Source organism: Pseudophryne corroboree, chromosome 5 (assembly GCF_028390025.1).
Source record: "Pseudophryne corroboree isolate aPseCor3 chromosome 5, aPseCor3.hap2, whole genome shotgun sequence".
In the NCBI taxonomy this organism is placed as follows: domain Eukaryota; kingdom Metazoa; phylum Chordata; class Amphibia; order Anura; family Myobatrachidae; genus Pseudophryne; species Pseudophryne corroboree.
The window spans coordinates 69,296,036-69,368,124 of record NC_086448.1 but is presented as its reverse complement, the minus strand read 5'-3'; the positions used below and the strand labels follow the sequence as shown (position 1 = coordinate 69,368,124).

General features: G+C 48.2%; 1 long non-coding RNA gene across 1 annotated transcript; it reads right to left on the bottom strand.

The window, feature by feature from the left end:
- Positions 1 to 48,372: 48,372 nt before the first annotated feature.
- Positions 48,373 to 71,712, bottom strand: LOC134928785 (uncharacterized). Its single transcript, XR_010178009.1, has 3 exons — positions 71,619 to 71,712; positions 51,141 to 51,319; positions 48,373 to 48,742 (listed from the first exon to the last, which is right to left on the bottom strand). It is a non-coding gene; the product is annotated as an uncharacterized LOC134928785 (long non-coding RNA).
- Positions 71,713 to 72,089: the final 377 nt, after the last annotated feature.

Here is a 72,089-nt window from a genome sequence, read left to right as displayed (position 1 = left end):
CTGTTGAGAAACTACACATCCCAGCATGCCCTGACACAGGTTTGGCATTCCCTGGCCCCAAAACTGAGTCAACGCATGCTGGTATATGTAGTTTCACACAAGCTTGAGGGATGCAGTTTGGACCTGCCTGCATTAAAGTGTGCTTTGTGCCTTGCTTGGATAATAAGCAATGTGAGTAAGTTAGTAATGTTTATGTTATCTCTTAATTTCAGATGTTGCCGTTGGAGATCCCACATCGTTGCAGGAGATTGTTTCCAACATGAGGCTCCATCTCCAGGCCTTGTTGGGTCTTGTGGACGCAATGGCAAAATTTTGTTAATTTTTTGATTTAAAAAAAAAAAAAAAAAAAGGATATTATCATTATTCCAGTAAAAAAAAAAAATAAACTACTAAATTTAAATACTTCAGCGGCTCTTTATTATTTATTAATGCAATAAAGGAACAGCAGATTGCAGAACAAACATTTTTTACCTTAAACATTTCAAACATCTAACGTAAGTTATTTTAAAACACCAAATAAAACATGTTATTGGCTAAATAAACATGCAAACACCTTCATTCACATACAAAAACTCTACTTTAATAAATTCAGAAAACACATTAGACCAAGCACATTGCAAACATCTATATTTATATTAAACATGTAAATAAAAGGAGGCTCTTTTATGGCTACAAAGTGCACTTCAGGTATTTAAACAAATACTTAATTGATCATGAACATTTCAAATCATTCACTAATTGGATTTGTTATTGAGGAGGGCTTGTGGACTTTTAATTGGAAGGTGTTAGTCCACTTAATAGTATAAAAACAAATTGTGCTGCGTTTCTCAGCAAAAGTGAGCACTTTAACTGAAAAATGTGTAAATCTACTACAACTTAGTATTTTTACGAAGAAGTATGTGTTAATGCGATGGGTTCGCATTGCTGCGAGGATTTCGCATTGCTGCGATGTCATTTGGCGTACGCCCACTTTGTGTAATAATGCGTGCGAATGAGCAAAAATACGTTGGGGGCGGATGTTCGCAAATTTACTACATTAACGCAACTTTACTAATAGGTTGTGCGAACGAAGGGGGTAATTCCAAGTTGATCGCAGCAGGATTTTTGATAGCAACTGGGCAAAACCATGTGCACTGCAGGGGAGGCAGATATAACATGTGCAGAGAGAGTTAGATTTGGGTGTGGTGTGTTCAATCTGCAATCTAATTTGCAGTGTAAAAATAAAGCAGCCAGTATTTACCCTGCACAGAAAGAATATAACCCACCCAAATCTAACTCTTTCTGCGCATGTTATATCTGCCTCCCCTGCAGTGCACATGGTTTTGCCCAGTTGCTATCAAAAATCCTGCTGCGATCAACTTGGAATTACCCCCGAAAAACTTAGCGAACAACTCGGAATGAGGGCCATAGAACCACATTTTTCACATCTTTTAGTATAACAGAAGCCTTCACAATTCCTGTTGATTTCTACAGGCTTTTAAAACATGACAGGTTTTCAGGGTTTTTTCAGACTGTTGCCGGTTTTTCAGCAGTACAGAGGTTTTGGAACCAACAGGTGAACTTTGGAATATCAAGGGGTGCTACTGTGTGGTAATGGGACTGATGGACACTACTGTGCGTGAATTGGTACTATTCTATTCTGTGTCCACGCCCCTTTCCCATTAAGTTACACCCCTATTTGGCATGTACTGTCCCTGTTTTGAATAGGGGGGGGGACACCGGGGGCGCCAAAGGAAAAGTTTGCACTTTGGAGCCACAAGGTCTACAACCGGACCTGCCGATATCCCCTCACCATCATAATTAATTTGAGTCATACTTTAGATGAGGATAAACAAAATAGTACTTAAGAGAAAAAACTGATAAGTTTAATTGGATGAAGAGGGTGGCTCTATAGTAATGGGTGATCGGGCAGTCCTTGTGATGCTCACAGTTTTGCCCAGCGAGCACATGTTCACTGCACACAGAGGGCCTGATTCTGACCTATACATAGATACAGCCACAGATTTTAGCACACTGCACATCCAACAAAGAAAGAAATCGACAAGTGCATATGCATAGGATCAGCCCGCCGCTTACTGCCGGATATCGCTACTGCAAAGGAATTGATGAACCACACTTTTAGTGAGATAGGCATTTGGTGGGGGAAGGGGGGACTGGGCAGTGCCCATGTAATCATATGGAACTCTTCTGTCTCATGGGTGTGTCATGGGTAGGGATGGACTGAAGAGCACAAAAGGGTGTGGCTATGCCTCACAGTCAGAGAGGCATGTTGTGAGTCACGGGGTATGGCCTCCTGGCATGCCAGTCATGCTGGCAAAAGGAGCTATTTGGGTGTCCATCCTTTCTGGCATTTGCCAAAAGTGCCAGCCCTGGTCATGGGAGTGCTGGGGGTGTGTGAACTGATTTTCCTGAGACGTCTGTTTCAGTTGGATCCTTTGCTCCGGCATGGGGCTGGGGAAAGTTCTGATACTAATGATGGTGGCTGCACCAGGAACAGTGGGCGGGATAGGCTTCCACATACAGTCGCACGGATTTTTTGTATACAAAGGCAAATTCCCATATTAGTATAAACTACTGTAGTAAGCAGCATAGTTGCCGATTTTCTGGCTCAGAGAGGGGTGGTGCAGGAGGTGTGGCATGATATAGGGGGCAGTGTTGGGCGTGGCTTAGGATTGTGTGCGTTGATCGTGGCTGCGTGATCGCGTCAATGTAACCACTCCCCTGCTATAAAATGCTGAGATTACCGCTATAGTAAAGGAGGATGTGTGGCTACAATTTCTTGATTCAGAGTAAATTGCATCATTGCATGCCGGGTTCGCCCACTTCACTCAGCAATTGTGTGGCTCAGCTGCGGGTGGAGGCAGGATTTGGCAGACTTGCCCACTCTTCTGGTCGGCTGGGAGCGTCACACGATCTTTAGGAGTTTCTTGGTCATTCTGGGAGAGTAAGCAAGTATGGTAAGCAGGCAGCAGCCGACATACAGAAAAACTGCTGCAGATGCGTCTACCACGGATTCAGGCCATAGTCCACACTTCTAGTTTGCAGACAGAGATGTCTCCTGAGAGAGGACAGTAGTCGTGTACATTAGGAAATGTACATTAGGAATCATCTGTATGCACATGTAAGAGGGTGGCGGTGCTGTGTAGTGCCTGCTGCCGTGCAAGTGTAGATTCACCACTTACCAGGCGCCGCACTCTCTCACCTTCAGGTACCAGAACCTTCAACGGACCCGGAAATCTTCAGTCGGACCCGGACAGGATGACCTAGGAGGAAGGAGATTGCTGAGTGCCGTTCCTCCTAACTGTGGACCGAAACGCCCTCCGAAACAGGAAAAAGAGCTTTCGGGCTAGGTGAAGGTCATCCTGGGCACACGGCCTCAGAGCCCGAATTTCACCTATCGGTACTCTCGCACCAGGTGTAAATTCGACCTTGCACCGGCGTGCAAGGTTCACCGTTCGCCCTGAAGGAAGGGAGACTGATAGGGACAAACACATGCAAAAGGAACACACGGACAGATGTTACTCACCGTCACAGGTCTTGTACTCCGATCTTCTCCACTTACAGATCCATGTAAGGAGGTAAAGAGAAAACAGCCGTGCAGGGCCAAGAACTACCCTAGTGTGCGTCCGCTACACTAGCTACATGAACAGAGCCCTCAAACTAGCTCGTGTGGGTGGTGCAACATAAACTATGCACAAACTTTAAAACAAACACTTTGCCCTGCACGGTAACAACATACATCACAATACACAGTGCAAGATTCAACGGTGCTGTTCCTTTAAATCCCTACCTGCCGCTGGTGGGGTGGGGTGGGGTGGCGCCGTACAGCCTGCCCACCTCCTGTACACTTCCTTAGCGGGCCTGCCTACATATCCACCTCGGGGTGGCCTGGACCTAGTGCCCAGTGCCACCTATATTCACCTGGGGGGCACTTATTTACTGGGCCTAGCACCCCTAATTGCACACAGGCCGGAGGCCTGACAACACCCTTAGGCCTAGCGCCCACCTAACTTGTCGCCCGTTGGGTGACCTGGGCCTAGTGCCCAGGGTCAATTTATATCAATAGCGGCCGCCAAACTGAACAAGAGCCTAATGCCCTCTAATGTCCCACAGACCTAGTGCCTGTACTTGCCCACGGGCCTAATGCCTGCCTATCTTGCGCCACGGGCCGGGGGCCCGACTACATGTGGCCACGGGCCTAGTGCCCGCCTATTTACCCACAGGCCAGGAGGGCCTGAATGTGCCTACGGGCCTAGTACCCGATCACCCGGTGGTCTAGGGAGGAAAGGGGGTTGGCACCTTACAAGGGCCTACCGTACCGATGCCGTACCGATGGGAGAGGCACCGGGGGGAGCTTTGTTAGCTCTTTCGCTTCCCACCCCTGGTGACCTCTCCGGCGCTCCTCTATACTCTTCTGCCGCTGACCCGTCCTGGCCAGCGGCGCCGCCGTCGCCTCTCCGCGTCCAGCCGCCGCTGGACATCTTCTTCCTGGAGCCTGTCGTCTTCTGGCCTCTTCCGTGGCCTCAGGACCTCCTGCCGCGACTCCTTCCTGGTGCCGCCCGGATCTTCACTGCTCTTCGGCGCGGCTTCTTCTGTGTTCGGCTCCCGCCCGGCGTCTGACGTCACACGCCGCGGGCGGGGCCTATGATGCGGCGAGCTCCGATTGGCTCGCCGCGCCCTTTCCTGATTGTCCGGCACCCCGCAAGCCGTGATTAGCTTGCGGACGGCGCCGGATTTCAAATCCCGCTGGCGGCGCTTCCCATTGGCGGCCAAATTGGTGCCAAGTTTGAAACGCCGCCACGCCCGGTGCCGCTGTAAGTCCGGTGCAGGAAAGCAACCAATCCCTGCACAAGACACCCGCCGCTGCTGCACACTCAGCGCTGGGGACAGACAAGCTGCCCCAGCGCTGGCCACCACTGTGCTCTGCAGGGGACGCAAATCCCCTGCACACTGCCGGTGTGATGTGCCCTGGGACACAGAACACATCTCTACATTTACCCCCCTTTTTCCTTTGTAGTCCCTACAAAGGTCCTCACGAAGTCCTTTATCCGCGGGTCAGGGAATTCCAAGGTACTTCCGGTGAGGGTGCGTTCGAGGGCCCAGCCCGGACAGACTGTGACCCCACATCCTTCCTCCACCAGATCTGGTTTCCTCTTCTTCATACCTCCTGACCTCCATTGGTGGATCCTCTGGGGGAGTGGCATTCCTTTACGGTCACTCGACGTAGGCCACCAAGGGGAATCTTCTTCCACGGGGGCAACAGTCACCCACTCTTGGCCTCCCATATCGTCTGGGGCATCATCCCTGTCTTCAGGGTGTGGTACCGACCATCACCCAACAGTGGAATCCTCCGGGGCATCCGTTTCCTCCCGGGCAACAACCACCATCTGTCGCATTTCCTCTTGGGGCATCTCCAAAGGTCCCATGTCTTCCTCTGGAATGGGTCCTCCCACGGCATCACAATCTTCTCCCCGTACGTCCGTCCAACTCGGCACTTACGGCAGGAATTCTTGCTCCAGGACTATATCCTCCTCTTCACGGAGGGCAATCAACTGGGAGCACGACTCCACCCGATCCTGCCAGTCACACTCTTCGACACTCCCGATGCCCCAGTCGTCCTCCATCTGTTCTTGGAGGGATTCATCGGCGGACATCTCACAGTAGTCCGAGTCCTCCTCCACCAATACCTGGACTAGGGGATTATTTTCTTCCTCAGCGTACTTAGTCTCTTTCGCTGGCATCTCTAATTCCTCAGCGTACTTCTTCTCTTCCGCTGGCATCTCTAATTCCTCAGCGTACTTCTTCTCACGCTTTTTTTCGCAGTGTGGTCTCTTCACCTCCCAGTCGTCCACCTCCGCCTTATGCGGGAAAGGATCCTTCTTTACTGGGGTCGCTTTCTTGGGGCAGAGTAGGTCCGCGGTATCTTCCCAGGCACACTCATTGGCCAAATGTCCTGATCGCCAACACTTCCAACAAGGGAGGGTCACTGCCACCTTCTCCAAGACTGGTTCCTTGGCCACCTCCTTCACTGAGGGACCTTCACCCGTTGGTTCCGGCACAGATGAAATGGGCACCTGCAAACTAACTTCAAGCAGACTCTTCCGCTCCATTTCTCTGGTTCCCTCCTCCCATCTCTGGGCACGACCATCCGCAATCATCCAGTCTTCATTCCACTGACAATCAGAAAGCTCATATCCCTTAGCCTCACAGAGCGCACACACGGGCTCTGCAGCCACCTGGTTGCTAAGTTGCTGACGAGACTCCGTCAGCTGCTTCACCGTAGCCTCGTAGTCTGTCCTGTCTTCAGTCCATGGACACTCCGGGAGCCGATGTCGGGGTTCTCCACAGCTTTCACACCGGAAATCAACCTCGTCTTGGCTCCACTCTGCATCCCAGGGACAACTGTTATGCTCATGCCCGTAGTTTCCGCAGAGCAAACACCTGGACTCCTTCTTCGCTTGGCCCTTCTGACAGTGTCTTCGGTCCGCTTGCTGGACCACCTTCGTTGAGGATGTCTCTCACCAAGTACACTCATCGGCAAAGTGTCCCATTTGACGACATCTCTTGCAGGGCGTCACAGCGGCCTTCTTGCTCCCATTTTCACGGCGCTCTTCCTTTCCTCGCTGGACTGACCGCTGCACCATCTTCAGAAGGTCTGCCCCAGTCACCATCACCCAGTCGCTTTAGTCTGCACACATCCGGGGGTGGGTCTGTTCTGGAGCCGTTCGCAGGGGGGTCTTCTTGGGGACGTTCCACATTGTGTCCGTGATCCTGCCGACTACACCAAATGTAAGAGGGTGGCGGTGCGGTGTAGTGCCTGCTGCCGTGCAGGTGTAGATTCACCACTTACCAGACGCCGCACTCTCTCACCTTCAGGTATCGGAACCTTCAACGGACCTGGAAATCTTCAGTCGGACCCGGACACGATGACCTAGGAGGAAGTAGATTGCTGAGTGCCGTTCCTCCTAACTGTGGACTGAAACGCCCTCCGAAACAGGAAAAAGAGCTTTCGGGCTAGGTGAAGGTCATCCTGGGCACACGACCTCAGAGCCCGAATTTCACCTATCGGTACTCTCGCACCAGGTGTAAATTCGACCTTGCACCGGCGTGCAAGGTTCACCGTTCGCCCTGAAAGAAGTGAGACTGATAGGGACAAACACATGCAAAAGGAACACACGGACAGATGTTACTCACCGTCACAGGTCTTGTACTCCGATCTTCTCCACTTACAGATCCATGTAAGGAGGTAAAGAGAAAACAGCCGTGCAGGGCCAAGAACTACCCTAGTGTGCGTCCGCTACACTAGCTACATGAACAGAGCCCTCAAACTAGCTCGTGTGGGTGGTGCAACATAAACTATGCACAAACTTTAAAACAAACACTTTGCCCTGCACGGTAACAACATACATCACAATACACAGTGCAAGATTCAACGGTGCTGTTCCTTTAAATCCCTACCTGCCGCTGGTGGGGTGGGGTGGGGTGGCGCCGTACAGCCTGCCCACCTCCTGTACACTTCCTTAGCGGGCCTGCCTACATATCCACCTCGGGGTGGCCTGGACCTAGTGCCCAGTGCCACCTATATTCACCTGGGGGGCACTTATTTACTGGGCCTAGCACCCCTAATTGCACACAGGCCGGAGGCCTGACAACACCCTTAGGCCTAGCGCCCACCTAACTTGTCGCCCGTTGGGTGACCTGGGCCTAGTGCCCAGGGTCAATTTATATCAATAGCGGCCGCCAAACTGAACAAGAGCCTAATGCCCTCTAATGTCCCACAGGCCTAGTGCCTGTACTTGCCCACGGGCCTAATGCCTGCCTATCTTGCGCCACGGGCCGGGGGCCCGACTACATGTGGCCACGGGCCTAGTGCCCGCCTATTTACCCACAGGCCAGGAGGGCCTGAATGTGCCTACGGGCCTAGTACCCGATCACCCGGTGGTCTAGGGAGGAAAGGGGGTTGGCACCTTACAAGGGCCTACCGTACCGATGCCGTACCGATGGGAGAGGCACCGGGGGGAGCTTTGTTAGCTCTTTCGCTTCCCACCCCTGGTGACCTCTCCGGCGCTCCTCTATACTCTTCTGCCGCTGACCCGTCCTGGCCAGCGGCGCCGCCGTCGCCTCTCCGCGTCCAGCCGCCGCTGGACATCTTCTTCCTGGAGCCTGTCGTCTTCTGGCCTCTTCCGTGGCCTCAGGACCTCCTGCCGCGACTCCTTCCTGGTGCCGCCCGGATCTTCACTGCTCTTCGGCGCGGCTTCTTCTGTGTTCGGCTCCCGCCCGGCGTCTGACGTCACACGCCGCGGGCGGGGCCTATGACGCGGCGAGCTCCGATTGGCTCGCCGCGCCCTTTCCTGATTGTCCGGCACCCCGCAAGCCGTGATTAGCTTGCGGACGGCGCCGGATTTCAAATCCCGCTGGCGGCGCTTCCCATTGGCGGCCAAATTGGTGCCAAGTTTGAAACGCCGCCACGCCCGGTGCCGCTGTAAGTCCGGTGCAGGAAAACAACCAATCCCTGCACAAGACACCCGCCGCTGCTGCACACTCAGCGCTGGGGACAGACAAGCTGCCCCAGCGCTGGCCACCACTGTGCTCTGCAGGGGACGCAAATCCCCTGCACACTGCCGGTGTGATGTGCCCTGGGACACAGAACACATCTCTACATTTACCCCCCTTTTTCCTTTGTAGTCCCTACAAAGGTCCTCACGAAGTCCTTTATCCGCGGGTCAGGGAATTCCAAGGTACTTCCGGTGAGGGTGCGTTCGAGGGCCCAGCCCGGACAGACTGTGACCCCACATCCTTCCTCCACCAGATCTGGTTTCCTCTTCTTCATACCTCCTGACCTCCATTGGTGGATCCTCTGGGGGAGTGGCATTCCTTTACGGTCACTCGACGTAGGCCACCAAGGGGAATCTTCTTCCACGGGGGCAACAGTCACCCACTCTTGGCCTCCCATATCGTCTGGGGCATCATCCCTGTCTTCAGGGTGTGGTACCGACCATCACCCAACAGTGGAATCCTCCGGGGCATCCGTTTCCTCCCGGGCAACAACCACCATCTGTCGCATTTCCTCTTGGGGCATCTCCAAAGGTCCCATGTCTTCCTCTGGAATGGGTCCTCCCACGGCATCACAATCTTCTCCCCGTACGTCCGTCCAACTCGGCACTTACGGCAGGAATTCTTGCTCCAGGACTATATCCTCCTCTTCACGGAGGGCAATCAACTGGGAGCACGACTCCACCCGATCCTGCCAGTCACACTCTTCGACACTCCCGATGCCCCAGTCGTCCTCCATCTGTTCTTGGAGGGATTCATCGGCGGACATCTCACAGTAGTCCGAGTCCTCCTCCACCAATACCTGGACTAGGGGATTATTTTCTTCCTCAGCGTACTTAGTCTCTTTCGCTGGCATCTCTAATTCCTCAGCGTACTTCTTCTCTTCCGCTGGCATCTCTAATTCCTCAGCGTACTTCTTCTCACGCTTTTTCTCGCAGTGTGGTCTCTTCACCTCCCAGTCGTCCACCTCCGCCTTATGCGGGAAAGGATCCTTCTTTACTGGGGTCGCTTTCTTGGGGCAGAGTAGGTCCGCGGTATCTTCCCAGGCACACTCATTGGCCAAATGTCCTGATCGCCAACACTTCCAACAAGGGAGGGTCACTGCCACCTTCTCCAAGACTGGTTCCTTGGCCACCTCCTTCACTGAGGGACCTTCACCCGTTGGTTCCGGCACAGATGAAATGGGCACCTGCAAACTAACTTCAAGCAGACTCTTCCGCTCCATTTCTCTGGTTCCCTCCTCCCATCTCTGGGCACGACCATCCGCAATCATCCAGTCTTCATTCCACTGACAATCAGAAAGCTCATATCCCTTAGCCTCACAGAGCGCACACACGGGCTCTGCAGCCACCTGGTTGCTAAGTTGCTGACGAGACTCCGTCAGCTGCTTCACCGTAGCCTCGTAGTCTGTCCTGTCTTCAGTCCATGGACACTCCGGGAGCCGATGTCGGGGTTCTCCACAGCTTTCACACCGGAAATCAACCTCGTCTTGGCTCCACTCTGCATCCCAGGGACAACTGTTATGCTCATGCCCGTAGTTTCCGCAGAGCAAACACCTGGACTCCTTCTTCGCTTGGCCCTTCTGACAGTGTCTTCGGTCCGCTTGCTGGACCACCTTCGTTGAGGATGTCTCTCACCAAGTACACTCATCGGCAAAGTGTCCCATTTGACGACATCTCTTGCAGGGCGTCACAGCGGCCTTCTTGCTCCCATTTTCACGGCGCTCTTCCTTTCCTCGCTGGACTGACCGCTGCACCATCTTCAGAAGGTCTGCCCCAGTCACCATCACCCAGTCGCTTTAGTCTGCACACATCCGGGGGTGGGTCTGTTCTGGAGCCGTTCGCAGGGGGGTCTTCTTGGGGACGTTCCACATTGTGTCCGTGATCCTGCCGACTACACCAAATGTAAGAGGGTGGCGGTGCGGTGTAGTGCCTGCTGCCGTGCAGGTGTAGATTCACCACTTACCAGACGCCGCACTCTCTCACCTTCAGGTATCGGAACCTTCAACGGACCTGGAAATCTTCAGTCGGACCCGGACACGATGACCTAGGAGGAAGTAGATTGCTGAGTGCCGTTCCTCCTAACTGTGGACCGAAACGCCCTCCGAAACAGGAAAAAGAGCTTTCGGGCTAGGTGAAGGTCATCCTGGGCACACGACCTCAGAGCCCGAATTTCACCTATCGGTACTCTCGCACCAGGTGTAAATTCGACCTTGCACCGGCGTGCAAGGTTCACCGTTCGCCCTGAAAGAAGTGAGACTGATAGGGACAAACACATGCAAAAGGAACACACGGACAGATGTTACTCACCGTCACAGGTCTTGTACTCCGATCTTCTCCACTTACAGATCCATGTAAGGAGGTAAAGAGAAAACAGCCGTGCAGGGCCAAGAACTACCCTAGTGTGCGTCCGCTACACTAGCTACATGAACAGAGCCCTCAAACTAGCTCGTGTGGGTGGTGCAACATAAACTATGCACAAACTTTAAAACAAACACTTTGCCCTGCACGGTAACAACATACATCACAATACACAGTGCAAGATTCAACGGTGCTGTTCCTTTAAATCCCTACCTGCCGCTGGTGGGGTGGGGTGGGGTGGCGCCGTACAGCCTGCCCACCTCCTGTACACTTCCTTAGCGGGCCTGCCTACATATCCACCTCGGGGTGGCCTGGACCTAGTGCCCAGTGCCACCTATATTCACCTGGGGGGCACTTATTTACTGGGCCTAGCACCCCTAATTGCACACAGGCCGGAGGCCTGACAACACCCTTAGGCCTAGCGCCCACCTAACTTGTCGCCCGTTGGGTGACCAGGGCCTAGTGCCCAGGGTCAATTTATATCAATAGCGGCCGCCAAACTGAACAAGAGCCTAATGCCCTCTAATGTCCCACAGGCCTAGTGCCTGTACTTGCCCACGGGCCTAATGCCTGCCTATCTTGCGCCACGGGCCGGGGGCCCGACTACATGTGGCCACGGGCCTAGTGCCCGCCTATTTACCCACAGGCCAGGAGGGCCTGAATGTGCCTACGGGCCTAGTACCCGATCACCCGGTGGTCTAGGGAGGAAAGGGGGTTGGCACCTTACAAGGGCCTACCGTACCGATGCCGTACCGATGGGAGAGGCACCGGGGGGAGCTTTGTTAGCTCTTTCGCTTCCCACCCCTGGTGACCTCTCCGGCGCTCCTCTATACTCTTCTGCCGCTGACCCGTCCTGGCCAGCGGCGCCGCCGTCGCCTCTCCGCGTCCAGCCGCCGCTGGACATCTTCTTCCTGGAGCCTGTCGTCTTCTGGCCTCTTCCGTGGCCTCAGGACCTCCTGCCGCGACTCCTTCCTGGTGCCGCCCGGATCTTCACTGCTCTTCGGCGCGGCTTCTTCTGTGTTCGGCTCCCGCCCGGCGTCTGACGTCACACGCCGCGGGCGGGGCCTATGACGCGGCGAGCTCCGATTGGCTCGCCGCGCCCTTTCCTGATTGTCCGGCACCCCGCAAGCCGTGATTAGCTTGCGGACGGCGCCGGATTTCAAATCCCGCTGGCGGCGCTTCCCATTGGCGGCCAAATTGGTGCCAAGTTTGAAACGCCGCCACGCCCGGTGCCGCTGTAAGTCCGGTGCAGGAAAACAACCAATCCCTGCACAAGACACCCGCCGCTGCTGCACACTCAGCGCTGGGGACAGACAAGCTGCCCCAGCGCTGGCCACCACTGTGCTCTGCAGGGGACGCAAATCCCCTGCACACTGCCGGTGTGATGTGCCCTGGGACACAGAACACATCTCTACATTTACCCCCCTTTTTCCTTTGTAGTCCCTACAAAGGTCCTCACGAAGTCCTTTATCCGCGGGTCAGGGAATTCCAAGGTACTTCCGGTGAGGGTGCGTTCGAGGGCCCAGCCCGGACAGACTGTGACCCCACATCCTTCCTCCACCAGATCTGGTTTCCTCTTCTTCATACCTCCTGACCTCCATTGGTGGATCCTCTGGGGGAGTGGCATTCCTTTACGGTCACTCGACGTAGGCCACCAAGGGGAATCTTCTTCCACGGGGGCAACAGTCACCCACTCTTGGCCTCCCATATCGTCTGGGGCATCATCCCTGTCTTCAGGGTGTGGTACCGACCATCACCCAACAGTGGAATCCTCCGGGGCATCCGTTTCCTCCCGGGCAACAACCACCATCTGTCGCATTTCCTCTTGGGGCATCTCCAAAGGTCCCATGTCTTCCTCTGGAATGGGTCCTCCCACGGCATCACAATCTTCTCCCCGTACGTCCGTCCAACTCGGCACTTACGGCAGGAATTCTTGCTCCAGGACTATATCCTCCTCTTCACGGAGGGCAATCAACTGGGAGCACGACTCCACCCGATCCTGCCAGTCACACTCTTCGACACTCCCGATGCCCCAGTCGTCCTCCATCTGTTCTTGGAGGGATTCATCGGCGGACATCTCACAGTAGTCCGAGTCCTCCTCCACCAATACCTGGACTAGGGGATTATTTTCTTCCTCAGCGTACTTAGTCTCTTTCGCTGGCATCTCTAATTCCTCAGCGTACTTCTTCTCTTCCGCTGGCATCTCTAATTCCTCAGCGTACTTCTTCTCACGCTTTTTCTCGCAGTGTGGTCTCTTCACCTCCCAGTCGTCCACCTCCGCCTTATGCGGGAAAGGATCCTTCTTTACTGGGGTCGCTTTCTTGGGGCAGAGTAGGTCCGCGGTATCTTCCCAGGCACACTCATTGGCCAAATGTCCTGATCGCCAACACTTCCAACAAGGGAGGGTCATTGCCACCTTCTCCAAGACTGGTTCCTTGGCCACCTCCTTCACTGAGGGACCTTCACCCGTTGGTTCCGGCACAGATGAAATGGGCACCTGCAAACTAACTTCAAGCAGACTCTTCCGCTCCATTTCTCTGGTTCCCTCCTCCCATCTCTGGGCACGACCATCCGCAATCATCCAGTCTTCATTCCACTGACAATCAGAAAGCTCATATCCCTTAGCCTCACAGAGCGCACACACGGGCTCTGCAGCCACCTGGTTGCTAAGTTGCTGACGAGACTCCGTCAGCTGCTTCACCGTAGCCTCGTAGTCTGTCCTGTCTTCAGTCCATGGACACTCCGGGAGCCGATGTCGGGGTTCTCCACAGCTTTCACACCGGAAATCAACCTCGTCTTGGCTCCACTCTGCATCCCAGGGACAACTGTTATGCTCATGCCCGTAGTTTCCGCAGAGCAAACACCTGGACTCCTTCTTCGCTTGGCCCTTCTGACAGTGTCTTCGGTCCGCTTGCTGGACCACCTTCGTTGAGGATGTCTCTCACCAAGTACACTCATCGGCAAAGTGTCCCATTTGACGACATCTCTTGCAGGGCGTCACAGCGGCCTTCTTGCTCCCATTTTCACGGCGCTCTTCCTTTCCTCGCTGGACTGACCGCTGCACCATCTTCAGAAGGTCTGCCCCAGTCACCATCACCCAGTCGCTTTAGTCTGCACACATCCGGGGGTGGGTCTGTTCTGGAGCCGTTCGCAGGGGGGTCTTCTTGGGGACGTTCCACATTGTGTCCGTGATCCTGCCGACTACACCAAATGTAAGAGGGTGGCGGTGCGGTGTAGTGCCTGCTGCCGTGCAGGTGTAGATTCACCACTTACCAGACGCCGCACTCTCTCACCTTCAGGTATCGGAACCTTCAACGGACCTGGAAATCTTCAGTCGGACCCGGACACGATGACCTAGGAGGAAGTAGATTGCTGAGTGCCGTTCCTCCTAACTGTGGACCGAAACGCCCTCCGAAACAGGAAAAAGAGCTTTCGGGCTAGGTGAAGGTCATCCTGGGCACACGACCTCAGAGCCCGAATTTCACCTATCGGTACTCTCGCACCAGGTGTAAATTCGACCTTGCACCGGCGTGCAAGGTTCACCGTTCGCCCTGAAAGAAGTGAGACAGATAGGGACAAACACACGCAAAAGGAACACACGGACAGATGTTACTCACCGTCACAGGTCTTGTACTCCGATTTTCTCCACCTACAGGTCACTGTAAGGAGGTAAAGAGAAAACAGCCGTGCAGGGCCAAGAACTACCCTAGTGTGCGTCCGCTACACTAGCTACATGAACAGAGCCCTCAAACTAGCTCGTGTGGGTGGTGCAACATAAACTATGCACAAACTTTAAAACAAACACTTTGCCCTGCACGGTAACAACATACATCACAATACACAGTGCAAGATTCAACGGTGCTGTTCCTTTAAATCCCTACCTGCCGCTGGGGGGGGGGCGCCATACAGCCTGCCCACCTCCTGTACACTTCCTTAGCGGGCCTGCCTACGTATCCACCTCGGGGTGGCCTGGACCTAGGGGGTCATTCCGAGTTGTTCGCTCGTTGCCGATTTTCACAACGGAGCGAATAAGGCAAAAATGCGCATGCGCATGGTTCGCAATGCGCATGCGGTTAGTATTTTAACACAAAACTTAGTAGATTTAATCATGCCCGAACGAAGATTTTTCCTCGTTGAAGTGATCGGAGTGTGATTGACAGGAAGTGGGTGTTTCTGGGCGGAAACTGGCCGTTTTCTGGGAGTGTGCGGAAAAACGCAGGCGTGCCAGGGAAAAACGCGGGAGTGTCTGGAGAAACGGGGGAGTGGCTGGCCGGACGCAGGGCATGTGTGTGACGTCAACCCAGGAACGAAACTGACTGAACTGATCGCTATTTGTGAGTAAGTCTCGAGCTACTCAGAAACTGCTAAGAAATTTCTTTTCGCTATTCTGCGAATCTTTAGTTCGCAATTCTGCTAAGCTAAGATACACTCCCAGAGGGCGGCGGCTTAGCGTGTGCAATGCTGCTAAAATCAGCTAGCGAGCGAACAACTCGGAATCACCCCCCTAGTGCCCAGTGCCACCTTTATTCACCTGGGGGGGGGGCACTTATTTACTGGGCCTAGCGCCACTAACTGCACACAGGCCGGATGTCTGACATCACCCACGGGCCTAGCGCCCGCCTAACTTGTCGCCCGTTGGTTGACCTGGACCTAGTGCCCAGGGTCACCTTATATCCCTAGCGGCCACCAAACTGAACTAGGGCCTAATGCCCTCTAATGTCCCACAGGCCTAGTGCCTGTACTTGCCCACGGGCCTAATGTCCGCCTATCTTACGCCACGGGTATGACCACATGTGGCCACGGGCCTAGTGCCCGCCTATGTACTCACAGGCCGGGAGGGCCTGACTGTGCCTACGGGCCTAGTGCCGATCACCCGGTGGTCTAGGGAGGAAAGGGGGGGGGGGGCACCTTACAAGGGCCTACAGTACCGGCGCTCCTCTTCACTCTTCTGCCGCTGACCCGTCCTGGCCAGCGGCGCCGCCATCGCCTCTCCGCATCCAGCCGCCGCTGGACATCTTCTTCCAGGAGTCTGTCATCTTCTGGCCTCTTCCGCAGCCTCAGGACCTCCCGCCGCGTCCAGCCGCCGCTGGACATCTTCTTCCAGGAGCCTGTCATCTTCTGGCCTCTTCCGCAGCCTCAGGACCTCCCGCCGCGACGTCTTATCCTTCCTGGTGCCGCCTGGATCTTCACCGCTCTTCGGCGCAGCTTCTTCTATGTTCAGCTCCCGCCCGGCGTCTGACGTCACATGCGCGGGGCGGGGCCTATGACGCAGTGATTGGCTCGCGGACGGTGCCGGATTTCAAATCCCGCTGGCGGCGCTTCCCATTGGCAACCAAATTGGCGCCAAGTTTGAAACGCCGCCGCACCCGGCGCCGCTGTAAGTCCGGTGCAGGGAAACAACCGATCCCTGCACCTGACATCCGCCACTGCTGCACACCCAGCGCTGGGGACAGACAAGCTGCCCCAGCGCTGTCCTCCACTGTGCTCTGCAGGGGACGCAAATCCCCTGCACACTGCCGTTGTGATGTGCCCTGGGACCAGGGCCGGCCATAGGCATAGGCAAACTAGGCAATTGCCTAGGGCATTTGATATGCCTAGGGGCATCAGCAGCTTCTGCTGAGTAAAATGATATGCGGCATGCCTATATTCTCTGTGTAGCATTTCATATGCAGATACAGCCACAGTCTCACACAGTATATAGGCATGCAGAAGCTGCTTGTGCATCCTAGCCACACAGCAATGCAAAAAAGATGCATTTTCATAACAAAAAATGTGCCCGGCGTTAGCATTGAGGCAAGATTTGAGGACACATCTGTATTCAAGCAAAGGCAGAGGTCACAGTGTTAGTGGCAGTGTGAGTGCTGTGTGCATGTGAGTGGGTTGGTTGTGCAGTAGTGTTCAGAATATGTGTAAGGAGCATTATGTGTGTCATGTAAAAATGCATTAATAATGTGCAACATATGTGTAAGGGGCACTATGTGTGTCATTATGTGTATAAGGGCATTAATAATGTGCGGCATATATGTAAGGGACATTACGTGTAAAAGGGTATTAATAAAGGTTGTCATAATGTGTAAGGCGCATTATGTTTATAAGGACATTAATAATGTGTCTCATATGTGTAAGGGGCATTACTCTGTGGCATTATGTATATAAGGTGCTCTACTATGTGGCGTTGCGTATAGAAAGAACACTACTGTGTTGTCTAATGTGAATAAAGAGCAATAGGGTGTGGTGTAATGTGAATAAGGAGCAATTCAGTGTGATGTAATGTGAATAAGGGGCTCTACTGTGAGTAGTAACGTTTATAAGGTAAAGTGATACTACTGTGGGATGTAATATTAATTATGGACACTATTGCATGATCATATGTGAATAAAGTTGCAGTACTGTGTGGCGTAATTGGAATTGGGGTTACTATTGCGTGGCCATGCCCCTTGCCAGCAAAAACACACCCCTTTTTGGGCTATGCGCCAAATGTGCGAACTGTTCCTATTTAAAATATAGGGGTTACAAACCCCAAAATGAGGACTGCTATGGATGAGGGGTGATGGTGCTGGGAAAGAGGTGCAAGGTCAGAGGCAGAACCAGCGGTGGTGCTAGGGGGCACCAGCCAAAATCTTGCCTAGGGCATCATACTGGCTAGGGCCGGCTCTGCCTGGGACACAGGGCACATCTCTACACACACTCTGCAAAGTAAAGTCATTCTGTGCTGCGCGTCCAACGCCCGCCATTACTGTGCAGTCAAAGTTTTGTCACCTGCAACTTTTTGAGGTGTCTGAAATACTAACAATCCCTAAATGCATTGTTTTTTTTAGAAGTATGTACTGTATCTAATGACAAATTATTTCTCATCCCTGTCTATTTCTAATAAATGAAAAGAAGTAATCATATTCAGTGTTCTTGTATCATTTCTTTTGTCCAGTTTTCCAAAGGGTACAAGGGGTCAAAGTATAATTATCAGATTGTACCAGGCCCTGTACATCTACATAAATATCTTAGTGAAAGTAAAGGACAATTGCAGAAAGCAATAATAGGTGTATTTTTTCAGGTCATGCGATACGGCGGCTCATTAGTTTCGAGTCTGACCTGTAATTTCCAGCTACCTGTATTGTTTCAGAAGTGTCTCAGGACAATTTGAAAACTGCAGGCAGTAATTACGTTTTGCATAATGGCCCTCATTCCGAGTTGTTCGCTCGGTATTTTTCATCGCATCGCAGTGAGAATTCTCTTAGTGCGCATGCGTAATGTTCGCACTGCGCATGCGTCAAGTAACTTTACTAAGAAGAAAGTAATTTTACTCACGGCTTTTTCGTCGCTCCGGAGAACGCATTGTGATTGACAGGAAATGGGTGTTACTGGGCGGATGTACGGCGTTTTAGGGGCGTGTGGCAGGAAACGCTACCGTTTCCGGAAAAAACGCAGGCGTGTCTGGAGAAACGGTGGGAGTGCTTGGGCGAACGCTGGGTGTGTTTATGACGTCAGCCGGGACCGAAAAGCACTGAATTGATCGCACAGGCAGAGTAAGTCTGGAGTTACTCAGAAACTGCTAACTCGGTTTTGATCGCAATATTGCGAATACATCGGTCGCACATTTAAGATGTTTAGATTCACTCCCAGTAGGCGGCGGCTTAGCGTGTGTAACTCTGCTATAATCGCCTTGCGAGCGAACAACTCGGAATGAGGGCCAATATATAGAACAGGTCCAGAAGTGCATTATAGTTGTGAATGTTTAACCTGTAATCACTGTAATTTGCCTTATTCACTCAAGCACTTTCCATTTTCTCATTATTTTTGTTCTAATCGCTGCATAGAAAACATTAACACTTAGCGTTAATAAACAGATAATGCAATAAAACCACAGAGCCAAAAATCTGCCAAGAGATGTGGATAAAAGGGTATTTCTTCTTCCTCCACTAGGGGGCACAGGGAGGACGATGGGTATAAACTGGGGAGCAGAGTCTTGGCAACAAATAGTTAATTTTAATTACCCAGCAACCCAGTGCACCCTCTCCCCTATACCGCGCTCAAGGCCCCAAGCCAGCCAGTTTTCAGTTTGGTAGCAGCAAGGAAGGGCCATCATTTTGGAGAGGATGCTTTTGACTTTTATTTGAGTGGGCAGTGAAAGGCGTCCTTACGGTCCCTTCGATGACCCCTAGTGCTGGTGACCACAGCACTAGAGACTGGGTCAGTAACTTTGGTCAGCACACAGGGACATCTCGCGACTGGGTCAGTAACTTTGGTCAGCACACAGGGACATCTCCTGGAGCTGCAGCCGGATGCACAAGTGAGACAGGTGAGAGGGCATACAGTAGTTGTGGTTTTCACCGCTGGTGGGAGACAACGGGCGATACTGGCAGTCTGGGCTCTGGTCTTTTCTGCACCACCCACTAGACCACCAGGGAAGCCAGCAACAGGTTTCGCTATATTGTGGTGGGCGCCATTTACCGCGGTGGCCAGGCCAGATAGGGGAGGGGTTAGGCTGCAGAGAGGGGGAGTTAGGTTTAGGCACCCCAAGGAGGGTTAGGCTGAGGGGGGGAGGGTAGGGGTTGATAGGTTTAGGCTGCGGGGAGTGAGGGTTAGGTTTGGCCACCACTAGACCACAAGGGAAGCAGGCAACAGATTTTGCTATATTGCGGTGCCCACCATTTACCCCGGTGTCCAGATCAGATGGGGGAGCGGAAGATTAGGCTGCAGAGAGGAGGGGTTAGGCTTAAGTTGCGGGAAGGGAGAATTAGGTTTAGGCACCACCAGTAAGGTTAGGCTGCGGGGGGAGGTTAGGTTTAGGCTGCGGGAAGGGAGGGTTAGGGAGCCATTGTTGGAATACTTACCTTCCCCTGTCTGGATTCTGATCATCAGGATGCCGTTGTTGGTATTCTGACCTCTGGCATCCCGTCAGCCGGGATTTCAGTCCCAACCCCTCTGGAGAGTAGCCTGGGCCTGTCTCCCGGTACACCTCACTCTAGCTGGTCAGGTTATACGTCAAGCTTCTCCCTGCCCTGTGGGGCTGGTTTGTTGCTGGTGATATATGCATATTCTAATTTAAGGTTTATATATATTTATATATATTTTCATATCTGCCTAATTGCTGCTCTTATGGCCACACTATAGTGAACATCTCACAGGTTTCATTCCCCATGGTATATAAAGAGCTGTGTTATGGCTCAGTCACTGAACACTGGCTTAATAAACAGTGTGACCCAACTTTCACTCTTATATCCCCACTTGTTTCCCTATTTGTGGTGCTTTATCATTCATTGCACGACCCAGTTAAAGTACACACCTCTGTTTTGTAACTTTCCTGTGTGGGGGGCATTAGTTTGCTCTAAAGTAGAGGTTCTCAAACTCGGTCCTCGTGGGCCCACACAGTGCATGTTTTGCAGGTAACCCAGCAGGTGCACAGGTGTATTAATTACTCACTGACACATTTTAAAAGGTCCACAGGTGGAGCTAATTATTTCACTTGCAATTCTGTGAGGAGACCTGCAAAACATGCACTGTGTGTGCCCATGAGGACCAAGTTTGAGAACCTCTGCTCTACAGTATGTCTTCCAAGAATTTAGCACCCTGGGAGGTGGGTGCTCTTGTGTTATGAAGCTGTTGGACATGTACTGACAGTACTTTCTCCGACAGTACTTTCTCCTCAAGTTCTGGACCATGAGGGCAGAGGAATCCCTATCACAGGCCTCTGTGCCCAGTATGTTGCAGCTACGCTAAGTGAGGAGCCTTCACTACTACTAGTCAGGAGCGGGCATTTCCTGTTATCACAGGTAATATGCAGTTAGCTAACCAGCTTGCAGCTCCTGGGCCAGCTGCCCCTGCTAGTATATCTCCAGGTGTGCCCCAGATTACCAACATACTTACTTTAGCCCATCTGCCATAGTGCCACTGCGGATGGGATCTTTCACTTTGGCAGCATTGGTGCAGCTGTCTGCTTCTTTCCTGCAAATGCTTCACAGAGATTGTGCAACTAGACGCAGCCTCTCAGATGACACAGCACCATGCCTTGTCTGGTTGGGTTGTGGCTTCGGCCTCGGAACAAGAAGCTAAGGTTTCAGTTCCCTCAGATGTTGGGACCTCCTCTGGTAGAGGAATCCCTATCACAGTGAATGTAGAAGCACTGCTTAAGGCAGTTAAATCTGCACTTTCTAGTGAGCATTCCAAGTAGGAGCATTCTGAGTAGACCCCAGGCTCGAAGCCCCGGTTAAGCAATCATTTTATTAGCTACCTACTTTAGATTAGGCCACGTGGGAGTCCCCTCTTGGTTGCTGCTCAAATCGTCCATCTCGTTAGGTCTTCTCTCAATTCCGCATATGGCTTCTCTTCAGGATCCAGCTGATAGAGGAAGCTGGTTAGTTTCCTGAAGACAATGCTATTGCACACCCAACCATCGCGTCAGCTTGGATGGCTAGGACTAGTGGCTGCTAGGTAGATGCACTAAGGGAAGGCCCCAGTTCTGGTACAACAGAAGGGGTTTATTTACTTCATTACATCCCGCCCACTGTATTGAAAACATTTTTAATTTTTCTCATAAGTCTATGAGGTGTGAGCAGTGACGGACTGGGCCTCCATTTCGGCCCGGTCACTCGCAAAGGCGCGCACATCACGGGGGAGCGCCGTCACGTAATACGGGGGCGTGCTGTGAGTCATGGGGGCGTGGACTCGTGGCATGCCCCCATTACCATGGTGACCGGTAGGGGCGGCTCAACCAGAGAGCCGGAGGCTGCGCTGCGCGCGGCCTTCCTTGCTCTCTGAGGGACCAGACCAGCCCACCTGCCCATCGGCCCTTCTGGCATGTGCCAGATGCCCATTCCGGCCCTAGGTATGAGTAAAACAGGCAAAATCATAAATTAAAATATATGAGTACCTTGTCAGATTTGATTCATTTACTATCAAGTATAGTGGTTACACTTTTAATATATCTATTTGAAGGCCAGTACTCTGCTCACTGGTACCACCAGTTATAGGAGTGGTGCATGGCAGCTGTACCGAGCAACAATATTGGTTAATGTAAAGAGACGTGAAGTACAGAGCCCCCTAAAGAAACCCCTCATGTCTGCAAAGGCTGAGAAAGAACCTGCTACAAGTAAGAATGGCCACAGTAAAGGTTAGTGAGAGGCCTCCTGTGTGGAAAATACACCTGTGTTGTAAGAGTAAGCATCTCCAAGTAATGTATGAAGGATCTCTGTTGGAAAATTGGATATTGTGCTGGTGGAGGAAGGAGGCTGTGTAACCTATTGCTGTTAGCATTTGCTGAAACAAAGAAAGATAATGTACTGGTTATTATCACTATAAGATGTCTGAGCATGGGGCCTAATTCAGACCTGATCGCTGTTGTGCGAATTCGCAAGGCGGACAATTATCGAAGGACTCCGCATGCATACGGATCATAGTGCACATGCGTGAGGCCAAACTGCTAAACAATCCAGCGTCTTTTTTGGATCACTAGGTGTACACAAGTTGATTGACATGAAGTGGGCGTTTGTAGGTGGTAACTGTCCGTTTTCTGGCAGTGTCAGTAAAAACGCAAGTGTGCCCAAGCATTTTCAGGGAGGGTGTGTCATGTCAGCTCCAGCACCAATCAGCCTGTTTCTATCGCACTGTAGGAGTAGGCCCCGGGCTATGCACAGACTGGAAAAATCATGTGAGTGAGATGCAAATGAATTTGCAGCCAACCGGCGTTCACAGAGATTTTTGCAAGGCATACGCAGACTTGAACGAGGCAGATTTTCACTGTGGGCAGCGACTATCTGATCGCAAACCTCTGCAAATTTGCAGAGGAGCGATTAGGTCTGAATTAAGGCCCATATATACACCTGGTTCCTGAGTCATGTTTTTAAGGAATTGCACAGCTGCAATTCCTTGTCATTAAAACTGTAATACAGTGGGAGGTGTCTGTAGGAGATAGACGCCTCCTGTTAGCATTAGCGAGGATCCAAGTGCTGCATCTGAGGATGCAGCCTTGGATTACCAACATGACCATTGCGACCATCAGTTGCAATTCGCGTTGGTTACAGACACCAGCAAGCCTTCGTAAGCTGAAGCTTGCTCAGGCTGGCCCTCTGATCCAGACACCTGGGTCCAGTAAGTCTGCTTCCGATGTCACAGTCCCTTGACTCGTCATGCCTTCAGTTCAGGGGCATCACACCCCCATTTTGAAGACCAGTCCCAGTTTCTGCCCTCCAAACTCCTCCGCAAGCTGACGCGGTTGCCAGCAACATTGCAGTTACCATTCTGCACATGCTCAGCACAGGTCTTGCACCTGCGTAGACCCCCAAATATTTGTATAAAAACCATTTCTCACACTGTCCTCGTAGAGAAGCCTCTTTCATCTTCCACCATCTGCACATATGGGAAGCAGTACAAGTAAAGATGGTGATGAGGACATAATAGAAATTGAGGATGCTTGTGTGGAAGGGGAACAGGATGAGGGGGATATGTATGTATTACTACTATCTGACATGGAGGATGTTGATGATGTTCTTTGTGTAAGTCAGCCGCTAGTTCTTGCCCGTGATAAAAATAAAGCCATTATGATGCCTGGGCAAAAGACCAAAAGAGCCACTTCTTGGGTGTGGGATTATTTTTACCCAAATCCTGACAACATTTGTGAAGGAATCTGCCCCTTTTTAAAGGCCAAAGTTAGAAGATGTAGGGACATTAACCATTTAGGCACCTCCTTCATGTTACATAATTTCCAGCGAGTTCATGAAATTTATTTTACAAGATTATAATGTAATGAACACACTCATCATCAACCTCCTCATTAGTGATTAGAGGTAGACCTTCCAAAAAATTGTTTTGTGGGGACCCAAACAAGCCAAGCACTCCAGCCGTAAAAAGTGCCAGTCCCTGTCACTGAAGTGCTTGGTTTGTTAAACTGTGCATGTCCTTTATAATATCCATCATAAAAGTGGGTGGGAGAGTCCAAGGACAATTCCATCTTGCACCACTTTTCAGATACACATGCCATGTGTTTGTGCCACTGCGTAGTTGCTTAGTTTAGCCAGCCAGCCTTGGCCAATATTTGTTAAGAATATTGTGAGCTGCTAGGTGGTCAAAATTGAGTGCAAATGACTGGAAATTAATGTTATTGAGGTTAATAATGTTGTAGGAACAAATAAAGGCCCAAACTATGTGATTTTAACAGTTTTGATTCATTAAAAAAAAAAATAGATCCAAAACTAAAACACAAAGTTAATACAGATCCAAAACCAAAACATAGGGGTCAGCTCACATCTCTAATTAAAACCGAATTCCTGTGTGGTTAAAGTCACAGCCAAGTGTATCTAGTACACTGTAAAGGGTGTTTCACTGAGTCTGTGATGTGAATAAGAAGGAAAATGTAAAAAAAATAGATGGTACGCTGCACCTCTCGGAGGTGATCAGTCACGTTGAACATCTGGCTCTGTATGGCGCATTGAGGCCAGGTGTACATGATGCAAAATATCCATCAGAAACAAGCATCCCATCTCCGTCTGCATGCTCCAAAAGAGCATCAAAGTCAATATTCACAGCCACGACGCTCCAATGACATTCCTACAGCTGCCCAGTTGCCGGCCAAAAATGCCCATTTCACTGAAAGCACTTACAAACTCCATCCATGTGCTTGAGACAGTGGGCGGGATTCAAATCTTCTATTGCCCCCATCTAAAGTGACAGGAGATCACGGGGCGATATTCTACTGAACCCCGTTTTTGTGCTGATCGCGCCCATAAGAGACTGGTTTAGCCGCATAAAGCAGCTAAACCTGACTAAAGACATGGGCGCGATCGTGAAAATTCCCGTTTGGGCGTCCAAACGGGTCACTTTTCACGCATTTCAGCTTGCCACCCCTGGGGGTGGCGAGCTGAAATTCTGATATCGCACCCATCGGCAGTAACATTTGAATACTGCCAGCGGGCGCGATGGGGGGCAGAGAAGAATTGAATCCCGCCCAGTGAGTCCATAGGGGTTACCCAGAGATGGACGCAGATCTTGGGTCCTGCAGCAAGAGCTGCGTCCATCTACTCAAATGCCGGGGGCCGCCCAGCACAGGGTAAGGCTGCCCAGCATGTGTATGGTGCCACCCCATGATGCATCCGCAATTTAATTGCGGATTCATAGACTTAAGATCGACCCCTGCCTGTGCAACCTAGTTGCGCTGGCAGGTGGTCTGGTGCCATCCATTTTTTTCTCGGAGTGGTTGCGTGTAACATCACGCAGCTGCCCTGAAAATAGTCTGGACACACCTGCATTGGCCGGACCACGCCCACAAAATGCAGCATCGACGCTCCCCCCTGACGGCCGTTGCTGTCAATCAACTAGAAGCTGCATCCTTCTAGGATGTGGCTACAAGGTGAAGGGTTGCGCACGTGCACTGTGGCCGGTGCGTGTGCGCAGACTCTCTGAATGCAGCCGCTGCGTACAGACGCGCGGCTGCGTTCGGGTCTGAATGACCCCCATAGTCTGCAATTGCTTTCTACACCATAGAGATCACAATGAATTGCCCTTTCATTTGTATCCAATTCACTGCTTTACCCAGACTGGATTAGTTTGGTAGGACCAGTTCATTAATCTGCGCTGAACGAGTATAATGAGTGTAATTTGCATACTGTATGTCTGAGGAACATCGTTTATAAACATACAATTGTTTTCTTTTCTTAGTTCATCTTGTGTTGTCAACGCAATGGGATCCATTGCTTCATTAATCACCACTTTCTCTTTTAAATTCATAAAGAACCTGTCAAAAAATGCAAATAAGTATAAACAAAGGAGCGTCTTAATATTTTTTATTTCATTGGCAAAGTCATGTTGTTAATTCTCTTCTAGGTACAATAATAAATACAATTATGATTTTTTTATGCAAATGTGTGTTTTAAAAAAGTAACACTATTGAATATTCTGTGATTTGCGATGTTTATTAAAATGTAAGAACATAAAATAAACATCATTTCCCAGGACTGCAATGTACTTTATATCATGTGAGAGTCTGTACTTTATATGATTAGGAGAAAGTACTGTATGTAAGCGTCTGATGAGCATCCTGTACACTCACAAGATTAATTCTATTACATCCATCATTGTCATTTCTTATTTTCTAAGGACAAGTAAAGAAACATGTCATCTGTCTGCAAAGGTGCAAGTATGCGGGTACGTTGGGTATGGAGTACCCTTAAGAATTTGGCAGCGGGTACGCAGTACCACCTGCCACACGCTTTGCTATTACCACAATTATAAGGTGCCACAAAGCAACAAGACCATGGTGCTTGGCAGCATGACGGCTCCTCCTACTTTGTCAGAGTTACTGGGGATGTGACAGTGGCTGTATTTTCCTGTTATAATGGAGGCATTACTATATATTATTATTAAATTGGGGCATTACTATATATTTCTATTATACTGGAGGTATCACTATATATTTCTATTATACTGGAGGTATCACTATATATTTCTATTATACTAGAGGCATTACTATATATTTTTAGCCTTGCCTCCAGATAAAAAAAAAAAGGGGCTGTGTTGTGTGGCCACGCCGCTAGTGTCATATAGCCACTCCCACTAGCAGCATGTGGTCACACCCCCTCACAACACATGGCCACGCCCATTTTCGGCCCTCAGTGCCACTAAGAAAATATTTCTACTTGCACCACTGTCTGTGTTGTGTCTTCGCAAAATCATGTTGTTTTAGCTTTTATTATACGTTATAGGCGCACCACACTACTACACTATCGTGTCTGTTCCTGACTGTGAGTTGCACATACAGGAGCGGTTCTTGGTGCGGGCAAGCAGTGCCTGCGCCCGGTGCGCTGCGGCCTGGGGGCGCAGCCGCAGTAACCCCGCAGGCACCGCCGCCTGCCCACACCCCGCTCCCCCGGCTGCAGAAGACGCCGTGGGCTGTGTGGGCGTCCGCTGCAGCCGGCTCCAGCGACAGACACTAGAGGTCAGTATTGACCTCTAGTGTCTGTGCGGCGCCGCTATGGGAGAGACGTCATGACGTCTCTCCCATAGAGAGGAGCCAGCGGCCAGACGGAGCAGCAGCAGCAGCGATCGGGAAACAGGAGCGGGGCAGTGGTAAATTAGTATTGTTTTTTGTTTTTTTGTGTGTGTGCACAACTACTGGGGGCAAAGAAACGGGGCACAACTACTGAGGGCAAAGAAAGAGGGGGCACAACTACTGGGGGCAAAGAAAGAGGGGACACAACTGCTGGGGGCAAAGAAATGGGGCACAACTACTGGGGGCAAAGAAAGAGGGGGCACAACTACTGGGGGCAAAGAAAGAGGGGGCACAACTACTGGGGGCAAAGAAAGAGGGGGCACAACTGCTGGGGGCAAAGAAACGGGGCACAACTACTGGGGGCAAAGAAAGAGGGGGCACAACTACTGGGTGCAAAGATGAGGGGGCACAACTACTGGGGGCAAAGAAAGAGGGGGCACAACTACTGGGGGCAAAGAAAGAGGGGGTACAACTACTGAGGGCAAAGCAACAGGGGGCACAACTACTGGGGGCAAAGAAAGAGGGGGCACAACTACTGGGGGCACAGAAAGAGGGGGCACAATTACTGGGGGCAAAGAAAGAGGGGGCACAACTACTGGGGGCAAAGCAACAGGGGGCACAACTACTGGGGGCAAAGCAACAGGGGGCACAACTACTGGGGGCAAAGCAACAGGGGGCACAACTACTGGGGGCAAAGAAGAGGGGGCACAATTACTGGGGGCAAAGAAAGAGGGGGCACAACTACTGGGGGCAAAGCAACAGGGGGCACAACTACTGGGGCAAAGCAACAGGGGGCACAACTACTGGGGGCAAAGAAGAGGGGGCACAACTATTGGGGGCAAAGAAGAGGGGGCACAACTACTGGGGGCAAAGAAAGAGGGGGCACAATTGCTGGGGGCAAAGAAACGGGGCACAACTACTGGGGGCAAAGAAGGAGGGGGCTTAACTACTGGGAGCAAAGAAACGGGGCACAACTACTGGGGGTAAAGAAAGAGGGGGCACAACTACTAGGGGCAAAGCAACAGGGGGCACAACTAATGGGGGCAAAGCAACAGAGGGCACAACTACTGGGGGCAAAGAAAGAGCGGGCACAACTACTGGGGGCAAAGAAAGAGGAAGCACAACTACTGGGGGCAAAGCAACAGGGGGCACAACTACTGGGGGCAAAGAAAGAGGGGGCACAACTACTGGGGGCAAAGAAAGAGGGGGCACAACTACTGGGGGAAAAGCAACAGGGGGCACAACTACTGGGGGCAAAGCAACAGGGGGCACAACTACTGGGGGATAAAGCAACAGGGGGCACAACTACTGGGGGCAAAGCAACAGGGGACACAGCGACAGGGGGCAAATCAACTGGGGGGCACAACTACTTGGGGCAAATCTGGGGGCACAGCTACTGGGAGCATAACTGTGGCCATGCCCCTCCCCTATGAGGCCACGCCCCTATTTCATTTGCGCGCACAAAGTGTTTTGCTGCGGGGAGGGGGGGCGCCAGTGGAAACTTTCGCACTGGGCGCCACAAGGTGTAGAACCGGCACTGTGCACATAATTGGATTGCGTTGGGTATGCTACTGTATGCCAGTGCCGTAACTAGACATTTTAGCGCTGTGTGCAAGAAACATCATCGGCGCCCCTCCCCTAGACAAAACAGGGTGTGCCAAAAATATAGGGGTATAGCTTCCTGGGGAAGGGGCGTGGCCACAAAATAATATCAATTCATATTACGCTGTACAATAATCTCCATTATTCAAATTACGCAGCACAGTAATGTCACACACATTACATCAGGTCGAGCCCCTGTCACACATTACGCCAGTTAGAGTCCCCTTTTGCACATTATGACTGCAAACCCCCCCTTTTTACATATTACGGCAGCAGAGTCCCCCTTTTTACATATTAGGGCAGCAGAGTCCCCCTTTTTACATATTACGGCAGCAGAGTCCCCCTTTTCTACACAATAGGCAGCATAGACCCCGTTTTTACATATTAGGCAGGCTGAGTCCCCCTTTTTACATATTAGGCAGGCTGAGTCCCCCTTTTCTACACAATGGTGGTCATTCCGAGTTGTTCGCTCTGTAATTTTCTTCGCATCGCAGCGATTTTCCGCTAATTGCGCATGCGCAATGTTCGCACTGCGACTGCGCCAAGTAAATTTGCTAAGAAGGTTGGTATTTTACTCACGGCATTACAAGGTTTTTTCTTCGTTCTGGTGATCGTAATGTGATTGACAGGAAGTGGGTGTTTCTGGGCGTAAACTGGCCATTTTATGGGAATGTGTGAAAAAACGCTGCCATTTCTGGGAAAAACGCGGGAGTGTCTGGAGAAACGGGGGAGTGTCTTGGCGAACGCTGGGTGTGTTTGTGACGTCAAACCAGGAACGAAACTGACTGAACTGATCGCAGTGGCAGAGTAAGTGTCGAGCTACTCAGAAACTGCTAAGAAATTTCTATTCGCAATTTAGAGAATCTTTCGTTTGCAATTTTGCTAAGCTAAGATACACTCCCAGTAGGCGGCGGCTTAGCGTGTGCAATGCTGCTAAAAGCAGCTTGCGAGCGAACAACTCGGAATGAGGGCCAATAGGCAGCAGAGTCCCCCTTTTTACATATTAGGCAGGCTGAGTCCCCCTTTTCTACACAATAGGCAGCAGAGTCCCCGTTTTCTACACAATAGGCAGCAAAGTCCCCCTTAGAGAGAGAGAGATGACATGATGAGTGGTACCACAGGTAGACGCAGACCCAGGCTGTTCAGAGCGCTGGAGCAGCAGTAACAGCAGCAGCCACCTCTCCCTCCACCCCAAACTCCGGCTCCGAGGGAGCAAATCCCAGAACCAGGTCCTCTTTTCTGTTGCAGCGATGTCCAAACAACGCTGTAACACATTGCCTCCACTTTACAGCGTTACAGTGCTGGAGTTTACAGGAGTTACAGCGCTGTCCACGCTGTAACTCCGGCCCGTGGCTGCCCGTGCATGACCGTGGCTGCAGCCGACAGTCACGGTCAGATAGCAGCCGCGGCTTCTGCCACGTTAAACACTAGACCGCCCGGGCTGTCGGAGGAGCTGCCGGGACACTTTGAAATAGAGCAGCCGGGTGGACGCATGGAACCCGGCTCAGTCTGTCACATGCTGCAAGGGCGGCCAATCGGGGTCAAGGGGCATGATGCGCTCCTATCACAAGTGCGCTGTGTGACACACCTAGCTACGGCACTGCTGTATGCCAACATCCGGGATCCCTGCCACCTGAATGCGCGCCACAAGTTCTATTCCCACTCTATGGTTGTCGTGGACACCCCTGAGTGGGAATAGCTCCTGGTTGCCGGGATTCCTCCTGATCGCCGGGATCCTAACTGCCGGCAATCTAACTGTATCCCATTGGAATGCAACCAGTAGTGCCGAGAGGGGAGGAAGAGTGGCTGGGCTTCTTGGAGGAGCCTAGTAGTAGTGAGAGCCATAGCCAGCTGCAAAGCGGGAAAAAATTGCCAATTGCAGTGCACAGCGCCACTTCCTGATGCCGCACATGGACCCAGATTTATCAAGCCTTGGAGAGTGATAAATTTCACCGTACCAACTAACCAGCTCCTAACTGCCATGTTACAGGCTGTGTTTGAAAATTGACAGTCAGGAGCTGATTGGTTGATACTGGCAATTTATAACTCTACAAGGCTTGATAAATCTAGGCCTATAGTATTTATTTTCAATACAGTTTCACAGAGGGGGCCATCCTCCCTGTTTTGGCCAAGCCCACGTCAGTGCCTGGGTCCCGCAGCTTTCTCAGTGGACCCCATTGTGAATGGATTACGAATGGAAGCCATACGCATCTATGTGACTCTTCCACCCGCAAGAGCAGTTGTCATTATTATCATCTACACTTGACCCTATGCTAGACTCATAATAGCAAGTCATTTTGGATACACACCCAAGAACACATCCCATCATGGTCACTAAATGGATATCAGAGGAGTAATGTGTTTGCAATGCTGAATCTCAATGGTCACCAGGATTGGCTCGTATTGAAGCTCCTTTCCCAGCAACTAGCCAATGGTACATCTGGGAGAATAAAGATTCCTTATTGCAACTAATTTCAGCTATAAGAAATATTTATTTTTAGTTGCTGGCTGCAAATGATAATAAATACAACCATCAGGGGGGTTTTATCAAAGGTCGGAGAGATATAAAATTTAGAGAGATAAAGTACCAGCCAATCAGCTTCTAACTTACATTTTGCAGACTGTTTCAGAAATGACAGTTATGAGCTGATTGGTTGGTACTTAATCTTTCTAAATTTTATATTTCTCCAAGATTTGATAAATGCACTTCCTTAAAACAACTTTTGGTCTCCTTTCTTTAATTATATAGGACACAACAGCAGAGCTGTAGATCACTAAATATTAGTGATGAGCGGGTTCGGATCCTCGGGATCCGACCCGCCCGAACTTCACCTTTTTTTTACACGGGTCCGAGCGACTCGGATCCTCCCGCCTTGCTCGGTTAACCCGAACGTCATCATCCCGCTGTCGGATTCTCGCGAGATTCGGATTCTATATAAGGAGCCGCGCGTCGCCGCCATTTTCACACGTGCATTGAGATTGATAGGGAGAGGACGTGGCTGGCGTCCTCTCCGTTATATTAGAAAAGAACAGAGTAAACTGAGTGACTTAGTTATGTGGGGAGGATTGGGGACGGGGAGCAGCTGTTAGGGAGTACAGTGCAGGGTTTACCACCAGTGAGTTAGTTTAATCCTTTGTTTCTCTGCCTTAAAAAAAACGCTCCACCATATCTGTGCTCAGTGTGCTGCACTGCTGCATGATATATGCAGGAGTACAGTGCACAGTTTTGCTGACAGTGACCACCAGTCCAGTATACGTTTGTCTGCCTGAAAAACACTCCTGTGGTGTTTTTTTTTCTTCTTCATACTAGTTTAGCAGTCTGCTGACAGTGTCCACCAGGTCCGTTATATACAGTATATTATATATATAAGCAGTACGGTAGGCCACGGCTGTACCTACCTCTGTGTCGTCAGTGCACTCGTCGTCCATAAGTAATATAATACTATACTATCCATCCATCTACATTGTATACCTACCTGTGGTGGGTTTTTTTTTTCTTCATACTAGTTTAGCAGTCTGCTGACAGTGTCCACCAGGTCCGTTATATGCAGTATATTATATATATAAGCAGTACGGTAGGTCACGGCTGTACCTACCTCTGTGTCGTCAGTGCACTCGTCGTCCATAAGTAATATAATACTATACTTACTATCCATCCATCTACATTGTATAACTACCTGTGGTGGGTTTTTTTTTCTTCATACTAGTTTAGCAGTCTGCTGACAGTGTCCACCAGGTCCGTTATATACAGTATATTATATATATAAGCAGTACGGTAGGCCACGGCTGTACCTACCTCTGTGTCGTCAGTGCACTCGTCATCCATAAGTAATATAATACTATACTTACTATCCATCCATCTACATTGTATTGTATACCTACCTGTGGTGGTTTTTTTTTCCTTCATACTAGTTTAGCAGTCTGCTGACAGTGTCCACCAGGTCCGTTATATACAGTATATTATATATAAGCAGTACGGTAGGCCACGGCTGTACCTACCTCTGTGTCGTCAGTGCACTCGTCGTCCATAAGTAATATAATACTATACTATCCATCCATCTACATTGTATACCTACCTGTGGTGGGTTTTTTTTTCTTCATACTAGTTTAGCAGTCTGCTGACAGTGTCCACCAGGTCCGTTATATACAGTATATTATATATATAAGCAGTACGGTAGGCCACGGCTGTACCTACCTCTGTGTCGTCAGTGCACTCGTCGTCCATAAGTAATATAATACTATACTATCCATCCATCTACATTGTATACCTACCTGTGGTGGGTTTTTTTTTCTTCATACTAGTTTAGCAGTCTGCTGACAGTGTCCACCAGGTCCGTTATATACAGTATATTATATATATAAGCAGTACGGTAGGCCACGGCTGTACCTACCTCTGTGTCGTCAGTGCACTCGTCGTCCATAAGTAATATAATACTATACTATCCATCCATCTACATTGTATACCTACCTGTGGTGGGTTTTTTTTTCTTCATACTAGTTTAGCAGTCTGCTGACAGTGTCCACCAGGTCCGTTATATGCAGTATATTATATATATAAGCAGTACGGTAGGTCACGGCTGTACCTACCTCTGTGTCGTCAGTGCACTCGTCGTCCATAAGTAATATAATACTATACTTACTATCCATCCATCTACATTGTATAACTACCTGTGGTGGTTTTTTTTTTCTTCATACTAGTTTAGCAGTCTGCTGACAGTGTCCACCAGGTCCGTTATATACAGTATATTATATATATAAGCAGTACGGTAGGCCACGGCTGTACCTACCTCTGTGTCGTCAGTGCACTCGTCATCCATAAGTAATATAATACTATACTTACTATCCATCCATCTACATTGTATTGTATACCTACCTGTGGTGGTTTTTTTTTCCTTCATACTAGTTTAGCAGTCTGCTGACAGTGTCCACCAGGTCCGTTATATACAGTATATTATATATAAGCAGTACGGTAGGCCACGGCTGTACCTACCTCTGTGTCGTCAGTGCACTCGTCGTCCATAAGTAATATAATACTATACTATCCATCCATCTACATTGTATACCTACCTGTGGTGGGTTTTTTTTTCTTCATACTAGTTTAGCAGTCTGCTGACAGTGTCCACCAGGTCCGTTATATACAGTATATTATATATATAAGCAGTACGGTAGGCCACGGCTGTACCTACCTCTGTGTCGTCAGTGCACTCGTCGTCCATAAGTAATATAATACTATACTATCCATCCATCTACATTGTATACCTACCTGTGGTGGTTTTTTTTTTCTTCATACTAGTTTAGCAGTCTGCTGACAGTGTCCACCAGGTCCGTTATATACAGTATATTATATATATAAGCAGTACGGTAGGCCACGGCTGTACCTACCTCTGTGTCGTCAGTGCACTCGTCGTCCATAAGTAATATAATACTATACTATCCATCCATCTACATTGTATACCTACCTGTGGTGGTTTTTTTTTTCTTCATACTAGTTTAGCAGTCTGCTGACAGTGTCCACCAGGTCCGTTATATACAGTATATTATATATATAAGCAGTACGGTAGGCCACGGCTGTACCTACCTCTGTGTCGTCAGTGCACGCGTCGTCCATAAGTAATATAATACTATACTATTATACCTACCTGTGGTGGTTTTTTTTTCCTTCTTACTAGTTTAGCAGTCTGCTGACAGTGTCCACCAGGTCCGTTATATACAGTATATTATATATATAAGCAGTACGGTAGGCCACGGCTGTACCTACCTCTGTGTCGTCAGTGCACTCATCGTCCATAAGTAATATATTACTATACTATCCATCCATCTACATTGTATACCTACCTGTGGTGGTTTTTTTTTTCTTCATACTAGTTTAGCAGTCTGCTGACAGTGTCCACCAGGTCCGTTATATACAGTATATTATATAAATAAGCAGTACGGTAGGCCACGGCTGTACCTACCTCTGTGTCGTCAGTGCACTCGTCATCCATAAGTAATATAATACTATACTATCCTTCCATCTACATTGTATACCTACCTGTGGTGTTTTTTTTTTCTTCATACTAGTTTAGCAGTCTGCTGACAGTGTCCACCAGGTCCGTTATATACAGTATATTATATATATAAGCAGTACAGTAGGCCACGGCTGTACCTACCTCTGTGTCGTCAGTGCACTCGTCGTCCATAAGTAATATAATACTATACTTACTATCCATCCATCTACATTGTATACCTTCCTGTGGTGGTTTTTTTTTTCTTCATACTAGTTTAGCAATCTGCTGACAGTGTCCACCAGGTCCGTTATTATTATACAGTATATTATATATATATAGCAGTACGGTAGGCCACGGCTGTACCTACCTCTGTGTCGTCAGTCACTCGTCCTCCATAAGTAATATAATACTATACTATCCATCCATCTACATTGTATACCTGTGGAGGCTTTTAGTTGTGCGCATTAAAATATGGAGAACAAAAATGTGGAGGTTAAAAAAATAGGGAAAGATCAAGATCCACTTCCACCTCGTGCTGAAGCTGCTGCCACTAGTCATGGCCGAGACGATAAAATGCCATCAACGTCGTCTGCCAAGGCCGATGCCCAATGTCATAGTACAGAGCATGTAAAATCCAAAACACAAAAGATCAGTAAAAAAATGACCCAAAAATCAAAATTAAAAGCGTCTGAGGAGAAGCGTAAACTTGCCAATATGCCATTTACGACACGGAGTGGTAAGGAACGGCTGAGGCCCTGGCCTATGTTCATGGCTAGTGGTTCAGCTTCACATGAGGATGGAAGCACTCATCCTCTCGCTAGAAAAAAAAAAAGACTTGCGGCAAAAGCACAGCAAAGAACTGTGCGTTCTTCGAAATCACAAATCCCAAAGGAGAGTCCAATTGTGTCGGTTGCGATGCCTGACCTTCCCAACACTGGACGGGAAGAGCTTGCGCCTTCCACCATTTGCACGCCCCCTGCAAGTGCTGGAAGGAGCACCCGCAGTCCAGTTCCTGATAGTCAAATTGAAGATGTAACTGTTGAAGTACACCAGGATGAGGATATGGGTGTTGCTGGAGCTGGGGAGGAAATTGACAAGGAGGATTCTGATGGTGAGGTGGTTTGTTTAAGTCAGGCACCCGGGGAGACACCTGTTGTCCGTGGGAGGAATATGGCCATTGACATGCCTGGTCAAAATACAAAAAAAATCAGCTCTTCAGTGTGGAATTATTTCAACAGAAATGCGGACAACTGGTGTCAAGCCGTGTGTTGCCTTTGTCAAGCTGTAATAAGTAGGGGTAAGGACGTTAACCACCTCGGAACATCCTCCCTTATACGTCACCTGCAGCGCATTCATAATAAGTCAGTGACAAGTTCAAAAACTTTGGGCGACAGCGGAAGCAGTCCACTGACCAGTAAATCCCTTCCTCTTGTAACCAAGCTCGCGCAAACCACACCACCAACTCCCTCAGTGTCAATTTCCTCCTTACCCAGGAAAGCCAATAGCCCTGCAGGCCATGTCACTGGCAAGTCTGACGAGTCCTCTCCTGCCTGGGATTCCTCCAATGCATCCTTGAGTGTAACGCCTACTGCTGCTGGCGCTGCTGTTGTTGCTGCTGGGAGTCGATCGTCATCCCAGAGGGGAAGTCGGAAGACCACTTGTACTACTTCCAGTCCTTTGCAAGGAAGATGAAATATCACAGCAGTCATCCTGTTGCAAAGCGGATAACTGAGGCCTTGACAACTATGTTGGTATTAGACGTGCGTCCAGTATCCGCCGTTAGTTCACAGGGAACTAGACAATTGCTTGAGGTAGTGTGCCCCCGTTACCAAATACCATCTAGGTTCCACTTCTCTAGGCAGGCGATACCGAGAATGTACATGGACGTCAGAAAAAGACTCACCAGTGTCCTAAAAAATGCAGTTGTACCCAATGTCCACTTAACCACGGAAATGTGGACAAGTGGAGCAGGGCAGACTCAGGACTACATGACTGTGACAGCCCACTGGGTAGATGTATTGCCTCCCGCTGCAAGAACAGCAGCGGCGGCACCAGTAGCAGCATCTCGCAAACGCCAACTCGTTCCTAGGCAGGCTACGCTTTGTATCACCGCTTTCCAGAATACGCACACAGCTGAAAACCTCTTACGGCAACTGAGGAAGATCATCGCAGAATGGCTTACCCCAATTGGACTCTCCTGGGGATTTGTGGCATCGGACAACGCCAGCAATATTGTGCGTGCATTACATCTGGGCAAATTCCAGCACGTCCCATGTTTTGCACATACCTTGAATTTGGTGGTGCAGAATTATTTAAAAAACGACAGGGGCGTGCAAGAGATGCTGTCGGTGGCCAGAGGAATTGCGGGCCACTTTCGGCGTACAGGCACCGCGTACAGAAGACTGGAGCACCACCAAAAACACCTGAATCTGCCCTGCCATCATCTGAAACAAGAGGTGGTAACGAGGTGGAATTCAACCCTCTATATGCTTCAGAGGATGGAGGAGCAGCAAAAGGCCATTCAAGCCTATACATCTTGCCACGATATAGGCAAAGGAGGTGGAATGCACCTGTCTCAAGCACAGTGGAGAATGATTTCAACGTTGTGCAAGGTTCTGCAACCTTTTGAACTTGCCACACGTGAAGTCAGTTCAGACACTGCCAGCCAGAGTCAGGTCATTCCCCTCATCAGGCTTTTGCAGAAGAAGCTGGAGGCATTGAAGGAGGAGCTAAAAAAGAGCGATTCCGCTAGGCATGTGGGACTTGTGGATGGAGCCCTTCATTTGCTTAACCAGGATTCACGGGTGGTCAATCTGTTGAAATCAGAGCACTACATTTTGGCCACCGTGCTCGATCCTAGATTTAAAACCTACGTTGGATCTCTCTTTCCGGCAGACACAAGTCTGCAGAGGTTCAAAGAACTGCTGGTGAGAAAATTGTCAAGTCAAGCGGAACGCGACCCGTCAACATCTCCTCCTTCACATTCTCCCGCAACTGGGGGTGCGAGGAAAAGGCTACGAATTCCGAGCCCACCCGCTGGCGGTGATGCAGGGCAGTCTGGAGCGACTGCTGATGCTGACATCTGGTCCTGACTGAAGGACCTGCCAACGATTACTGACATGTCGTCTACTGTCACTGCATATGATTCTCTCACCATTGAAAGAATGGTGGAGGATTATATGAGTGACCGCATCCAAGTAGGCACGTCAGACAGTCCGTACGTATACTGGCAGGAAAAAGAGGCAATTTGGAGGCCCTTGCACAAACTGGCTTATTCTACCTAAGTTGCCCTCCCTCCAGTGTGTACTCCGAAAGAGTGTTTAGTGCCGCCGCTCACCTTGTCAGCAATCGGCGTACGAGGTTACTTCCAGAAAATGTGGAGAAGATGATGTTCATTAAAATGAATTATAATCAATTCCTCCATGGAGACATTCACCAGCAGCAATTGCCTCCAGAAAGTACACGGGGACCTGAGATGGTGGATTCCAGTGGGGACGAATTAATAATCTGTGAGGAGGGGGATATACACAGTGAAAGGGGTGATGAATCGGAAGATGATGATGAGGTGGACATCTTGCCTCTGTAGAGCCAGTTTGTGCAAGGAGAGATTGATTGCTTCTTTTTTGGTGGGGGCCCAAACCAACCAGTTATTTCAGTCACAGTCATGTGGCAGACCCTGTTGCTGAAATGATGGGTTCGATAAAGTGTGCATGTCCTGTTTTTACAACATAAGGGTGGGTGACAATTCCATCTTGCACCTCTTTTTTCTTTCATTTTTCTTTGCGTCATGTGCTGTTTGGGGAGTATTTTTTTAAGTGCCATCCTGTCTGACACTGCAGTGCCACTCCTAGATGGGCCAGGTGTTTGTGTCGGCCACTAGGGTCGCTTAGCTTAGTCGTCACACAGCTGCCTCATTGCGCCTCTTTTTTTCTTTGCGTCATGTGCTGTTTGGGGAGTATTTTTTTGAAGGGCCATCCTGCGTGACACTGCAGTGCCACTCCTAGATGGGCCAGGTGTTTGTGTCGGCCACTTGGGTCGCTTAGCTTAGTCACACAACGACTTTGGTGCAGCTCTTTTTTTCTTTGCATCATGTGCTGTTTGTGGACTATTTTTTTAAGTGCCATCCTGTCTGACACTGCAGTGCCACTCCTAGATGGGCCAGGTGTTTGTGTCGGCCACTTGTGTCGCTTAGCTTAGTCACACAGCGACCTTGGTGCGCCTCTTTTTTTCTTTGCATCATGTGCTGTTTGGGGACTATTTTTTTGAAGTGCCATCCTGCCTGACACTGCAGTGCCACTCCTAGATGGGCCAGGTGTTTGTGTCGGCCACTTGTGTCGCTTAGCTTAGCCATCCAGCGACCTCGGTGCAAATTTTAGGACTAAAAATAATATTGTGAGGTGTGAGGTGTTCAGAATAGACTGAAAATGAGTGGAAATTATGGTTATTGAGGTTAATAATACTATGGGATCAAAATGACCCCCAAATTCTATGATTTAAGCTGTTTTTTAGGGTTTTTGAAAAAAAACACCCGAATCCAAAACACACCCGAATCCGACAAAAAAAATTCGGTGAGGTTTTGCCAAAACGCGTTCGAACCCAAAACACGGCCACGGAACCGAACCCAAAACCAAAACCCGAAAAATTTCCGGTGCACATCACTACTAAATATACACTTTGATGTGTCCCATTCTACTGCTGCTATTACACATTCCAGGACTCTTTAGGCTCAGGGGGCTACAAAGGGGGCTTATGAGCAAGGACAGCAGTTAGTAGTGACTGTAGAAAATCACAATAAAATGAGTGGAGAGAGATCTGTCCTAGTTCAGCAGCCCCCTCAGTCTTTCCTCCTAGGTGCCCCCTGACAGTTGGAGCCCGGAGGCCAGTGCTTCCACTGTCTCGGGGAGAGTTAAACTGCTCCAAAATCTACCACACTGGCTTGAAAGATGTCTGCAGCTGCTTCCACCAACTGGTTCCTGGCCCTGACACTGAACTTCTAAGCTATTAATGTGGCAGAAGTTCATAGCATAGCTGCCAACCAAACATCGCTGGTAAGAAAGGAAATCCACCCAAGAAATCGGTGAAACCAGTAAGAAGATTGTACATCGAGACTTTCTTCAAGGACAACCGGCACACCAGACTCTACGCTTTACTATACAAAAGAAAGTGCTCACCATTACCAGATACACTCAGCAATAGCCATTTCCTTGTATTTGGTATGGCTTCTTTGTATTCAGAATGTCGACAAGCAGGGGCGGATCCAGAAGAAAATGAAAGGGGGGGGGGGCACCATGATAGGGGAACGGTGATAGTTATATTTACATGTACCTAAGGCACGCGTGCTCCAAGATAAGAGGAGTGGTATCACAGGGGGTGCGGCCTCACATAATACGCCATCAGGTAATGATTGGCTGTAGGAGCGCATCCTGGTTTATTGCCAATCTTTCACCCTGATGAAAAGGCTGATTGGGCCTTGAAATGTTGGTCACCTGCTCCATTAGTTATGGGAGCCTGGAAGGCACCCCAGCACAATATCATTATTATAGTTTTTAGTTGGTGGTTGCAGGTGCAGCATACCTTGTTTTGGGCACTGCAGTGAGACGCAGACTGCAGGACACGAACTGCCCATCTTTGATTAGCAGAAGCAGCCAGCTGGATCTCCAACAAACAACATAAGACATCTGCAGGACAGCCCTGTCACAATCACATGGGCCGCCTTCTCAAAGCTGAGGCTGAGTGTGACTGCACCTAGCATGGTGGTAAAGGAAGTGGAGGAGGAAGTGCTGGGATTATTGTGCGGTGTAGTGAGGGCTAATGAAGCCTTCTGCGCCATCATAAGTAACAGTCCTACTCAATGCTGGCATTTTAACCCCACGCCTGGGCTGGACTCTGGCTGGCTGGCAGTGGGGAAGGTAGGTTGCAGTGTGAGCAGGGGGAGGCTGGAGCTGCAGCTCCAGCATCCCCATTGGTTACAACACGGACTTGCTGTTAGAGCAGCGGCGGGTACAGTAGCGGATCTTGCCATGGACAAGGAGGACTTTTGCCCGGGGCGCCGCCTTCCGGAGGGCGCCACACCATGGCAAGATCCGCTACTGCTGTGCCGCCCGCTGTGTCCCCCGTTGTGAAGGGAACTAGACACTACGCGTCTAGTTTCCCTTCGTGGAGAGGACCTTTGCTGTGCAGTGCACGATGACGTCATTGCGTACCGCACAGCATTGTGGGACTGACAGACGCTAGGGGTCATAATTGACCTCTAGTGTCTGTCTATGCCAGATCCGAGGAGAGGAGCGGCGCCGGCGGAGGTCTGCAGTGGTCGGGAGCGGGGATAGTAAGTATTATTATTATTTTTTATATTTTTCAGCTGCGCTACTCTACTGTACAGGGGGCGTAACTGATCACGCCCCCTGTATGAAGCCACGCCCATATTTCCCGTCCGGGGCGCCAAAAGGGCAAGAACCGGCCCTGGGCGGGTACTGGTGCCTGCCGGCTCTTTTATCAACTCTGACTGACGGAAATAGCAGTAGTGCTGCTGCTGTTCTCCTTTTGAAAAAAAGAAGTCAGAAACGACAGGGGGGGCACGGGCCCGAGTGCCCCCCCTGGATCCGCCTATGTCGACAAGTCATAACCAACATGTACAGTAATGTAAAGCATCATTACTGTCTTAGCTTTACATCTTTAAACATCATGGTAAAGCATCAATGTTTAAAGTTATGAAGCTGAAGCAGTAATATTACTGGTTTCTTTGGTCTTATCGACTTACTGTTACCAGTTGGCATATTAAATATTGACACTGTTATAGTAGAGTAATACGGCATTATCTTCATGTATAGTAAAGACTTCTATAGAAGAACTACTGTATAATCTAGAGTAAAAGTTGATTATCACTAGCACAGTAGATCTTGCTGACCATTATTACTGGCATATTCGATTTAAGGATGTTGTGTTTTTATAAACGTCCTTGCTCTTGACACTGAAGCCTTAGAGGCCGAATGCCCTGGACACTGGCATTACATCAGTTTAGATCACTCAGATGTTTGGCTAGTTTAGTAATGCAGACTAGAGGCTTTATTGTCTGGCACAGGTGTTTGTTCAGCGTGATTAGTATTTTTATTTCTCTAACGTCCTCGAGGATGCTGGGGACTCCGTAAGGACCATGGGGAATAGACGGGCTCCGCAGGAGATAGGGCACTTTAAGAAAGCTTTGGATTCTGGGTGTGCACTGGCTCCTCCCTCTATGTCCCTCCCTCAGACCTCAGTTTTACACTGTGCGCAGAGGATGAAGGGCGCACTGCAGGGAGCTGTCTTGAGTTCTTTGCTACAGAAAGCATTTTTGTTTGGATTTTTACCTTTTCACAGGGAGCACTGCTGGCAACAGGCTCCCTGCATCGAGGGACTGAGGAGAGAGGGGCAGACCTTCTTGTCTAAGATAGGCTCTGCTTCCTCGGCTACTGGACACCATTACCTCCAGAGGGGGTGAACACAGGTTCTTACTGGGCCTCCACCCCCAGAGCCACGCCGCCGTTCTCCTCACAGAGCCAGAAGAACAGAAGCAAAAAGACTTCTCAGGCGGCAGAAGCCTTCAGCTTCACAGAGGTAATGCACAGCACTGCAGCTGTGCGTCATTGCTCCACATCACCTCACACACTCCAGTCACTGTATGGGTGCAGGGCGCAGGGGGGGGGGACGCCCTGGGCAGCAATAATAACACCTCTTAGATGGCAAATAGGTATATACATGTACAGCTGGGCACTGTACATGTATATAATTGAGCCCCTGCCATTTTACACGATTTTGAGCGGGACAGAAGCCCGCCGCTGAGGGGGCGGGGCTTCTCCCTCAGCACTCACCAGCGCCATTTCTCTCTCCACAGAACGCTGAGAGGAAGCTCCCCAGACTCTCCCCTGCTTACACACGGTGAAGGGAGTTTAAAAAGAGAGGGGGGGGGGCACATAATTGGCGGATACAGTATAATACAGCGCTGCTGGGGAAAAGCATTCTGTGTTGGTCTCCAGGTTGTTGCGCTGGGGTGTGTGCTGGCATACTCTCTCTCTCTGTCTCTCCAAAGGGCCTTTCAGGGGATACTGTCTTCAGAAAAAGTTTCCCTGGGTGTGTGCAGTGTGTCGGTACGTGTGTGTCGACATGTTTGATGAGGAAGGCTCGCTTAATGTGGAGGGGGAGTGCTTGAATGTCAGGTCACCGTCGGCAACGTCGACACCGGACTGGGTGGATATGCTGAATGTCTTGAATGCAAATGTAAATCTCCTGCATAAAAGATTAGACAAGGCTGAAGCTAGGGATCAGTCAGGTAGCCAGTCCGTGCCTGTCCCTGTGGTGCCAGGACCTTCAGGGTTTCAAAAGCGCCCCATATCCCAGGTCGCTGACACAGATACCGACACAGATACTGACTCTAGTGTCGACTATGAGGATGCAAAATTACAGCCGAAGGTGGCAAAAGGTATTAGGTACATGATTATTGCCATAAAAGAGGTTTTGCATATCACGGAGGAACCCCCTGTCCCTGACACGAGGGTTCACATGTATAAAGGGAAAAAGCCTGAGGTCACGTTTCCGTCCTCATTTGAGCTAAGTGAATTATGCGAAAAGGCTTGGGAGTCTCCGGATAGGAGACTCCATGTTCCCAAAAGGATTCTCATGGCGTATCCTTTTCCACAGAAGGATCGGATACGATGGGAATCTGCGCCTAAAGTAGACAAGGCGCTGACAGGCTTATCCAAGAAGGTGGCACTGCCTTCTCCGGATACTGCTTCCCTCAAGGATCCTGCTGATCGCAAGCAGGAAATTACCATGAAGCACATTTACACACATTCAGGAACTATAGTTAGGTTTGTAGTGCTGTCGTGGCATGGGCAGACTCCTTATCTACAGAGATGGACACCTTAGATAGGGATACCATTCTAATGACCATGGAGCATATCAGAGATGCTGCCGTGTATATGAGGGATGCTCAGAGAGACATTTGTTTACTAAGCTCTAGAATAAACGCTATGTCTATTTCTGCTAGGCGGCTCTTGTGGACCCGACAGTGGACGGGAGACGCCGACTCAAAGCGGCATATGGAGTCATTGCCTTACAAGGGGGAGGAGTTGTTTGGCGAAGGCCTCTCGGACCTAGTCTCTACTGCTACGGCCGGTAAATCGAATTTTTTACCTTATGTTCCCCCGCAGCATTCTAAGAAGGGACCACATTATCAAATGCAGTCCTTTCATTCCAATAAAAACAAGAAGGTACGAGGATCATCCTTCGTTGCCAGAGGTAAAGGCAAGGGAAAAAAGCTGCACTCAGCTAGTTCCCAGGAGCAGAAGTCCTCCCCTACTTCCGCACGTCCACAGCATGACGCTGGGGCTTTCCGGGGGGGTCAGATCAAGTGGGGGCATGTCTTCGTCTTTTCAGCCATGTCTGGGTTCAATCACAGGTGGATCCCTGGGCAATAGAGATTGTTTCCCAGGGATACAGACTGGAATTTGAAGACATGCCCCCTTGCCGGTTTTTCAAATCGGCTCTGCCGGCTTCCCTGTCAGAGAGGGAGCTAGTGTTAGCGGCAATTCACAAATTGTACATTCAACAGGTGATAATCAAGGTTCCTCATCTCCAGCAAGGAGAGGGTTATTATTCATCCCTGTTTGTGGTACCGAAACCGGACGGTTCGGTCAGACCCATTCTAAATCTAAAATCCCTGAACCTGTACTTGAAGAGGTTCAAGTTCAAAATGGAATCGCTCATAATGGTCATCGCCAGCCTGGAGGGAGGGGATTGGATGGTGTCCCTGGACATAAAGGATGCGTACCTTCATGTTCCGATTTTCCCCCCTCACCAGGCGTTTCTGAGATTTGCAGTACAGGATTGTCACTACCAATTTCAGACGTTGCCGTTTGGTCTTTCCACGGCCCCGAGAATTTTCACCAAGGTAATGGCGGAAATGATGGTGCTCCTGCGCAAGCAGGGAGTCACAATTATCCCGTACTTGGACGATCTCCTTATAAAGGCGAGATCTCGGGAGAAGTTGCTGGACAGCGTGTCTCTGTCCGTGAAGACGTTGCAGATGCACGGCTGGATTCTCAATTTACCGAAATCCCAGCTAGTACCTGCAACGCGTCTGACCTTTTTGGGCCTGATTCTAGACACAGACCAAAAAAGAGTTTTTCTTCCGGTGGAGAAGGCTCAGGAGCTCATAGCCCTGGTCAGGAACATTTTAAAGCCAAAAAAGGTTTCGGTGCATCATTGCACAAAGGTTCTGGGGAAGATGGTGGCTTCATACAAGGCCATCCCCTTTGGCAGGTTCCATGCGAGGACTTTCCAATGGGACCTATTGGACAAATGGTCCGGGTCCCATCTACATATGCAGAAACGGATCACCCTGTTTCCCAGGGCCAGGGTATCTCTCCTGTGGTGGCTGCACAGTGCTCACCTCCTAGAGGGTCGCAGGTTCGGCATTCAGGACTGGATCCTGGTGACCACGGACGCGAGCCTCCGAGGTTGGGGGGCTGTCGCACTGGGAAGAAATTTCCAAGGTCTCTGGTCAAGCCTAGAGACTTGTCTCCACATCAATGTCCTGGAGTTAAGGGCCATTTACAACGCCCTACGCCAGGCGGAGGAATGGCTTCAGAACAAACCGGTTCTGATTCAGTCGGACAATATCACGGCAGTGGCTCATATAAACCGCCAAGGCGGCACAAGGAGTAGAGTGGCCATGGCAGAGGCGACCAGGATTCTGCGCTGGGCGGAAGGCCATGTAAGCGCACTATCAGCAGTGTTCATCCCGGGGGTGGACAACTGGGAGGCGGACTTCCTCAGCAGGCACGACCTGCATCCGGGAGAGTGGGGACTTCATCAAGAAGTCTTCACACAGATCGTGGATCGGTGGGGACTGCCTCAAATAGACATGATGGCGTCCCGTCTCAACAAAAAGCTAAAGAGGTATTGCGCCAGGTCAAGAGACCCTCAGGCGGTAGCGGTAGACGCTCTGGTGACACCATGGGTGTTCAGATCGGTCTGTGTTTCCTCCTCTGCCTCTCATACCCAAGGTGTTGAGATTAATAAGATTAAGAAGGGTCAGAACAATTCTCATTGTTCCAGATTGCCCAAGGAAGACTTGGTATCCGGATCTGCAAGAGTTGCTCACAGAAGATCCGTGGCCTCTTCCTCTAAGGCAGGACCTGCTGCAGCAGGGGCCCTGTCTGTTCCAAGACTTACCGCGGCTGCGTTTGACGGCATGGCGGTTGAACGCCGGATCCTAGCTGAAAAAGGGATTCCGGAGGAGGTCATTCCTACCCTGATCAAGGCTAGGAAGGATGTGACATCGAAACATTATCACCGTATATGGCGGAAATATGTTTCTTGGTGTGAGGCCAGAGCTGCTCCTACGGAGGAGTTCCATTTGGGCCGTCTGCTTCACTTCCTTCAAACGGGAGTGAATTTGGGCCTAAAATTAGGGTCCATAAAGGTCCAAATTTCGGCCTTATCCATTTTCTTTCAAAGAGAATTGGCTTCTCTTCCTGAAGTACAGACTTTTGTGAAGGGAGTGCTGCATATTCAGCCTCCCTTTGTACCTCCGGTGGCGCCTTGGGATCTTAACGTGGTATTAAGTTTCCTCAAGTCACCTTGGTTTGAACCACTCAAAACAGTGGAGTTGAAATACCTCACTTGGAAAGTGGTCATGTTGTTGGCCTTAGCTTCTGCAAGGCGTGTTTCGGAATTAGCGGCTTTATCATATAAAAGCCCATACCTGATTTTTCACGTGGATAGGGCAGAGTTGAGGACTCGTCCTCAATTTCTGCCCAAGGTGGTCTCATCTTTTCATATGAACCAACCTATTGTTGTGCCTGTGGCTACACGGTACTTGGAGGACTCCGAGTCCCTGGATGTGGTCAGGGCTTTGAAGATTTACGTGACCAGAACAGCTAGGATCAGGAAGATTGAAGCTCTGTTTGTTCTGTATGCGGCCAACAAGGTTGGCGCTCCTGCTTCAAAGCAGACAATTGCTCGCTGGATCTGTAACACGATTCAGCAGGCGCATTCTACGGCAGGATTGCCATTGCCTAAATCGGTTAAGGCCCATTCCACTAGGAAGGTGGGCTCTTCTTGGGCGGCTGCCCGAGGGGTCTCGGCACTACAACTGTGCCGAGCTGCTACTTGGTCGGGGTCAAACACCTTTGCAAAGTTCTATAAGTTTGATACCCTGGCTGAGGAGGACCTCCTGTTTGCTCAATCGGTGCTTCAGAGTCATCCGCACTCTCCCGCCCGTTTGGGAGCTTTGGTATAATCCCCATGGTCCTTACGTAGTCCCCAGCATCCTCTAGGATGTTAGAGAAAATAGGATTTCACTTACCGGTAAATCTATTTCTCGTAGTCCGTAGAGGATACTGGGCGCCCGTCCCAAGTGCGGACTTCTTCTGCAAGACTTGTATATAGTTATTGCTTACATAAGGGTTATGTTGTAGTTGGTCGGTCTTGAACCGAGGCTATGTTACTTGTTCATACTGTTAACTGGGTGTTTATCACAAGTTATACGGTGTGATTGGTGTGGCTGGTATGAATCTCGCCCTTAGGTTACATAAATCCTTTCCTCGTACTGTTCATATCCTCTGTGCACAGTTTCTCTAACTGAGGTCTGGGGGAGGGACATAGAGGGAGGAGCCAGTGCACACCCAGAATCCAAAGCTTTCTTAAAGTGCCCTATCTCCTGCGGAGCCCGTCTATTCCCCATGGTCCTTACGGAGTCCCCAGCATCCTCTACGGACTACGAGAAATAGATTTACCGGTAAGTAAAATCCTATTTTTTAATTATCTTGTTTTTTATAGGTATATCTCAAGCACAGATTTTGAAAATGACTTAGGTCCAGATGTACTAAGCCATGAAAAGTGATAAATTGCACGGTGATAAAGTATAAACCAACCAGCTCCTAACTGTCATTTTTCAAACCCAGCCTGTAACATGGCTCTGATTGGCTGGTACTTTATCACCATGAAATATATGACGGCGTAGTACATTTCTCCCCTACAATATGTCCCGTTTTACCCTGAATTTTGGGATACTCCACCACCACTTTGCATGGTATTACCAGGGGTGCTATTGCAGTGGCAGCCTTTGAGACGAAGGCTGTTACACTGGGTTGGGTTTGGCCCACCATACCGACGCCAGGATCCCGGTTGTTAGCTGGCTGGCCGGGATGGGGGGGGGGGGGGGTTATAGCGCAACGGAGCTCCTTGCGGACTCACTGCATCGAAACAGGTTCTATATCCACTCAATGGGTGTAGTGGATGCCCGCGAGTGGGAATAGTCCCTGCTGGTTGGCATGCCGACCGGCGGGCTGTTTACTGTTCGGGATCCCGGTGTCGGTATAGAGGCCGGCGGTCTCCTAACCGGCGGTCACATAACCGCATCCCGTTACACTCATAGACAGATAATCAGTATAGAGGGACAGAGTCTTGTATTATTATAAGGTAGTGAACACGTTGCTGCGACTGACTGGACAAGTAGCTGCAGGTTCTTCTGACTCAAAATTAGCCCCATTACTCTCCCCCCCCCCCCCCCCTCACCCCCACCCCACAAAAAAAAATGCATATACTGTTTAAAAAATTTTTTGTAAATAGGGACATACTTATGCAGGGGATTAGTACGAAATCACGCTGGACGGGATCCTGGCGAGCGAAATACCGACACCGGAATCCTGACCAGCACAATCCCGACAGGGGTGGCGAGCGGAACGCAGACCCTTGCGGGTATGGTGCCTTGCTACGCTCGGCACACTCATTTATTCTCCCTCTATGGGTGTCGTGGACACCCACGGAGGGAGAATATGTCGTGATTGTGCTGGTCGGGATTCCAGTGTCGGTATTTTAACCGCCGGGATTCCGTCCGGCGGGATCTTGACCGCATCCCTTATGCAGTGCACACACATTTCATGTCTATAAAATGAACACATATCTATGCAGTACATATGTGCATGCGCGTATTAGTCACACGTCTCTCAGTCCATTCACAATGCTGTGGAAGAAAGTTAACAAGAGAAAACTGTTCAAACTGCTTTTCTAGAATAAAGCACATAAAAGAGGTAATGGAGGCCTTTGTCAGTGATGCATTGTTCTCCCAGCTTTAACTGTTTCTTTCTTCTTCCCATCTTTCTGACTTCCAGCACGCTCGTACAGAATATCACTCTTTCCATTATTAATTTGCGTAGTCGTTTTCTTTGTTCATTTTTGTAAGTACATGCAAGGAATAGCACATCTCCATCACAATGCATTGTTATCTGACGAGCACAAAGCAGCGTTAATTGGTCTTCTGTGGCAACAACATGGCTTATTATTTTATCACAGAAATGCAGCAAAGTTTAGTAATCTTCCACTGCACAATGAGTTTGTACAGTATAAGGTAGACCTCAAGCCTCCATATTAGTAGACCAAGGCTTATTTCTATATATTTTGAGCTTTCATTTTAGTGTCAGATAGAAGTACAGGTGCACAGTACAGTGTATACCTAAGACGTTCCAGCTGCCTATATGGCTAAGCTAGTGCTACTATACAAAGGGCCTTATTCAGACCTGATCGTAGATGTGCCGCCAGCCCGCCCCCTCCCGCCCAGCAACCACCTCTGCCTGTTAATCAGGCAGAGGCGATTGCAGGGTTGAGACGGCCGTCGGCTGTTTGGCATGCACCGGCGCATGTGCAGTTCAGACCTGGGGCCTAATTCAGACCTGATGGTAGATGTGCTAAATTTAGCACATCTATGATCAGGCACACTGACATGCGGGGGGACCCACCCATCCACACAAGTACAAAAGCATTGCACAGCGACGATGCTTTTGTACTTGAAGAGTAGCTCCCTGGCAGCGCAGCTCTTGCGCGATGTCATGGAGCTAACCGTCGCTGTGCTGGTCAGCCCCCTGCACGGACCAGCACAGGGCCTGCGTTGCCCGGACCGTGCCACCTGAGTGGCGGCCAAATACCACCACTCCGCCCCCTCCAACCCAACGACCGCCTCCGCCTGTCAATCAGACAGAGGCGATCGCAGAGCTGAGACGGCCGTCGCTATCTGGCATGCGCCGGCGCATGTTCAGACCAGACCAGTTCAGACCTGATCGGCTGCTGTGCGAAAACGCACAGCACCGATTAGGTCTGAATTAGGCCCTTAAGCAGGACACATTCTATTTTAAGAGAAACTCCGCCTTCAGAGAAACCTTTTGTCTAGTCAAATTTGTTTATTTTCATTGTTTGGATACCGCAGCAAATACAGATGGATACCAGAACAGATGTGCTGCCTAGAAACAAAGGCCAACAGCAATAAACAAAGGTCACTAACGATAAACCAAGGATAATAACAGTAAACAAAGGGCAACAACAATAAACAATTCTGCTAGGATAATACAATTCTCTAAAGGTAGACTCCCCTTTCCTTTTAAGGTCCATGTGGTCAATGTATTAATATGTCCATTATTATTACACTGAGACATCTTGCGTTGCCACTGTATGCAGCGATGCAGGAGGTCTTATCACTGAAATGTTTAAAATGAGAGTCACCAGAGAGGTGTTATGATAACTCACCACTCTGACAATCACTGTCCTGCCTGTATCGCAACAGCAAGTAACTCTGACTGCGTTGCATCTGTAGAGGATGGTGCCTTTCGTGAAATGGACATTTTTAGATGCGCCATGGCAGTGTTTTGGGGCGAATAACCCAGCTTCCATACTTGTTTAGGGTGTCCGGAAGCAGCTGGGTCATGAAGGCAACAGGACTGAAACCTCCTGCAGCTCTGATTCATGGTTTTCAGTAGACCTCAGGTAATAATAGAATATTATTAATAATAATAATAATAATAATAATAATAATATAAAGTACTAAACCTGGCTAATCAGATCGTACATCAATTCTTGACTGGTTCTTGCGGCAAATCAGAAGAAGTTCTTTATATGAGAGGTCAGCAGGACCAAATCCTCCTCTTGCCCCATTTAAGTTTTTCATTAGGTCTCAGATGAGTGCTTTCAGGTCAATTAAAGCTTCAAGTTTAAAGATTTACTCTACAATAAATATATCCCAGAAATGAACTAAAGGCTCTCATGAGCTTTAATTGGATCACCTTTATATACAGGAGGAGATTTATCAAGCTTGGCGAGAGATATAAAGTACTAAACAATCAGCTTCTAAAGCTGGGTACACATTTGTCCAATCCTCAGTAGATCCAACTCTTGACCGACTTGTCTGTCCGACATTGGACAAGTGTGTACCCTCCGCCGACCAATCCCTTCCCCTGATCCTGGTCACCTGTCGGGTTTCCTGTTTTTTAAACACGCTTAAGTACCTGGAGACCCGACTGCCTACCAGGCGACCAATTCTGCAGTGTGTTGGGTTGCTGAGACTGGAGCAGGCAACCGATCTCTAGTCCTGGCAGCCCAAAACACCATCAGTGTGGCAGTGTTGCGGGATCCGGATGGATCCCATCACTGTCTGCTGCTGCGAGATCCGGTGGGCATGGCAGCGGAAGTTGGTGTAGGGAATAGTGGCAGAGGACATAGTGGCGATGAAGACAGCATAGGAATTGGTTGCGGGAGGCAGCAGAGGGCATGGGAGCGGGACTGGAGACTTTACCTGCAGAGTTTAGCAGCGGGTGTCATGCTCAATGGTGGAGGTTTCTCTTTTCAAAAAATGTTTACCTTCAAGATGGCCACTGCGAGCCAATATTAGTGCAAGGCAGCGGTGTCATTCCAAAAGTGAAGTAGGGACGATGAAGTGCTCTTGAAGATAGAAGATGCCGTGGAAGTCCTGGATGAGCGTCAACTATGCAAAAGAGCTTAAAAGCCGCCTCCCTACAGATGAAGATGCAGTGGAAGTCCTGAACGGATTTAATGAACAATTAATTAGAATAGTGCATAAAGATTGCTAGGAATAGTACACGTCCTCCCTTGATGTATCACATCTTGGAGAGAGAAAGTGGATAAAGCACCTGCTAATCAGCGCCTGTCTTTTTTCAAACACAGCCTGTAAAATGACAGTTAGGAGCTGATTGGCTGGTACTTTATTTTTCTCCACTTTATCACTCTCCAATGTATGATTATACATCTCCCACTTGGTGACAGGTCCCTTTAATTTTTTTTCCCAATAAAACTGGCACTAGGATGGCCATGCACTGAGATTCAATATAAACGTCAGACTCCTTGCATGTGACATTATGGGGTTAAGACAGAGCCTCTGTTGATAAATACGTACACCTGGTATACAGATACAGTAAGTGTAACCTCTACTCTAGCTAATGGCAAAATGTACTGTTTAGTAATACAGACACTCAAGGATAAACACTAACTCATTGTGAGAGAACACTTTACCCCAGCAGGTCAGGTGGCTCTCTACACACTGTCCGTAGACAACAATGAAGTGAAATGATCTTTCAAGGTTCCCCTGCAGTTATAACTAAAAGAATGAATGTGTTTTATTTGAGCGTGTTAAGGAGTATTGGAAGCATAAAAGTAAAATAAAATAACTAGCTGACTTGGTTGGCTGTTTTTATCAAGGATGTGACGGTTATTTGTATTGTATGATATTTACTACAGTATATAATGTAACTAGCTGCGTGTCTTTGGGTATACTACCATACCTCCCATACCTTTGGGTATACTACCATACCTTTTTGCGGGACAGTCCCGCTTTTTGGGCACTGTCCCGCTGTACACTCACGGGCCGCAGTGTCCCAAGGGGGGAGGCAGTTGGGTGGCTCCCTGTCACTTACTGCTCTGCATAGCAGAACAGCAGTGCACAGCGTCTATTCACGGGAGACAGAGGGACTGGGGGCATGCCAGCAGCTCAAATTGAGGAGCAGCACCAACTGCCATTGGGTCCCGGCCGGCGATGTTTGGCACCGTTTGGAGTGGCAGTTGGTGCAGCTACTCTATTTGTATTTTGAACTGCGCTGCAGCCTCATCTCTGGAGCCGCCACTGGTCTTATCCATAGCTTCTTGCACAGAAAATAGAGTTTCTGCACCTTCATATTTATATATATTTTTTTCCCTAGGGCTTATGTGATCTGAGCAGTATACCCAAAGACACGTGGCAAGTTACATTATATACTGTAGTAAATATCATGCAATACAAATAACCATCACATCCTTGATAAAAACAGCCAACCAAGTCAGCTAGTTATTCTTTTATTTTATTTTTTATGCTTCCAATACTTTTTAACACGCTCAAATAAAACACAGTCATTGTATTATTTATAACTGCAGGGGAACCTTGGAAGATCATTTCACTTCCTTGTTGTCTACTGTACAGTGGGGGTCATTCCTAGTTGATCGCTCGCTAGCAGTTTTTAGCAGCTGAGCAAACGCTATGCCGCCGCCCACTGGGAGTCCATTTTAGCTTAGCAGAAGTGCGAACGAATGTATCGCAGAGCGCCTGCAAACATTTTTTGTGTAGTTTCAGAGTAGCTCAAAACCTACTCAGCGCTTGCGATCACTTCAGACTATTCAGTTCCGGTTTTGATGTGACACACCCGCCCAACATTTGCCCAGCCACGCCTGCATTTTCCCTGGCACGCCTGCGTTTTTCTAAACACTCCCTGAAAACGGTCAGTTGCCACCCAGAAACGCCCACTTCATGTCAATCACTCTGCGGCAACCAGTGCGACTGAAATGCTTCACTAGACCCTGTGCAAAACGGCATCGTTCGTTGTGCCCATATATCACGTGTGCGCATTGCGCTGCATACGCATGCGCAGAACTGCCGTTTTTTAGCCTGATCGCTGCGCTGCATACAAATGCAGCTAGCGATCAACTCGGAATGACCCCCAGTGTGTAAAGTGTTCTCTCACAATGGGGGAGATTCAAATGTCTGAAAAGTCAGTTGGGAGTCTGTTTTTTTCCTGTCTATTAAGGTGGGTACACACTGATAGATATATCTGCTGATCCGTCATGAACTGGATCACCACCAGCCACCACAGCATGTGTACGGGCAGCCAGCTGGTCGCCCGTACACACACAGTGATGCGCCAATATATCGGTAGATATATTGGCCGTCGGCTGTGCTGTAGTGCCGACGCAATATGTCTGCGAACGACAGAGTTCACAGACATATCGCCCGTACACACTGGCCGACGGACCCGCAATATATCGGCAGTTCAATAGAACGCCCGATATATCGGCCAGTGTGTACCCACCTTTAGATAGGAAAAAACAAACACCCAACCGACTTTTCAAACATTTGAATTCCACCCAATGAGTTAGTGTTTAGCCTTGAGTGTTTGTATTAATAAACAATACATTTTGCCATTACCTAGAGGAGACACTTAGCTGTATACCAGGTGTACATATTTATCAACATAGGCTCCTAATGCCATAGGGGGTCATTCCGACTCGATCGCAAGCTGCACTTCGATCGGGTCAGAAATGCGCAGGCGTGTCGTTGCCCGGCGACGGCAGTGACGCCGTGAACAAAGAAAGACAGGAGGAAGGCGTTCTGGGGCGTCAACTGACCGTTTTCAGGGCGTGGTGCGGAAAACGCAGGCGTGTCCAGGCGTTTTGAGGGCGGATGTCTGACGTCAATTCCGGGATCTGCACCGCTGGAACGATCGCACAGGGTAAGTAACTCTTACCCTGGTCTTCTTTTACAGGAAACTTTTTTGCATAGCAGGGCTGCACAAGCGATCGCAGCCCTGCTATGCAGAAATACACTCCCCCATAGGCGGCGTCTAGTTGATTGCACGGGCAGCAAAAAGTTGCTACGTGCGATCAACTCAGAATGACCCCCATAGTCACATGCAAGGAGTCTGAGGTTTATATTGTATCTCCGTGCATGGCCAGGCTAGTGCCAGTTTTATTGGTAAAAAAATTAAAGGGGACCTGTCACCAAGTGGGAGATGTATAATCATACCTTAGAGAAAAATACTGTACCAGCCAATCAGCTCCTAACTGTCATTTTACAGACTGTGTTTGAAAACTGACAGGAGCTGATTAGTTGGTACTTTATCCACTTTCTCTCTCCGTGCTTTGATACATCAAGGAAGGAAGTGACGGCTCCAGAGGTGGGGAATGCAGCACAGTTAAAAATTCAAATAAGGGACCCACACCAACTGCCAGTGAGTCCCGGCCGGCGATGTTTGGCACCGTTTGGAGTGGCAGTTGGTGTTGCTCCCTTATTTGAATTTTGAACTGTAATGCAGCCCCACCTCTGGATCTGCCACCGGATGGGACACGATGACAGTAAATGTGTGCTACCTGTACTCACACATTCAATAAAAATTTTAAAAGCAACACATTAATTGCAAACAGCTGCATACAGCTGTTTGTTACACATCCTGATTAAAAATTGCTGTCATGGAAATGCAAACTGCTCCCATAGGTTGCACAGCTGATACTACCAGGTAGAGCCTAGCCCTTGGAAGCACTAATTGCGGGCAGACGGGCTCTATCATGGCAGTCTGTCCTTATGTAGTGAATGCTTGTATAATTTTATATTACATCCCCCTCTTAGCTTTTCTTTTGTCTGCCCTGCATGTTTATACTCTTCAATGCCAATGTATCCTCATACACCTATACATTTTGCGCATATGGTACTTCTTGGATTTGTGTACTTCCCCTAAATTTTTGCATGTTATTTGAATTATAGCTGCATACAAAGTCGCTCCGAGTTGATCGCTCGCTAGCTACTTTTAGCAGCCATGCAAACGCATAGTCGCCGCCCACGGGGGAGTGTATTTTTGCTTTGCAAGAGTGCGAACGCCTGTACAAAAACATTTGCAAAACAAGACCAGCCCTGTAGTTCAGCCCTGTAGTTACTTATTCTGTGCGATGATTGCTGCGACGAAGGTCCTGGAATTGACGTCAGATACCCGCCCTGCAAACGCCTGGACACGCCTGCGTTTTTCCGAACACTCCCAGAAAACGGTCAATTGACACCTATAAACTCCCACTTCCTGTCAATCTCTTTGCGACCGGCTGTGCGAATGGAATTGTTGCTAGAAGAAGCGCAAAACAACGATGCTCTTTGTACCCGTACACCACGCGTGCGCATTGTGGCTCATAAGCATGCGTAGTTTTGACGTTTTTTTTAAATGATCGCTACGCAGCAAACAACGGCAGCTAGCGATCAACTCAGAATGAGGGCCATAGTGCACTGGGAACTGGGATTAGTGTTTGGGAATCTGGTGGAGCTGAACCGACAAGCTGTCTTGTTACGTGTCGCTACGTATCGAACTGATCAGTTCCTCCACTCCGTTTATCTCGTTTTACACTGTCGACTCTCATGTCAGGTGGTGCGTGGCGTCCCATGTGTGTAACCAGAAAGAGAGGTCGACAGAAGAGACTGAAGAATGCATGTCAGTGGGAACTGGGATATGGTTCTCAATTTAATTATTGCATTAAACTGCATAATTTACTAAAATGCTTTCAACGGGTTCAGTATGATTTACCGACGGACACAATACCGACTTTCATAATCCCGACAGCCATTGACTGACAGTCAAAATACTGACACGGTAAAAATACCGACATTCCTTATGCCAACATGTTCAAAATGCCGACATAGGGCAATATTTAATAATATTCGTGTTTGAGTCGGTTTGTGTAGTGTTTAAACTCGTTTTGTATCGGGTGGATTTTCATGCAACTTTTTGAATCCATATACGCAAAGTTACGAAGCAGTCGACTTTATTGTTTTCGTGTTTTCCGATGTCGATGCCAGTCGGGTTTTTTTGGCACATTTATGGCCGTCATTGTCGTTTGCGTACGTGTTTTTGATGTATTTGCTGTTTTTTTCCCTAAGTTAAACGCGGCAGGGTTTTTTTTCCCCCGCGGCCGCATTTTCACTTTCAGTTTCGATTTTCATCCCCGTTCGTGATTGGTTGTGTTTCAGATGGTAGGAGTGTCTGTGCGCAACCATATAATTACGCCCCAAACCGTCCGCACCTCGTGGGTTTAGTTAGTGGTGAGGAGGAGGGAGGTTGTGCTGTGGAGGTAGGTGAATTTGTGGTTTGAAGAGGAGTGGTGGTAGCGATTTCTAAGTGTGGTATTGTGTTTGAAAGTCGTCTTGTCATTCTTGTTGTCTTGTATTTTGTGGTTTTGTCTCATTTTTAGTCCAAGTTATTTTTCTTTATAGTCCCTTGTCACTGTTTGTGTGTGTGTGTGTGTGTGTGTGTGTGTGTGTGTGTGTGTGTGTGTGTGTGTGTGTGGTGTGTGTGTGTGTGAGTTGTGTAGTGGTAGTGGAGGAGTGTGTTGTTTGTCTTTTTTTTCCCCCTGTGTTAACTGTTTACACACACAATTATGTGTGACTCAGAGGTGGAGGGTGTGAGTGAGGGGGAGGAGGTTGGTCAGGTGGAGGAGGTGAGTGTTAGTGAGGTTAGTGAGGTGGAGGAGGTGGGTGAGGTTGCTGCAGCAGCCTCAAGTGATAGTGACAGTCAGAGTGCTCCGCAGCCACGCACCACTACTAAGACTGGGCGGAATGTTAAGTTTAGTTTTGCTGAAAATGTGGCATTGGTGCGTGAGCTGATTAAGTATCAGAGGCAGCTATTTGGCCCTGAGTCCGCCAAGGTGCCAACATGGAGGAAGACGGTGTTGTGGGCGAAAGTAGTTGCTGCTGTCAATAGTGAGGGGGTGGTCAAGCGGACGGAGGACACGTGCCGCAAACGGTACTATGACATAAAGCGATGTGTCAAGTCCAAAATGGCCAAGGAGGCCAAGGAAGCTCAGGAAACCGGTGGTGGGCAGCCCTATATTGCAAGTTATCTGGAGTATGAGGAGCCCATGCGGAGTGTAATCCCTCCAGAAGTTGTCTCTGCAACCCATGTCCGGGATTCAGATAGGCCCAGGAAGAATGGTGAGCATGTGTATTTGCTTTTTTTTTTTATTATTATTTGTTTTTTTTGTAATGTGTGTCATGTGATGTTGCATATTACTCCCATCTTCAAGTGTGTGTCAGCAAATACATTGTTTTGGTTAATGTTTTATATAAAAGTCAATGTAACATCTTACTTTATTGTATGTCATGTGTTTTTCAGACAGATTTTTTTGCATGTGTAGTTTGGACTTGGTGTGTCTCTGAATTGTCCTGCAATAATGTTTTCCTTTTGGGTTTTTTTTTTTTTTTTAAATTGTGACTATGTTTTATATTTAAGTGATCCATGTGGTTTTGTTTAAAAAAAAAAAGTGGTTGTGATGTTAGAGGCTGGAGTACTGGAAAGGGGTTTGGGAACCACTTACATGTGTAATGTCATCTTTAGATAATGTTATTTATTTTATTTTTTACATTTTTTTTAAATTTTAGTTTTTTGCTTGTATTTGTACCGTGACACCACACTGCAGTGTTTTTTTTTAAAGAAATTGCTGCATTTTGTTTTTGCTCATATAGTGGTAATGTGTCTTTGGAGTGCCACATCACAGAGCAAATTAGATATTGCATCTGTAATATTTTTCCTTCCAATACAAAATGAAGTTGTGTTTTTTTATGAATTTTTAAAAACCTTTCCTTGAACTTGTGGCCTATGTCAGTGTCCTGTACATGTTTTCCTGTGTTGATGTTGCCATAGTGCATATGTGTTTTGTAGAGATGAGCGCCGGAAATTTTTCGGGTTTTGTGTTTTGGTTTTGGGTTCGGTTCCGCGGCCGTGTTTTGGGTTCGACCGCGTTTTGGCAAAACCTCACCGAATTTTTTTTGTCGGATTCGGGTGTGTTTTGGATTCGGGTGTTTTTTTCAAAAAACCCTAAAAAACAGCTTAAATCATAGAATTTGGGGGTCATTTTGATCCCAAAGTATTATTAACCTCAAAAACCATAATTTGCACTCATTTTCAGTCTATTCTGAATACCTCACACCTCACAATATTATTTTTAGTCCTAAAATTTGCACCGAGGTCGCTGTGTGAGTAAGATAAGCGACCCTAGTGGCCGACACAAACACCGGGCCCATCTAGGAGTGGCACTGCAGTGTCACGCAGGATGTCCCTTCCAAAAAACCCTCCCCAAACAGCACATGACGCAAAGAAAAAAAGAGGCGCAATGAGGTAGCTGACTGTGTGAGTAAGATAAGCGACCCTAGTGGCCGACACAAACACCGGGCCCATCTAGGAGTGGCACTGCAGTGTCACGCAGGATGTCCCTTCCAAAAAACCCTCCCCAAACAGCACATGACGCAAAGAAAAAAAGAGGCGCAATGAGGTAGCTGACTGTGTGAGTAAGATAAGCGACCCTAGTGGCCGACACAAACACCGGGCCCATCTAGGAGTGTCACTGCAGTGTCACGCAGGATGGCCCTTCCAAAAAACCCTCCCCAAACAGCACATGACGCAAAGAAAAAAAGAGGCGCAATGAGGTAGCTGACTGTGTGAGTAAGATAAGCGACCCTAGTGGCCGACACAAACACCGGGCCCATCTAGGAGTGGCACTGCAGTGTCACGCAGGATGGCCCTTCCAAAAAACCCTCCCCAAACAGCACATGACGCAAAGAAAAAAAGAGGCGCAATGAGGTAGCTGACTGTGTGAGTAAGATAAGCGACCCTAGTGGCCGACACAAACACCGGGCCCATCTAGGAGTGGCACTGCAGTGTCACGCAGGATGGCCCTTCCAAAAAACCCTCCCCAAACAGCACATGACGCAAAGAAAAATAAAAGAAAAAAGAGGTGCAAGATGGAATTGTCCTTGGGCCCTCCCACCCACCCTTATGTTGTATAAACAGGACATGCACACTTTAACCAACCCATCATTTCAGTGACAGGGTCTGCCACACGACTGTGACTGATATGACGGGTTGGTTTGGACCCCCCCAAAAAAGAAGCAATTAATCTCTCCTTGCACAAACTGGCTCTACAGAGGCAAGATGTCCACCTCATCATCATCCTCCGATATATCACCGTGTACATCCCCCTCCTCACAGATTATCAATTCGTCCCCACTGGAATCCACCATCTCAGCTCCCTGTGTACTTTGTGGAGGCAATTGCTGCTGGTCAATGTCTCCGCGGAGGAATTGATTATAATTCATTTTAATGAACATCATCTTCTCCACATTTTCTGGATGTAACCTCGTACGCCGATTGCTGACAAGGTGAGCGGCGGCACTAAACACTCTTTCGGAGTACACACTTGTGGGAGGGCAATTTAGGTAGAATAAAGCCAGTTTGTGCAAGGGCCTCCAAATTGCCTCTTTTTCCTGCCAGTATAAGTACGGACTGTGTGACGTGCCTACTTGGATGCGGTCACTCATATAATCCTCCACCATTCTTTCAATGTTGAGAGAATCATATGCAGTGACAGTAGACGACATGTCCGTAATCGTTGTCAGGTCCTTCAGTCCGGACCAGATGTCAGCATCAGCAGTCGCTCCAGACTGCCCTGCATCACCGCCAGCGGGTGGGCTCGGAATTCTGAGCCTTTTCCTCGCACCCCCAGTTGCGGGAGAATGTGAAGGAGGAGATGTTGACAGGTCGCGTTCCGCTTGACTTGACAATTTTCTCACCAGCAGGTCTTTCAACCCCAGCAGACTTGTGTCTGCCGGAAAGAGAGATCCAAGGTAGGTTTTAAATCTAGGATCGAGCACGGTGGCCAAAATGTAGTGCTCTGATTTCAACAGATTGACCACCCGTGAATCCTTGTTAAGCGAATTAAGGGCTCCATCCACAAGTCCCACATGCCTAGCGGAATCGCTCCGTGTTAGCTCCTCCTTCAATGTCTCCAGCTTCTTCTGCAAAAGCCTGATGAGGGGAATGACCTGACTCAGGCTGGCAGTGTCTGAACTGACTTCACGTGTGGCAAGTTCAAAGGGCATCAGAACCTTGCACAACGTTGAAATCATTCTCCACTGCACTTGAGACAGGTGCATTCCACCTCCTATATCGTGCTCAATTGTATAGGCTTGAATGGCCTTTTGCTGCTCCTCCAACCTCTGAAGCATATAGAGGGTTGAATTCCACCTCGTTACCACTTCTTGCTTCAGATGATGGCAGGGCAGGTTCAGTAGTTTTTGGTGGTGCTCCAGTCTTCTGTACGTGGTGCCTGTACGCCGAAAGTGTCCCGCAATTCTTCTGGCCACCGACAGCATCTCTTGCACGCCCCTGTCGTTTTTTAAAAAATTCTGCACCACCAAATTCAAGGTATGTGCAAAACATGGGACGTGCTGGAATTTGCCCATATTTAATGCACACACAATATTGCTGGCGTTGTCCGATGCCACAAATCCACAGGAGAGTCCAATTGGGGTAAGCCATTCTGCGATGATCTTCCTCAGTTGCCGTAAGAGGTTTTTAGCTGTGTGCGTATTCTGGAAAGCGGTGATACAAAGCGTAGCCTGCCTAGGAAAGAGTTGGCGTTTGCGAGATGCTGCTACTGGTGCCGCCGCTGCTGTTCTTGCGGCGGGAGTCCATACATCTACCCAGTGGGCTGTCACAGTCATATAGTCCTGACCCTGCCCTGCTCCACTTGTCCACATGTCCGTGGTTAAGTGGACATTGGGTACAACTGCATTTTTTAGGACACTGGTGAGTCTTTTTCTGACGTCCGTGTACATTCTCGGTATCGCCTGCCTACAGAAGTGGAACCTAGATGGTATTTGGTAACGGGGGCACACTGCCTCAATAAATTGTCTAGTTCCCTGTGAACTAACGGCGGATACCGGACGCACGTCTAACACCAACATAGTTGTCAAGGCCTCAGTTATCCGCTTTGCAGCAGGATGACTGCTGTGATATTTCATCTTCCTCGCAAAGGACTGTTGGACAGTCAATTGCTTACTGGAAGTAGTACAAGTGGGCTTACGACTTCCCCTCTGGGATGACCATCGACTCCCAGCAGCAACAACAGCAGCGCCAGCAGCAGTAGGCGTTACACGCAAGGATGCATCGGAGGAATCCCAGGCAGGAGAGGACTCGTCAGAATTGCCAGTGACATGGCCTGCAGGACTATTGGCATTCCTGGGGAAGGAGGAAATTGACACTGAGGGAGTTGGTGGGGTGGTTTGCGTGAGCTTGGTTACAAGAGGAAGGGATTTACTGGTCAGTGGACTGCTTCCGCTGTCGCCCAAAGTTTTTGAACTTGTCACTGACTTATTATGAATGCGCTGCAGGTGACGTATAAGGGAGGATGTTCCGAGGTGGTTAACGTCCTTACCCCTACTTATTACAGCTTGACAAAGGGAACACACGGCTTGACAAATGTTGTCCGCATTTCTGGTGAAATACTTCCACACCGAAGAGCTGATTTTTTTGGTATTTTCACCAGGCATGTCAACGGCCATATTCCTCCCACGGACAACAGGTGTCTCCCCGGGTGCCTGACTTAAACAAACCACCTCACCATCAGAATCCTCCTGGTCAATTTCCTCCCCAGCGCCAGCAACACCCATATCCTCCTCATCCTGGTGTACTTCAACACTGACATCTTCAATCTGACTATCAGGAACTGGACTGCGGGTGCTCCTTCCAGCACTTGCAGGGGGCGTGCAAATGGTGGAAGGCGCATGCTCTTCACGTCCAGTGTTGGGAAGGTCAGGCATCGCAACCGACACAATTGGACTCTCCTTGTGGATTTGGGATTTCGAAGAACGCACAGTTCTTTGCGGTGCTTTTGCCAGCTTGAGTCTTTTCAGTTTTCTAGCGAGAGGCTGAGTGCTTCCATCCTCATGTGAAGCTGAACCACTAGCCATGAACGTAGGCCAGGGCCTCAGCCGTTCCTTGCCACTCCGTGTGGTAAATGGCATATTGGCAAGTTTACGCTTCTCCTCCGATAATTTTATTTTAGGTTTTGGAGTCCTTTTTTTACTGATATTTGGTGTTTTGGATTTGACATGCTCTGTACTATGACATTGGGCATCGGCCTTGGCAGACGACGTTGCTGGCATTTCATCGTCTCGGCCATGACTAGTGGCAGCAGCTTCAGCACGAGGTGGAAGTGGATCTTGATCTTTCCCTAATTTTGGAACCTCAACATTTTTGTTCTCCATATTTTAATAGGCACAACTAAAAGGCACCTCAGGTAAACAATGGAGATGGATGGATACTAGTATACAATTATGGATGGACTGCCGAGTGCCGACACAGAGGTAGCTACAGCCGTGGACTATTGTACTGTACTGTGTCTGCTGCTAATATAGACTGGATGATAATGAGATGTAGTATGTATGTATAAAGAAGAAAGAAAAAAAAACCACGGGTAGGTGGTATACAATTATGGATGGACTGCCGAGTGCCGACACAGAGGTAGCTACAGCCGTGGACTACCGTACTGTGTCTGCTGCTAATATAGACTGGTTGATAATGAGATGTAGTATGTATAAAGAAGAAAGAAAAAAAAAACCACGGGTAGGTGGTATACAATTATGGACGGACTGCCGAGTGCCGACACAGAGGTAGCTACAGCCGTGGACTACCGTACTGTGTCTGCTGCTAATATAGACTGGTTGATAATGAGATGTAGTATGTATAAAGAAGAAAGAAAAAAAAAACACGGGTAGGTGGTATACAATTATGGACGGACTGCCGAGTGCCGACACAGAGGTAGCTACAGCCGTGGACTACCGTACTGTACTGTGTCTGCTGCTAATATAGACTGGATGATAATGAGATGTAGTATGTATAAAGAAGAAAGAAAAAAAAACACGGGTAGGTGGTATACAATTATGGATGGACTGCCGAGTGCCGACACAGAGGTAGCTACAGCCGTGGACTACTGTACTGTGTCTGCTGCTAATATAGACTGGTTGATAAAGAGATGTAGTATGTATGTATAAAGAAGAAAGAAAAAAAAACCACGGGTAGGTGGTATACAATTATGGATGGACTGCCGAGTGCCGACACAGAGGTAGCTACAGCCGTGGACTACTGTACTGTGTCTGCTGCTAATATAGACTGGTTGATAAAGAGATGTAGTATGTATGTATAAAGAAGAAAGAAAAAAAAACCACGGGTAGGTGGTATACAATTATGGACGGACTGCCGAGTGCCGACACAGAGGTAGCTACAGCCGTGGACTACCGTACTGTACTGTGTCTGCTGCTAATATAGACTGGTTGATAAAGAGATGTAGTATGTATGTATAAAGAAGAAAGAAAAAAAAACACGGGTAGGTGGTATGCAATTATGGATGGACTGCCGAGTGCCGACACAGAGGTAGCTACAGCCGTGGACTACTGTACTGTGTCTGCTGCTAATATAGACTGGTTGATAAAGAGATGTAGTATGTATGTATAAAGAAGAAAGAAAAAAAAACCACGGGTAGGTGGTATACAATTATGGATGGACTGCCGAGTGCCGACACAGAGGTAGCTACAGCCGTGAACTACCGTACTGTGTCTGCTGCGACTGGATGATAAATAATGATATAAAAAATATATATATATCACTACTGCAGCCGGACAGGTATATATTATATAATGACGGACCTGCTGGACACTGTCTGTCAGCAGAATGAGTTTTTTATAGAATAAAAAAAAAAACACCACACAAGTCACACGACGAGTGTTTAACTTTTTCAGGCAATCACAATATAGTATACTACTAACTATACTGGTGGTCAGTGTGGTCAGGTCACTGGTCAGTCACACTGGCAGTGGCACTCCTGCAGCAAAAGTGTGCACTGTTTAATTTTAATAATATGTACTCCTGGCTCCTGCTATAACCTATAACTGGCACTGCTCCCCAGTCTCCCCCACAATTATAAGCTGTGTGAGCACAGTCAGATATATACATAGATGATGCAGCACACTGGGCTGAGCAGTGCACACAGATATGGTATGTGACTGAGTCACTGTGTATCGTTTTTTTCAGGCAGAGAACGGATTATATTAAATAAAACTGCACTGTCTGGTGGTCACTGTGGTCAGTCACTACTAAACTCTGCACTCTCTACAGTACTCCTAAGCTCCAGTAAATCAAGTGTCTCTGTCTCAAATCAATCTCACTCTCTCTCTTCTAATCTAAATGGAGAGGACGCCAGCCACGTCCTCTCCCTATCAATCTCAATGCACGTGTGAAAATGGCGGCGACGCGCGGCTCCTTATATAGAATCCGAGTCTCGCGAGAATCCGACAGCGTCATGATGACGTTCGGGCGCGCTCGGGTTAACCGAGCAAGGCGGGAAGATCCGAGTCGCTCGGACCCGTGAAAAAAAACATGAAGTTCGGGCGGGTTCGGATTCCGAGGAACCGAACCCGCTCATCTCTAGTGTTTTGGTCATTGTTTTTTTTCTTTTTCTGGTCCTTATGTTTGTTTTAATTAAAAACCAAGCATTTCTAAAAGAATAAATGTTTATAAGCATAATGGGTGGATGTATACACAATAGCATGATTTTTTAATATAATTCATTTTATACAGTGTCTGAAAAAAGCAGCACTCCTCGTCGGCCAGTAACTCCTATCACATCTGATGATGATGACGCTGCGGAAGCAGGTAATGTGTCCATTGTAGTATAGGGTATGCTTGTAAAGGAATGGCCATAACCAAATTGCACTTTCATTAAAAGGTCCATCAAAAGAAGTATGGAGCAGCAGAAGTGGCACTTCTGAAAGACATCACCACAAAAAACCTGTGGCCGAAAAGAAAGCAAGGTCGTATGTCCCGGCCCAAACACAGCAGGCTACCCCGCCACGAAGATTATCGTCCGTATGTTCTGTCCCCCCACTCCAAATTTTGGACACACCTCCAAGGCGTCATCCACACTCCCCTCATCTTGATTGTGAGTATCAAACTGTAAAAAATTTGTAAAAATTCAGCACGTAATCAAAATATTTCATAACCGCATTAAGTCAAAACACATCAAAAAAGTAAATACTTACCGCAGTAAGTAAAAGCTGAAATGTAATCCAAGTTAAATGTCCTTGTCCACATCCAGTAAAGATATGTATGTCCACTTGAGCCATACAGTATGACATTGTGTGTAAGATGCTGCAACAAAAAAGCATGTTTGTTTTATTGAAAAAAGTAAGGTTGTTTTTCAACATTTCACATGTGTGTTTGAGGTAACATTGCAAAATACATATAAAAACATTACTATGTTTGTTTGAACAAAGCTATAAGGTAAGACATTATGTATTACAATGTGTTTTTATGGTGGAGTATGTGTGAGCTACAATAAAACTAAAGTGTTTGCTTTCACAATTAAGTAACCAGACACATTTGCCACAAACAGGCATATGTATGTATTTAATCTATGAGTGATGATGTTGCTAGCCAGAATAGTTGAAAGCAACAGTGAATCACATGTGTTCCATGGGGTAAATTTACTAAGATGGCATTCTATTGAAGATGGGATGTTGCCCATAGCAACCAATCAGATTCCAGATATTATCTTCTAGAAGGTGCTAGATAAATGAGAAGTAGAAGCTGATTGGTTGCTATGGGCAACATCCCATCTTAAATAGAACTCCCATCTTAGTAAATTGCCCCCCATGTGTAGTGATTTGTTTACATTTCTCAAACATATGGATAGCTAACGGAGATTTGTTTAACATTTCAGCTTCTAGTCCTGGGAACAGCATCCCTCCACAACAACAGCAACACAGTAACATGGAGGAGACAAACATATTAGAAATGCAGCCATTAATGCAAGGAATGAGCCCCCCAGCACCTGTGAGTACACCACCACAGCAAAGCACACCACCACTACAACACAGCCCAACAACACCAGGAACACAAGGCCCTGATCAGGTGTTTTGGACCATTTGGGCTAGACAGCAGGCAACTAATGAAGATTGCCTGCGTAAGCAGACACAAATGTTTGCAAGCCTACCATCTCACCTCAGAATAATATCAAGAAATCTGAGTAGACAAAATGAACAAACAACCAGAATAGGCAATACCATGGAACTCATGCGTACAGACATTACACAGGTCATGGGCAACTCACAGCGCATAATGGAAGAACAGCACAGACAACAGCAAAGTTATATGAGCATTTTTCAAAACAATCAAAAGATTAATGAAAGTTTATTCCGAATAGTAGACAATCAAAATGCTGCTACACGTGAACTCAATGCCACCCTCACTAACCTGAATGAAACACTCAGATGCATGCACCAACAGCAAACAAGCAGCAGTTCTGGTACGACTACACCAAATATCACGCCAGTCTCATCACCACCAAGACGCTCCACCAGAGCACGACAACATGACAGTGCTAAAGGCAAAGGGCAGGACAAGCAGCCACCAAAAAAAATGTGAAAAAAAAACAAGTTAGACATTTGTGATAAGTAACTCAAAAAAGTTAGCAAGTGTTTTTGTTGCTAAAATAATATAACACTTAGGTCCTTGACCCTTTTTTCAACATCATTAATTATAAGTGGGCCAAAGAAAAAAAAAATAGGACGCACATTTATTCATTACCATTTTTATTTGGTATTGGAGGCGGGAAATGTTGATGGAGCCACACATACATGTTAGCAGGAAGTAAACTGACCACTTGATTTTTTTCTAATCATTACTCTTTCTAGATTCCAATCATTCTCTTTGCCTGCAGACAATCCAAAATACAATGTTACTGATACATATCTTAGCTATCTTATCTATACAACATTACAAGAAGAACACAATTGAATTGCGTAAAAAGCTTGTAATATGTTGCCTTTGTTTTGTTTGAAAAACATTGTCCAAATGAATGTCAGTATTGTTGGGACATGTTTGTGTGTGTTAAAAATTATTAAGAATGTTTTGACACGTGATGCAGAAACAAACAAATATGTAATTTTACAACAAAAAGCACAAACTGTCTATAATAATGTATATGTGTGGCAAACTGTGTATTTACTTACACATCATCAAGTTTACAGCATCAAACATTAGGAAATAAATTATTCCTGATTACAGTAAGTTTGTGAGTCTTAAATATGATGGTGCATCACACATAGGGACACATGTATTCCTCAAGGCTAACATATTATATGTTGAGGAGTGTTTTTTGGGAACACAGGTTCTCAAACTCGGCCCTCAGGAACCCACACAGTGCATGTTTTGCAGGTCTCCGCACAGAATCACAAGTGACATAATTAGCTCCACCTGTGAACCTTTTAACATATGTCTGTGAGTAATTCATACATCTGTGCTTCTACTGGGTTTCGTGAAAAACATGCACTGTGTGTGGTCCTGAGGGCCGAGTTTGTGAACCTGTGCATTAGGACGTTACACACAATGATAAAGTGAAATACTAAATGGATGATGTGGGCTTGTAAGAAATTAGCACTGCAAGTTTACGATCACTTATCCAGACTTAATGCATGCCACTCATAATCTGTTGTTTTGAGATTAAAAATACACATAATACACATGCGACATTTGTTTTTCATATAGCGAGGGTATGTTTGTATGTGTCAAGGAGACAGACACATTCTGAGTAATGGTTTTGTAGAAAAAAAACAAAACATCTATTTATGATTACACAACAAATGAAATAAGCAAACCAAGCTTACCTTAGAAATAGCGATTGATGATCTGTTGCCTAACCTGCCTCCCTACATCAATACTCCAAGTATCACCAGATGTCTCTAATTCCTCTGCTTGCTGGCTGCTTTCTTCCTCCTCCTCCTCCTCCTCCTCCTCCACAACATGTGGCAGATGTTGTTGCAAACACATGTTATGAAGAAAGCAGCAGCAGAACACAATTTGAGTCACCTTGGAGGGACTATACAACAAAAGGCCACAAGACTTATCCAGACACCAAAACCTAGATTTCAGCACACCAAAACATCTTTCTATCACATTCCGCGTGGACTTATGTGCATTATTGTAATTGTGTTCAGCAGGGGTATCAGGTCGGGACAATGGAGTTAGAAGCCAAGAGAAACAGCCATATCCTCCATCACCTAAAAGACAGATATAGTAACGTGATTCATGTTAAGATACAGCAACACATAAGTAACACACAGTGGGGCAGATGTATTAACCTGAAGAAGGCATAAGGAAGTGAAAAACAAGTGATATGTGCAAGGTAATAAAGGCAGCAGACAATCTGTTCCTAAATGTTAATTTACATATTGGAGCTGATTGGCTGGTGCCTTTATCACCTTGCACAGATCACTGGTTTCACACTTCCTTATGCCTTCTACAGGTTAATACATCTGCACCTGTATTTGGACAAAGTATACGCAGGCCTACACATATCAAATTACATACCCAGCAGCCATCCATCTGGCATTTGTCCGTCCTCAAACTTATTAAAAAGGGATGACTGACTGAGGATGAAGGAGTCATGGCAGCCCCAAGGGTAACCAGCAACAACACTCATTATTTTGAGATTTGCATCACAAACCACCTGCACATTTGTGGAGTGTTCGAAATGGCTGTTTGTATATATGTGCTGCCTGCCCCTAGGTGGTCTCAGCTGAATGTGTGTGCAATCTATGGCTCCAAGCACATTGGGCATGCCAGCCAGCTCATAGAAATCTACCCTGATGGCATGCCACTGAGACTCCTGGGTAGGGAAGCAGATTAAGGCCTCGATGTGGGGCTGCAAAACAGCCAACACCTGTGTGTACATTTTAAAGAACAATAAACATGAGATTTTAGGACAGAACTGGCCACGAGAAATTAAAACAAACACAAAACAGAAGAGGTCGTTAGGTATACATCACCTGTGTTAAGATTCTGGAAAATGAGGGCTGTGAGATTCCTATGACATCCCCAGACACAGCCTGAAAGCTGCCAGTAGCCAGAAAGTGCAACACAGCCATGAGTTTGTGCAGGCCTGAGACAGGGCGAGAGCGTGCTGTCTCAGGGTCTAGGCCCTGTTTGACAAGGTCATACAGACGGAAAATGTTGTTACGATTTAGACGGAACATCTGTATGACCTTATCATCGGACAATGCGTTCAAGTTTAAACGCCCCCTAAAAAAAAGAGGCCTGCGCAGCCTCCGCGGAACCTGTATAACCTGCGCTGACCATGTTCAGTTTCTTGGCCCTGGTTACTTACAGGCTGATGTCTGAGTCTGAGGAATCCCACAGCACACAAAAGATCACTGGCCCACAGTCCTGCTGCCATTTCTGAGTGTAGGTGTATTGAAATGGGCCTAACATCCTTTTATAGGCATCCTAATTCAGGTGTGAGTGATTTTTTATTTGCAACACATGTAAACACGACTGAAAAAAGCAGGTCTATTTTTTTGCCGCTTTTTTTAACGAATCGCAAAAAAAATACGACCGCATTGGAGCACTCAGAGACTAACACCCAAATGTGAATGAATAGTGAATTCCCGTATTCTATGAAATAACAGCCGCGTTTGACCGATGGTCTATTCATTCGTATTTCGGAACGTTGTCATTCAAACCATTACGAATAGACCAGACACTGCCGAGATTGGTACTTAGTGAATTCCCGGATTGGGACTTAGAAAAAAAAACACAAATCGGCCAAACTCGGATTTTTAGTAAATACTGGCCATAGTCAGAATACTGATATTTGGTCAACATGGACACCGTGCAAGTGTACCGTGTCCCCTCGCATTGCTCGATGCGCTCGCCATGCTTCGGGCACACTATTATATTCCCCCTCCAAGTGATGGTAAAGTATGAACAAAAAATACACAGAATGATGGAAGTGGGCGCTAGTAACTGGCTATGAGACACTTATTTTCCTTAAATACTTAACACTGACTGCAGCTTCACAAATTGAGGTGCTGAACCTCAACAAATATAATACAAAAAGTAAAAAAACACAGAGAAGCGCTGTCATGGAAAGTAGTGAATGGTACAATGTATTAAAACATCCTACTTAACAATACAAATAAAACAATTTCTAAACAGTTAAAAAGTGACTAATATAATAGTCTCAGCACGCTATGTATATTTTTGTAACTTTCAGTAGAATTTGTATCCAATGGTATATCCACTATAAAGCTCCCTTAGAAATATTGTAACTATATTAACCTTTACCCTTGATAGTAAAACTCTCACATTTAAAAGGGACTTCAAAAATGTAAGCTCCACGCGTGGGCTAAATGGACATGTGAGCTCCTTAAGTGATTAAAAGTTCAGATGAAAGCTAAGAAGTCCATTAATTGTGTGGGTATAGTAACCAGTTCACTGTTACAATGTACCCTTCAATAATAATTTAAATATAGAGCAACTTTCCACTTATTTGCTCCCAGCGATGTCATCCAGAATTTAAGAGGCTTTGCCAGGGTAATATATTGAAAGCACAGTTCAAATGCACAGTTTCATGATAAATAAGCGTATATCGCTATAAGGCAGTCTGTAAGGGTGTAGTATGGTATGCCGGCGGTCGGGCTCCCGGCGACCAGCATACCGGCGCCGGGAGCCCGACCGCCGGCATACCGACAGTGTGGCGACCGCAAATGAGCCCCTTGCGGGCTCACTGCGCTCGTCCACGCTGCGGGCACGGTGGCGCACGCTATTTTATTCTCCCTTCAGGGGGGTCGTGGACCCCCACGAGGGAGAATAAGTGTTGGTGTGCCAGCTGTCGGGATTCCGGCGCCGGTATACTGAGCGCCGGGATCCCAAGAGCCGACATACTGAAGACCACCCATCTGTAAATGTGCAGTGCTTACCACAGCCTCTATTGGTAGTATGGATGATCAGCAATTCCTAATTGATCACGGGCGCCGGCTGCCCAATCCGCTCAATGCGGTGCAAAGGAAGCTGTCCAGAGCTGTGCTGTTTGCGGCTTATGCAGCTCTCACTGTGGAACGGTCAAGAGAGCATAAGCACAAGCCGTTATCCGCTGGGCTCACAGCGGTAGGATGAGAGCTGCCAAGGACGTGCTGTTAGTAGTGCTGTAGTCACTCTCCAGTTGAAGCGGTCAGCGGGATACTAAACAGGATACTTTAAAAGTATGAACAAGTCTGTTTTGGGGTAAAAATTCCTTAAAAACGCATGTCGGCATTTCAAATATCGGTATTCTGACTGTCGGCATTTTGAACATGTCGGTACAATGAATTTCGGTATTTTGACCGTGTCGGTATTTTGACTGTCGGTCAATGGCTGTCGGGATTATGACCACCGGTATTGTGTCATATCATTATGAAATATATTTATTAGTAACATCTGAATTTTAATAGTAATATGATAACGTCTAATGGAATCAATGGTGTTGTGGTTTTGACAATTCTTTTTCTCAGTTTTCCTTTGAAATGTATATAAGTAGAAATAAAATGATCACCACAGTATGTCCCATACCACCCCCTTCCCTGTCCCCTCCCCATCCCAACCCTGATATACTTACCAAGCCTCCAGTACTATCCTGCGGATCTGTGCCCTTTCCGTCAATGTATCTATGGTGCTGCCACCTTCGATTAGTGTATAGTTTCCCGAAAGCACCTCCTGTAGATCATATGAAAAGACAAATCACTGCAACTTAGCAAAACTTATAATGGGATAAGCGTTTAATGGAGCAGTATTATACCAGTTCCATTATTTACATTTTTTGTTAGAAAAAATGACCTAAAGAATTTTCCTTATGTACCCCAGACCCAGGGCAGGATGTACTAACGGAAAAATGCAGTCAAAACTCTGAGCTTGTACCCACTACAGAGCCATCCCTAGGCACAGGCAGCCCTGGCAAATGCCTAGGGGCATATGAAAAGCATAGGGGCATCTGGGTAGGCCGGACTTCTAAATTTAGGCTATACCTTTATTGCAGCTGCTGTTACCGCTGTAGCTTTACTATACCCCTTTCACATTGCCATTGCCGGAT